Here is a 72,089-nt window from a genome sequence, read left to right as displayed (position 1 = left end):
TGTTTGCCCTTGATCTGAATCAAGGAATCACCATTCACAAGAATGGAGTGATGGCCTTAAAAGTGACCACGGAGGACAGAAACCTTTGAACCTCTTCTATATACTTTGTTGTGTTAGAAAATCTCCCTCAAATTTAATTCTTTTACTGTCCTCTTTCTTACTAAAATGTCTATTTCACAGAGTGGCATTTCTCTGTATTTTTCTGAGAGGGCGCTATCTAGTCATTTACAGTACCACTGCAGAGACTGCCAGGTGGCTTTATCTGTTAACACATGCTGGAAAGTGCTTGCTTGTTGAACACTTCCACTGAGGGAAGAGCAGCTACCATACAAGCTTGTCCTGTTATGGTGTTACTCTTGGGATGAAGCCCAGGAGTGGTGGGTTTCTGCTTTTTGTTCCTACCAGTGCTGGGAGGAGTCTCTGCTACTTTGGCTTGCTACATGTGGAAGACATCACTCCTAGACACAGCCCTGCTGCTGTGTTGGGTTTCTGCTTCATGTGTCCACTAACCCCCTGGGTAAGAACATGATCTTCTCCACTTACAGTGAGAGGAATAACTAATTACGCCTGCAAGACTAGTGAAAGGATTTCCAGAACAGATGGTATTTGAGCTGGCTTTTTATAGGATGAATTGTAATCTGCTATATGGAGAAGGGCAAAGGAAGGGTTTTCAGGTTATAGCAAAAACATCTGCAAAAGCTGGATTCAGAGCTAGATACTTTCACAGCCAAAGCCAAGGATGCAGTGGTGCCTCTGGAATGCTGAGTTTATATGACTTTCCAAAGAAGAATTTATGTTATAGTATGGTGGTGTCACAATAACTTTACATGATTGGATTTTTTAGGATGATAATTGTGGTATCCCAATCATTGGATTAAGCACTGAGATTTCTGCCACCTTCTCTGTATCTCCCCAGAATTAACAGAATCTACTCAGACTGATCAAAACACTAAAAATTTTGTTTTCAAAGTAGTTTTATCTCCCTTTGTAAAGAGGATTGAGTTCTCAAATGATTCAGCAATGAAGATAAACAGTAAACTATTTGAATATTCTGTTTCTGGCTCAGTGCCTACTCACATTCTGGGGCCTGATTCCCAGCCAGATGAGTCAGATTTCTTTCCAACTTTATTCTTCTCAGTCTGATTTTGAAAGATTCTTTCAATGATCAAGTTCTGTCTGAAAACCCCCCTAATTCTGCCTTGCATTATGTAATACTCCAGAGTCAGTATTTTATTTTATTTTGTTTTTACTGTCTCTGTAAAGGTCCAGATAGTCTATTTTAGGTTTTGTGGGCCATATGGTCTCTGTCACAACTACGCAACTCTACGATTGTAGTGCAAAAGCAGCCGTTGACAATAAGAAAAAGAATGGGCATGACCATGTTCCATTAAAACTTTATTTATAAAAACAGGCAGTAGGCTCAATGTGGCCAAGTGGCTGTGATTTTCATTTCCTATTCTAGCCCTTCCTCACCTTGAATCTCAAGGCCTGCTTGGACTCAACTTAACTGATTACATTTGATTTCTTGGACTTGATCCCTACATGTTGACTTCATCCTTGGACCATTACGTGGTTCCCATTATGTTGTGCTCAAAAAAACTTATTATTTCTGTATTGCAGCAGCATGGCAAACTTTGCTTCCCAAACTCTGTGCATTTAATCCTAATTATTACATGGCACTGAGAACAGTTAATGTTGCGAGAGCTCAGGAAACTGATTATGAAAGCCAGAAGAATTACAAAGGTGATGGGAATTAATAGATCATAATGCTATCAAATACTTGTAAGTGTTCACTGTGTGTCAGACGCTAATTAAGTGTTTACATATAAAAACATTTAATCCTCACAGTGATGCTTTGAATTATTATCCCCTCCATTTAAAAGGAGAGGGAACTGAAACAGAGTAATTAAATAACCTGCCTAAGACCAGACAGCTGGTAAGAGATGGAGCCAGCATACAGACTCAGGCAGTCCAGCTCCAGAATCAACATTCTTAACCGCTGCACTCTCCTGAGAGACGCTGCAGAACAAGAGAGAAAATTCTGAGAGGGAATGATCAGCACTCAGTGACCAATTAGATGCAGTGAGAGCAGCAGAAGAAACTGAGGATAAATTGCTAGTCATTTAATTGGGAGATTAGAGAATACAGGAGAATATTTGTTGACTACATTGATTTTTCAATTATTTTGTGAGCAGTTTTGTATGAATTTCAAAGTAGGTTTCTCAGAGACAGAATTACTTAGACCTTGTTAGAGAGTTCCCAGCCAGAAATACAGTCTTAAAATCATTTTAGTCTAACAGTGCTTCTCAAAACATATAAACATATGAATCGTCTTGAGATCTTATTGACATTCAAATTATCATTTTGTAGGTCAGGGGTATGGGCTGAGGTTCTGCATTTTTAACCAGCTCCTGGGCTGGGCTGGATTCACAGATGTGGGACCTGCGCTGTCACACAAGGACCTCACGCTTGATTTAATGCTCGTCTGTCCGCATTTTAATTTTCTCAGGAATTTATGAACAAGAGGGGGCCTGCACTTTTCTTTTGCATAGGGCCTCACAATTTATGTAGCCTGTCCTGCTCCCAGCAAATGCTGCTGCTGTTGGGCCACACTTTGAGTTGAAAATGTCTAGTGCCAGGATCTGCAATCTATGGTTCGCTGGGCAAATATGGCCAGCTGCCTGTTTTTGTAAATAAAGTTTTATTGAAACATAGCCACACACACTTGCTTATGTATTGTAAACGGCTTTTTTGTGCTACAACTGAGCTGAATAGCTGTGACTAACAGATGAAAGGGCTAGCAAAACCTAAACTGTTTACTCTCTGCTCCTTGACAGGGAAAGTTTGCTGACCTCTGGCCCAGGAAGTCATATTAGAGGCAGACTGTAAGGATCAGAAATAGCACATTAAGCAAGTTGTTTTTCTATTACTTAGGATAATTTGCCTCACATTTGTTGTTGTTTTTTCTAAACAAAGCGTTTTTAACATACATTAACTCAGTTTCTCTCGTAACACCCCATGAGGTAGATGTTATATTCTTAATTGCATCTATTGAAAACTGGGATTCAGGGAGCTTAACACACTTGTCCAGGATCATATAATAGCCTGTGAAAGAGACAGGCAGTTTCCACTATTTCACTCCCTATTCACAAACTCTGTTTCTCCCTGAGAGGCTTCTTCGAGCCTTTTTTTTTCCCTAAGTAGAAGCTATAACTACTTCTGGTTTTATGCCACAGTAACATCAATTTTATATAATAATTCAGTTGTTCTCAAACAGCATTCCACACAGCACTAGGGTCTCCTAGAGATAGTTCAGAGGCTGTTGAAAACGAATAAGGTACTGAGGGTAGACCGCAGGTCCAGGATAATTTACTGACTTCCCATAGAGGACCTCTGTGTTACATTTAGTTCGAAGAAATATTTCCACTCAAAATTATTTTTAAACGCTGCTTTAGTAATTATTATCTCATTTCGTTTTGTTGCTTAAACCACTCTAAATTTCCGGGAAACATCTGCTTTTCTTCCCTCCCTCCCCCTGCCTCAAACAATGTAACACAGCACTGTATTATAAATTGGTACACCATTATCTTTAACAAAGTTGATTATCTGTGAATTGTGTTGCTCAGCATGACTACATTAAAGCATTATGCAAATTGGGTCAATTATTTCTTCCTTTTTGTATACGAAGGGAGGATTGTTTAAGGAGAAGTAACGGCGAAGATTGATTAGACATTGTATCTTATTATACCACAACAATAATTAAGACAGTGGTTGAAATCCCCGCAGATAAATGACAGAAAGCCATGTTTAAGAAATGATGTTGAAACTCTCAAATTAAAAAATATGAACATTATATGGCTTTAGGGCTTTTAGCCAGGAATAACATGAGACTAAATATGACCGTGACAAGGACCATATCTGGTTTTAATTAAGACGGTAGAGTCACGTTTTACTTTTTCCGTAAGAAACACAGAGCCAAGAAAAAAAAAGAACTTTCCTTACTAGCCCTTCAAGACTGTGTTGATATTAGGGATGTAAATATGTCTTTTTACCTCATAATGTAGGTTTATCAGAGGTTATTTTAATAACTCCCTGAATTAATTTTTCAATAATACTAATGCCTGTTGAAACTGTCTTCCATTCTAGCACTGTCAGCTGATTTTGGTACTTCTGTTTCCTAGGACTAGATCCTTCTTTTATTTCTTCTCATGAGCTTCAATCCATAGAACATTTTCGGCATAGAATCATTATTCGCCTCTCAGATTGAAAAATTCCCTACCAGCTACCCAGTCTTCCCAACAACCTGAAATGAAGTTTCTTAAAAATAGGTAAATTTCAAAGACATTTGTTGGATGGAAAGTGGGCCAAGGTCAAATGATCTTGAACAAATGAGAATTAAAACTAAAACCATAATAAAAATTCCAGTTTCTGCTCCTTCTTAGTTTGCACGTGTGTGTGTATGAACAGGGTATCTGTCAACCTTTTTAACGTCTCTTTTCAGAATTTAGATTTTAAAAAGATAACATGAAATGCCTATATGATTTCTTAAATAGAACACATTCAGAATAATAATATTTAATAATCTTAAAGGAAAAGACTGATAAATTGGATTATATTAAAATCAAGTTTTGTTGGTTAAATGAGACTCCAAAAAGCAATCCACAGATTGGTTTCTGTGTCCAACAGTGTTGGCAATGATGTGTGGCAAGAGGAGCTGGTCAGAGTCTAAATTGGATAACCATTTTAGAAAATTCTTTGGAATTATCTATCAAAATTATAGATATGAACTGATAATATCATCACTACTTATAAATGCAACTTACTGTTAATGTACCCAAAGACATGCATAAGAATGTTCATGACAGCTTTATCTATAATCGCCAAAATTAGAAACAATAAAAATGCTCATCAACCATAGACAAGATAAGTAAATTATGGGGTATTTATGTAATAAAATTCTATAAGGCAATGGCAATAAATTATCGCTTCAAGGATCTATGGAACAATCCTGAGGAAAAAATCAGACCTAGGAGAGCACTTGGAAAGTTACCACATTTATGTAAAGAACAAAGACACATGAAAATCATACCACAGTGTTTAAAGTCGAGGTAATAATCACCTTAAGAAAGGACGTAGATGGTGATTGTGAGGAGAATTGAGTATGGCTTTTGAGATGCTGGTAATGTTCTCTTTCTGGATCTGGTGGTGTTTACTTGGGTTTTCACGGAGTTAATAAATAATAAATCATTGAGTTTTATATTTATGTCTTATGCATTTTTGTATGTGTGTGCTATATTTCTTTTTGGAAGCAAGGGAAGGTTACAGTGATAAGATGTAATCTATATAGTAAAAAAATTACTTTTCTTATTAATTTATTGCTGAATAGTGCAAACTTGCAATAGGTGAAATTTTATCAGTTCAACAGAGGTAATTATTTTTCTTCTCGCTCTTGAAAATATATAAACATCTAAGACATGTTTGATTGGACTAATAAAGCTATAAATAGCTTGAAAGCAATTATTAATATAATTAAAACAATGGCAGTATGGCTTTTATTATCCGTAGAACAGATATTCATACTGATGGGGTTACCATTTGAATCATTCTAACTTAAAAAGCAGTGAGATTTCACTTGAATTAGCATTTGATATTGTTACACCTTGAAAACGGTTAAGAGATAAATTCAACTTCGGTTCTGTTAGAGAATGAGAAAAGATCTTCCTTTTACAGAATCTTGAATGTATTATTGACAACTAAGTAGATACATTAAACTCTATAAAAGAGAAGCAAAGATGAGGATTACTTCTGCCCAGAGAAAATATTTCTAAATATAAAAAAAAAAATAGAAAAAAGGATAACTGTGACATAACTATACTGGTACCAAAATATTTTAGATTTCATATCAAATAGCAGCTTCTAGACTGTGTTTGCCTTGGCAACCAGACAACAGGGTATCAGACATATCCTTCAAGAGTAAAGGTGGGAGCCATCTAAAAAATAAGATTAACGAATTTCAAACAATGTATATAGCAGAATAATTAACAGGTTGGGGGTTCAGGAACTTCAAAGGAATTACTTAAAAACAAAACAAACAAACAAAAATGCAGGAAAGGTATGGTCAAACCAAGCTGCTATTCATAAATTGAGAAAATTGATATACTTAACAAGAGACAGGATCCAGAAAACAGGATAATTGAACTGCTACTTTGAAGAAATAGAGCTGTATGTTTAGAAGGACAGTCAAACACCAAAGGGTCCTACAGGAGCTAATGAAAGGGAATCTCAGCAATTAGTACAAGCAGCTCCACAGGAAGTAATGTCATGAGAGATGGAGAGTCAAGACGGGCAGGACAGAGTCGGAAATAGCGGGCACAGTTTAGAGATACAGCTGTCAAAACAGAACGACAACGGGGTAGAACTTACACTATAATTTGCAGAAAAGGAAATTCTGGATTATTGCCTGATCATCTCGTGTGAATATTATTTTTAAAGTCCCTTATTTTCCCGGAGAGAAAGATAAGTACAAATGGAATGAATTTTCACTTATAACCCCCAATACGGTCAAAATGAACAGTCAAACATAGAGATCTTAAGTTAGAGCTGAGTGGCAACAAAATGAAGTTTCTCAACAAGTGTGAGGTTATTTTTCTTATGACCCTTGAAGCACCTGAATAGGGTTGTTGTGTATTTGATACAGTGAAATCAAATTAGCAGGATTTGAATTTTAGGAATATCGGTTTACCACTTCTTCCTAGAATGTCAATGTTAAAATTCCAAAAACAAGCACAATATAGGAGAATCAAAGTGGGGGAATGGAAATGGCTCTCTGAGTGTGTCATGTGTACAAAGAACTGTGCTTATATTAGGCTGAATTAGAAAAACGCAGTGTTTCTCCTTCTGTGTAGGGAAAAACCCAGTTCTTCCTTCCTATGAGTCTCTTCCCTCTAAGTAGCCTTTACTGTTCACACAGAACGCTTTCTTTCTGATACTTCCGCCACCAAATGGGTGGAGGTTTTCCTCCACAACAGGCCATTCTCTGTGTCCCTCAATTTAACTCAGTTCTGACACTGTCTACCTGGAGATAGCATCTTACCCCACAGGGAGAGGGCTCGGCCCGCAGAACTGCCTGGCCCGCTTCAGATGCCATTCACGAGCCCAGGCTGTCACCTGTGCTTCATTACCGATCAGTGTTGCAGGAGAGGGAAGTGTCACGTCTTGGGAGTGACAGGAGTCCGTAGAATGGACCGCCAAATAAGGGTTCTTGGCTTCACGCCGGGAAGACGTCAAGAGTGAGACAAAGAAAAGGGAAGGCGAGTTTATTTAGAGAGGTACACACTCCATAGGCAGAATGCGGACTGTCTCAGGAAGTGAGAGTGTCCTCAGGGCCTGGGGTTGTAGGTTTTTTATGGGTTACGGAATTTCATAGGTCAGTGAATGGAAGGAAGATTCTTCCTATTTGGGGGAAAGGTGAGGATTTCCCAGGAGTTGGGCCACTGCCCACTTTTTGGCCTTTTATGCTCCACCTCAGAACTGTCACAGCATAAGGGGGAGCGACTTTCAGCGTTACAATGAAGGTATGATGAGCTAAAGGTCAATGACTGGACCATTCTTGGTTTCAGCTGGTTCTAGCTGGTCTTTATCACATCCCGACAGCTGTACTCTTCATTTCCCGAGTGTTTGTGTCCTGCGCCTTCCCCTCCTGTCTCAAGAGGTGCCAGTGATCCCCAACTTGGGCTCAGTTACTTTGCTAGAGCAGGTCACAAAGCTCAAGGAAACACTTACTTACCTTTGTCAGTTTATTAAAGGATATGATAAAGGATACAGGCAAACAGCCAGATGAAGAGATGCGTAGGGTGAGGTCTGGGAGGGTCCCGAGTGCAGAGGCTTCTGTCTCCGTCACCCTCCCAGTGTGGATGTGTTCATTAGCCTGGAAGCTCCCCAGACCCCTACTGCTGGGATTTTACTGAGGCTTCCTCAGCGTAGGCTTGATCAATTATTGACTCCATTTTCAGCTTCTCTCCGCCCTCTGGAGGATAAGGGGTGGGGCTCAAACTTCCAGGCTTCTAATCAGGCTTGGTCTTTCTGGTGACCAGCCCCCACCCAGAAGCCCTCTAGAAGCCCACCCAGAGTTGGCTCAATGGAACAAAAGATGCTCATAAAGCTCTTATCACTTAGGAACTTAACCCTCTGAGAGGGATGGGGTCAAAGACAAATGTTAGAATAAGACATGCCCCTCTTGTTCTTACCACCTAGGATACCGCAAGAGTTTTAGGAGCTCTGCACTAAGAACCAGATGCAGAGACCCGTATACACATTTCCTATTATTTCACATAGGTATAGGTTTATTCCCACAAGCGGCTAGATTTTAACTATAGGTTACATGCATACAGACCAAGGCCCACAAAGAGGAAGTAAATTGCTAGAGGTCAATTAACGTTAAGCACTGAGTAAAAAGTTGAAAACGTGCGTGTTTGAGAGCTACCTCGCATCTTCTACTGCTTCCTACCACCTCCCTAGAACCAAAGGAATAAGCAGATTTTCTAGGCTTTGCATGGTTGACCTTATTGTAAGTGTCAAGAAAGCAGTCACTTAGGAAGCACAAAATATTCTTTTGATGGCTGTAGCATTTTCTGAAATGCCTACTATTCTCATTCATATTTAGAGTTGAGGGCATCAGTTATAGTGCAAATATTTTCAAATGAAATAGCCATCACAGTAATCCCCTCGGGTGCTGAGTGCATTAGAAATCCAGGTAGCCTGAGGGAGCAGCCGAGAAAAAGACCCAGAGGGCTGTTCCATCTATTTCCATTGATTCCTGGAGACAGCCGTGTGGTTGCTGCAGCTATAGCATTTACAAAGTGTGAACCGTATCGAGGGCATGTACCTCTTCTTAGTGCCTCTGGAAAACAAAAAAATTGACAAAATATTTTTGAGAAACTCTATGATTTCACATACTGTCATAAGCCCAAGCCACTACCAATTACCAGTAAATTTCAATCTGTTATTATGTGTGTTAGTTTATTTAACAAACATTCATTAAGACCCTACGCTGTATCAAGCATTCTGACATGTTCTGGGGCCATGTAAATGAAGATAGTTTTGCCTCTGGAGTCTGAACTGGAAAAACTTAAATCTGTTGAGGAGACAGATTGTTCTTTACACTCCACTCCTGCCCTTGCTTCAGTTCCTTAAGCAGCCATCTCCCAAAAGCCACACTCCCAAATGAACAGCATGTGGCGTTCACCTCACTCCCCCTTCCTCTCACCCGAGTAATGCCTACTTATCCTTGAAATTGTACCTAAAATATCACTTTCTAAGAGAAGCCTTTCATTATTTTTCAGTCTAAATCAGAGAAAGGAATAAATATTTACTGATTACTTAGTGATTGTTTAAAATAACAAATGAAGGTGACTCCAGGAGACTTGAAATTGTTTTGATAGAGAAGACTTTAGAGTGGGGAATCTCATTACATCTGTTGGGATCAGCATATGTCCAGTGTGGATGTGAAAGCTCCTTGTTTTGCTGGAAGTTTATCTAAGCAACAGGGAATGACGTTAGACGGGAGGGTATAGCTCACTGGTAGAGTGCACAAGATCCTGGGTTCAGTCCCCATTACCTCCGTTTAAAAATAAACACAAAACAAACAAACTTAATTACCCCCCCCAAAAAAAGGGAACGATATTAATGATTTCTAACCATATGCATCACAGTCATCTTTGAGTCTTTTATTGAAATACAAATACTTAAACCATATGAGCAGAAATAGTTATTTTAAAACTCACCCCATGCCATCTCCTCATGAAGCCTTCCTTGACCCCTCCTTTCCCTGTCATTGAAAACACAGCTTATGAGCTAAGAGATCTTTTTGTCCAGTTCAATTCTATATCCCCAGTGTGTAGAACAATATACAAAATAGTCCCTCAGTTAATACTTGGTTGAAACAATGAAAACCCCTTTAATTTCCCAAATTCCCCATGGTACTTAAATCAGCTCATAATTGTCCAGGAATTATTTATAACTTTGTCTCCTCTGTTTAAGTGTGAGTTTCTTGAGATCACAAACAGTGTGTTTCAGTCACATTCATATCCTAATTAACCAAAATAACATACATGTGCATAATCAATGTTTGTTAAGTGCACAGCCCTATGTGCTTGTTAGGGAAGCATACATACAATGCCCAGCATGCAGAGGATGGACTTGAAGAACTGAAGATTGGAGTCTCTCAGAGCAATAAAAACATACATAGTACATGGGAAACATTATGTGTGCAGAAAACATATTAGTCATAAAAAGGGGAAAAGGGGAAAGAAATAGTTCACTATTATTTTGGTATTTGATTAAAGGTAGATTAAAGAAAGAGAATGCATTAATAAATATTTAAGATAATATACAATTTTGAACATAGACTGTGTACCACTAGCCAAAATAGGAAGTACAAAAAGGGAATTTCAGTTTGCAACAAAAAATATGGTACTAAATTAAATTTGAAGCAGAAATGAGATATGCATGCCATCACATATGTAGACAATTGGAAATATGAGGTCTAAATGCATTTCTCAAGAAAGAGGACTGAGTTGGATATTTGGTTTGGGGACATCATAGTTGTTGACATAGCAAAGAATAAAGAGAAAAAGGCTAAAATCACTGTATGATTTTTATCTCTTCTTTTGTTAATGTGGTACATCACATGGACTTGAGGGTGCTGAACCGTCCTTGCCTCCCTGGACTATAAATCTCATTTGATCATGGTGTATAATCCTTTCAATGTATTGCTGAATTCAGTTTGGTAAGATTTTTATTGAGGATCTTTGCATCTGTGTTCATCAAGGGTATTGTCCTATAATTTTCTGTCCTTGTGATACTTTGGTTTTGGTATTAGGGTAATGCTGGTCTGGTAAAGTGAGTTTGGAAGTGCTCTCTCCTCTTCTATTTATACAGCATTCTATACAATATTTACTATTGAGAGTAAGTTACTGTATATGCAAAGAAGCAAAACTGGAAAATATATTTCATGGGGTTTTCAGAAATGATAAAGGTCATTTCTAAACAGTATAATATGAATTTTACAAAACGGTGTCTTTAACTTAATATATGCAAATGGAAAGGGTCATTTCTAATTTTACTTCCACAGGCTAAGTCCTGATACACTTAGAAAATAAATCAATTATTGGTATAATATTTTCCTAATATTAACTAGATTTTTTACTAGTAAATATGTTATTATAGTTGTGGACAATTAAAACACCATTAAAACTACAAAAACAAACAAAAAACCCCCACATAATGGATATTAACTGTCTACTAGCTCACAGATTTTTTTTCCATTTCAAGAGAAAAATATTCTAAAAACTCTACATAGAGATTAACAAATACATGCTATAGAATATCTTCTAATATAACCAACTAATTGAAATTTCTGGGGCCAAAATCTCCTTTGCCTTTTATTTTTGTAAAATGACTCAATCCAGAAGAGGTCATAAGGTGGTATCTATTACAAGTTAACACCTGAACATGTTATGACCCCAAATTTCCACGCCTGGGTTTATACCCGGCAGGGACATGTTCCTATATTCGCCGAAAAGACACGTACTAGAATGTTCAGACCAGCACTATTCATAAGAGCCAAACCCTGATAACAACCCCCATATCCATCAGTAGAAGAATGGATTCAAATTTGTGGTGTAGTTATACAATGGAATACCACAAGTCAGCGAGAATAAACAAACTCCAGCAACACACGTGAATGAATCTAAAAAGCAGTTATTGAGTGAAAGAAGCCAAACAAAACAGAGTACATACTGAGTGATTCCATTAATATAAAGTGTACATAATGGTAAAAGTAATCTATAGTGATCAAGTCAGGATATTAAATACTATTAGGCAGAGTGGAGACTCGAAGAAGACATAAGAAGGGCTTCCAGGCCTTGATCTGGGTGCTGTTTACAGTGTGTTCACTTTGTGAAAATTGACCAAGCTGTACACTTTTGATGTGTTCATTTTTTATATAAGTAATACATTAATTTAAACATTTACATTAAAAAGATATATTTTGAAAACTATGAAAAAGATAATTACATTGGCAAGTTCCTCAGGAAGGATTCTAGTTCTACTTTAAATATTTTTTGCCACTAGTTACACTGTGATTAAATCTTCACCCAGTGTGTGGTAGGGGGAGTAAACTCTACAACTATTGACATACTATTTGTATGCCTAATTTCAGGGAATTTTCCAAGTTGGTCTATGTGTGTAACCACAGTCAGTGTCTGTTAATAGGGATACTTAGGGAGGAGATGAATTTAGGTGTTTTGATGAACAGATTGTGAATCCGGATGAGATCATAGGATATTTATTCACAGCTCCCCCAGAAGCTTATGAAAAAAAAGTTCTTTTGACCTTCTCAGGATAAGATAGACAATTTTATTTACTCTTCTCCATTTTCCTGAACAAAGCATTATTCTAATAGAACATCAAGTCTAAATTCGCTGAGTTAAATTTTGGATGAGTTTACTTCTGCTAGACGACTAGAATAACTTTTCACTTAGAAAAATAGGACCGTAAAATTATGTCTGTTGTAAATAATGCAATATCATGTTTTCAAAGATGTGACAGCAAACCATAAACTGAAAAACCAACAGGCTTGCCTGGTAGGAGCTGCCATATGGAAAGAATGAGTCAGTCAATCTGTCAACAAATACTTGTTGAGCATCTACTTTGAGCCAACCAACATTCTAGTCCCGAGAATATAGTGGCAAACAAAACACATGTGACACCTGCCCTCGTGGGGCTTGCAGTAGAAAGGCCATGGCCAGTTAATCAAAAACAATGGTTGAAGTGACGAGTCATTGAAGTGACACGGGCAAAATCTAAGCTTTTTTTTAATTTTATGCTTTATACATATAAAAGTAAAACACAGTTTAACAATTTGTGGATATAATATCAAGGTCTTTTCTCTTATCACATATCTCTGTATATCAGTTCTGCATTTTATTTTTTTCATTAACCACAACCATGGAATCAGATGATGCGATCCAGGTTCATTTTCTCTAAGCAGAGCAGGATAGAAAATAGCCTGGACACAAAACACCTTTAGCTTCTGACCATTTTCCCTCAGTCTTTTGGTTTTCACTACTGCATCTAATTCAAAAAGAAAAAATTTAGCGTCTCTCCCTTATGAATCCTTTTCAAAATAGTCTGATTTTCATAGAAACAACTCATTTCTTTTCACATTGATATCTCATTGGTTCATGAACAAATAAATAATTATTACAATGAAAAATATAACCAATATACACAGATCTAGAAAAAATATAATTGATTCTTCATAAATATTTCATTCAACTGGTAGAAGCAGATGTTCACAAATGTGTAAGAATGTCACCTGTGTGTGCCAGGCATTCAGCATCCTATAAGCACAGTTTAGTTACCAGAAAAGAATAGAGAATAGTGGCTGATCAACTAGGCAGTTTTAAGTAGGTGTGGGTTAGAAGAAAAACTAAAGCTGTGCTGTCCAATAACGGAGCCACCACCCATGCCTGGCCCTTGAGCGTTTGAAATGTGGCTTGTCTAAATTGAGATGTGCCATAAATGTAAAACATAAACTAGGTTTTTTGGTTTATTTTGTACATAAAAATATAAAATACCTCATTATTTTTATACTGAATACACGTTGAAATACTATTTTTCATGTACTGGTTTAAGTAAATATATTTTTGAAATTAATCTTGTTTCTTTTATTCTTTTTAAAGTAGCTACTAAAAATATTAAAGTAGATATCACTCACAATCTGATTATATTTCTATTGGGCACTGCTGCTCTAAAGTGTATATGTGTGTAAATAAATATATACATACACACACGTACATTAAAGTATGTGTATTTCATTTGTGAATAAAAAAACCTGAAGAACAAATGTGTTTAAAAAATATGTGCAGTGTCAGGGGAGAGTATAGCTCAAATGGTAGAGTACATGTTTAGCATGCACAAGGTCCTGGGTTCAATCCCCAGTACCTCCATTAAAATAAATAAGTAAATAAATAAAACCTAATTACCTCCCCCCAAAACAAAAACAAAATAAATAAAATTAAAGATATATATGTCTGCAAAGTCACGCACAGCAAAAAGTGGAGAGCCAAGCTAGAAGTGAGGCTGCTGGCTGTCCTTTTAAGCACTAAATATGCTGCCTTTTATTAACACATTCTTGATAGTATAAAAGTTTTTTTTAAATATGTTTCTCCAATAAAATGACAATTTTAAACAGACATATTAAAATGGATCAGTTGAAAAGACTTAAATAAAAGACAGAGTTTAGGAAATGAATAAGAAAACATGTAAGACACTTAGATTAGTGACATCAGGGAGCCGAACTCCCCCTAGTGCTGAAAGGGCAGAGTCGTTCCCAGAACCTAGAGACGTCGCCCGGAGGGCTGAGGCTAATTCACGGTGGCTTAGTTAAAGAGGTTCCAGGAGAATATATATTCAGACTTCATTCTCCTTCTGTCCTCTGATCTTCTGCTGGTTCTCCCATTGATGAGAGCCAACAGGAGGCCAGAGGATGAGGGCACCAGGAACCAAGCTGTGTGGATCAGCTTCACAGACACAGACAAGAGTGGAAAGCAGACGATCCACAGGTGGGTCGTGAGCTGATTTCTAACCATAGGCTCCTACGTTGGGCGGATGAGCTCTCAGTGCAATAAAAGACCATCAGAAATGTTATGGCATCTAAATTTTGTGCACACGCGAATGGAACTGTATCTTTTTGTTAAGGAGGAGGCAAGAAATACAATATGACAATAGTTTAAAGCACTAGCCTGAAAAATATTATATAAATTTTGGACTCAGATCCACAGTTCAAGAAATTTTTTTTTTTGCATGTGTTAAAGATTAATTTTCTAAAGCAGCAAAAATATTGCCCCATATAACAGGATTGTTGTAAGGGGCAACATTTCACTACTTCAAAGGTGTAAAGCTAGTAACTACTGTACGCTGTTAAGACAGATACCAGTTTTGGATAGCGGCCCTTAAGATTATAAAGGAAATAGTCTAATACTTGATCTAAACCCTGAAAATGATGAAGCTTTCCCCCAGGTTGCTGAAAATATACAAGGAGCTATGTTCTCATATCCACGCCCCCACCTCCCAACCCAAGCTAATGAATCAACATTCAGTTTCTCCGTGTTATAAACTAAAAGAAAATGTATTTCTCAATTTTCATTAAAAAATAAAATAAAATCCCCCTTAGAAAGAGATCTGTGAGTGAAATAGTCTTGACCTCCAACCTGAGGGACAAAGTCACCCTAGCAACACAAATACAGTTCATTGTTATTATAAAACACGGTGTAACTTTGGGCATGTGATTAACATATTTATCTCGTAACGACTTCATCTATAAAAATGAGTTGGCTAAAAGATCGTTATAATTTTTGAAAGTAGTCCCTAACAATAACAATAATATAAAAATAGCAATAACAAGGTAACTATATAAGTATTAGTTTGGTCAAACAAATTCATTTCCTGGGGCTTATGTTAGTATTACATAGCCACAGTTATAAATTTGCTCAGTAATGAAATTATTTTATGACTGTTTAAGAAGTACACTGAGACTACCTCCCAACCATTCTCCCTACTAAAACCAGATTTTTCTTCTAAATCTCAAGTAGGATCGTGTTAGTGGTTTCCAACTACAAGATCCCTCAATAGTTCTTTCATGTCCAAAATAAAATTCAAACTCTCTAACATGATATTTCTTGCTTATGTCTCCAGCTGTCTCTCTGATACCTTCTGCCAACATCCTCACTGTGAACGCTGCTGTCATATGAAACCCATTTGAGACATGTGTTCTCCCACAAACCCGCATGCATCCACTATTTCTCTCATTATCAATATCAAGGCTGGATTGGAATTATTTGTCCATTACATGCTTCTCGATCGTCAGTATAAAATGACTCTATTAAACCTACTGTAATGCATTATTATTGTCTGTTTACGTACCTTTCTCCCCACTAGACTTTATCACGTTTCAAGACAGAAATTGTGTCTTAAGCACCCTTCTATCTCCAAAACCTGACAAATAAATGAAAAATATTAGCATATGATAAACTAGGCATTGACAAGAAAAGTAAAATCATTGGTAATAAATATGAAAATGGGCCAGATTAAGTAACCAAACAAAAGGAGAATCTCCAAGATAAAAGCAAAAGGGAAATGTATATAGAAGCCAAGCTAAAGGACTATTTCTTAGGCGCAATGATGTCTCAGTTCAACACAACAAAGTTGTTTAAATTTAGGATGACAATTGAGAAGCCAATTACAATAAATTCTGAAGAAATGAATTTAGGAATGAAAGCTAGAGCCCCACTAAGTATAATTCATTGTTTCTGTCAAACTCTTCTCTTTTATTAGAGAAAATAAAAGAAAATTGATGTCCAAATAGTCAGTGGCTGTTTTGTTTATGAGCATGGACACCAAATCAGTTATTACATATCAATTTTAAATGGATGCTTTCTCCCTGCCCACATATTTAAGCTACCCCAAGGGCTGTTCATAAACTCCTAATTGTTCTCAGAGGGGATCGTATACCTTATCCAAGAATCAATAGAGCTAAATTGTAAATTGCATTTTAAGATTATTTTTAAAGATCTCTGTCAAAGAATTATTACACTACACAGAGTTAAATAGCCCTAGGAGGCTTTATTCAAGACTATTACAATGGGGGAGAGAGATTAAACTCAAGTTCCTCAAAACAGAAGGCCAGAGAGTTTCTAAACTAAGGTGAGCTGTTGGAAAAACTAATGGAGATCATTAGAGGAGAGGTGGATCAATGTTATTAGGCCATCTGTGTTTGCAAATTGGCACTTCTCAAAGTTAGGCTTCTGTCTCCCCACAAAGACTGGTAGAGAGGATGCTACGTTTCTTGCTGATTACGTTTCAAAGAGATGGCCCTCTGGTCCTTGAGAAAGACATTCTTGTGTATTAAAACTGGCAGGAGGTTGAAAGATTCACATCTCAAAAGGACAAAAGAAAAACTTGACAATTGCAAGTTTCCTAAAGTGATTGTTCTAAGCAAAGGGAACTCAGAGGTCTACAGTCAAAAAGAAATCTGTTTAAAATGTAGTGAAGCTTAGGGGACTTTTTCTGGCTGTCTTGGTCACCTCAAGATTTCGTTTTTTTCACGTGGGACTCTCTCCCAGGAGAAGTATGTGAGCTTCGACACCCTACGCCAGCTTCTTTGTCTTTGCTCCGTGATCTCCCACATAAAGAACAGGAGCCAGGAGGGAAAAAAACAGACATGCATCTTCCAGTAGCTCTACAGATAACCCCTTTCCTAAACAGGGTATGGTGTTGCCTGTGCAGAGGTAAAATTGATGTTTGCTAGAAACATTGTTTAGTACTTAGTCCTGAGAATAACACTAACTCTTAAAATGTCCTGGAAATATATTATATCCACTTTAAATCTGGGGACAACGAGTTTTAGAAAGTGCTCGGTTCCATCATAGATGCGGATGGTATCAATCATGCTATTACCAGTCTAATGCATTATGATTTTTGAGGAAACTTATTTTCTAGGCAGTAGAACAATCCCTTTATTTTGTCCATTCTGAAACTGGTTCGGTACAAATATTTTTCTATCTGTAAGAAGACCTAACTGGAATTTAAAAAATAAAAAGAATGTAGCTAATTCTCTCATATCCCACTAATAGGTAGATGATCATCACTTGTTCAATAAAAAAGGTGTATTTGAAATCACAACAAAAAAGATAAATACTCCAGAGTAAATTTTACAAAAATGAGCAAAAATTTAGTGACAAAAACTTTAAAACACTCTGAAATATATAGAAGTAGATTTAAATAATACAAAGGCACCCTTTGTGTTTGGTTAGGACATGTGAATATCAAAATCTTAGCACTCCCTAATGTGAAACAATTCCAATTAATATACCAAGGAGCTGTTTTTTTATGGAGATAGAATAGTTGACATGCAATAATAGCTAAGAAAACAGTGAAAAGAAGGGCTATAAGGAGAATTAGTTCTGTAAGAAATGAAAACATTATAAAGCTGTTCTAACCAACAGAGTGTGTGCTGGCACATGAAAAGAGAGAGCAACTAATGAAACAGATTAGAAAGTCCAGAACAGACAAAACTTCTCAAGAAATCTAGTATAGAAGAAAAGTGGAATCAAGTATCGAAGGGAAAAAACTTTGGGTTTGTTGGTTTGTTTTTAATAAATAATGCTGGTTTAGCTGTTTGACTATTTTGAAAACAGCAAAATTAGATCAGCCCTTGACAACATACACAACAATAAACTCCAAACAAATCAAACATCTAAATATATATATATTTAATATATATATACATAATCTATTTAAGTATTACAAGGAAATAAAGATAAATTCCTACCTATCAAGCTGCAAATATGGAAAGATGTTTTAACTATGACTAAAAATCCAGATGTAACAAAAGATGGACACACTTCACAAGACTAAAAAAATTCATGGCAAAAAATAAAAGATACCATTTTTACCACAATAAAAATAAAATGCCATAAGGAAAGTCAAAAGATAGATGGCAAAATGGGAGAAAATATTTGCCACATATCACAGTTTAGAGCTAATATTCATCATCTGCAGAGAAGTTTTAACAATCCAGGAGAAAATCTCAATAATATTATAGAAAAAAATTAATAAAATACATAAACAGTTTAGACACACACACATATTACTTGACATAAAGTTTAAACAAAAGGATGATACATAAAAGATACTCAACTTTATTCATAGTAAGAAAAATGTAGAATAAATCACAAAGAGTTATAATTTCTCACCAATCAAAATGGCAAAGATTCAAAAGCTCATACTACATATTTTGGCAAGACTTTGGGGAAGCAGCCACTGTAGTACATACATTGCTAATGAGAATTCAGAAAGTACAAAATGATTCAACCCCCAATGGAAGGAAATTCGGCAATATCTAACAAAATTACATATGCATTTGCCCTTCAACCTAGCAACCCTAATTTCTAGCTACTGTCCAAGGGGAGCCCCGGGTATGTGTGTGTGTGTGTGTGTGTGTGTGTGTGTACAGATACTCTGTACCAAAAAAAAGTTGTTCACTCACACTTTGTTGGGAGGAGTGAGTGAGGGGTAGAAGGGAGGTAGAGAGACAAGTGTGCCTTCCCTTTTGATAAGGCGAAAGTGTTTACTCTTCAGCTTCTTAAAATGTATGAACAAAATGTTTACTGCAACCATTGCTTTATTTGAAAACATAATTAGTGTTTTCTATTTGTAACACCAGATATTTTAAGGCAATAAGAGATTCTTCACGTGGAAAAAAAAAATCTGACCTGAAAATACACCTTCCACAACATTAAAATTCATGTGTGTGAAGGTTATTCATTGTAGCATTTTTTTCAGTAAGTGCAGAATATTGGAAGCTACCTAAATGTCCAACCATAAGAAATTGATTAAATAAACCACGGTATGTACACACAGTGTCATACTATGCCGCTGTTAAAAGAAAAAACGAAAGAGAAAAAGAAGAGGAAAATCTCTTTGCACTGATATGGAGTGATTTCTAGGAGCTGTTAAGTGTCAAAAGCAAAGTGCAAAGAAAGTAATTCAAGTGTTACCTTTTATGCAGAAAGATATATAGATATAGATACAGATATAGTTGTATTTACTTGTCTTTTCAAAACTCAGTGCAAAAAATGTATCAGTAATTAGTAAAATGAATTACTTCAGTGGATGGAGTGAGGGTGATGAGACAGGATATGGGAGGAAGGGATGTGTCTTTGAGTATAATTTTTGTATTGTTTTGACTTTTCAAAACATATTAACATTGTACCTACTCAAAAAATAGAATTCTGGCCACTTAAAGACTCAGTTATACACCTTTCAGCAACACCTACTAGCTAGGTGGCAACACCTTTGAATAACACATTTTTATACTTGAGAGGTCGATTCTGAGCCTTACTGTGTCCTCTGCAGATCTCTAAATCAGTGACCAAACTATTGTGCTGGTTTATCCATAGTCTAGGTTTAAGGTGTGAAAATCAAGGGGTGAAAATGGACGATGTGTCTTTTCTCATTATTTATCTATTATTGCAAGTTTGGCTTCCCACTGAGCAACTTGAGGTTCTACTAGCCTTAAAGTCTAGGTTCTCAAGAAAAAAGATGTTTTCTTAGCAGACTCAATTGCTCCTTTAGACTGGAATGTGAGATTGCTGCATGGCCACGAAAGAACAGGCAAAGAAGGGGGTTGCTCATTCTAACCAGAGGAATTGAGACTGAGTACTAAATGGAACTCGGGTTGATTTTACACAATGGAGATAAAGAGGTATATAATTGGAATGCAGGTGACCCCTGCAGTCATTTACTATTTCTGTATCCTGTGATTAAAGTTAGTGTAAAAATAGAACAAGTTAATACCACTGGGACACTCTAGATTTTTTAGGAATGAAAATTTGTCTAACCCCACCAGTCAAGAACTATGACCCAGAAAGTAGCTTGCTGAGCACAGAGAGAATATGGAATGGGATGTGAGAAAAGATAGATATAAATACCAACTACTACTTATTTTATTTTCTCTTCTCTCATTCCCCGATCATCTAACATTCTGTGCACTAAAAGCAGGTCACCTTATATCTCAGTATTAAAATCCCAGGATATCAAAGAAGAATGTGTCTCAGCTAAAAGAGAAATGAACATAACTCAAAAACGGAGAAACTGTATTTTGTGGAGAGGATTAAAAGTGTTTTCCTGTACAAGGGATAAATGCACTAGGGTAGGCAGTAGCTTTTTTTGTTTACTGTAGTTTTTTGGAAGTTAAGTATGGTTAAAAGAGGTAAATAATGGATGCCAAATCGACAAGGGATGGATCCAGGTGGTTTTTATTGTGCCAAGTTAGCTAAACTGGAACTGTATTTCTTAGAATTCCCCTTCATGTTTAGGTCTGAATTAACACGGGTCGTAAGAGACTTCCCACAGATTGGGAGGGCAGAAGTCAAGGAGCGGCCGTATTCAACTAAACACATTATTTGATCCTAGAGTAGATCCTGTGCTAGAAGAGGAGGGACGCTATTCAGAGCAATATTGAATCAATTGGCAAAACTGGACTATGAGTAGTAGATTAGCTAAAGGTGCTACTTCAATTTTAAGTCTACTGATTTTATAATTATACTCAGGTTATGTAAGAGAATATTCCTATTTTTAAGAAATAAATAGTAGAAAAAGGCATGAGGAATGCAGTGTCCTCTCTCACGAGTCACAAAAATATGTGCGTTTATGTGTGTGGATTCATATACAGAAGGAAAGGGAGGGAGACAACAGATAAGGCAGCAAATGGGGAAAATGTTAACAGTAGTTGAACTTGGTACCATTTGTTATTCTTACCCTTGTAAATTTTCATAGCTTTAAAGTTACTTCCAAATAAAAAGTTTTCCTTAAGTGTACTTGAAGTCATGCAATGGCAGCTGTCTAAAAAAGTGTCTAAACAAAATTGAAATGTCCTTAATTTAGTGACATAAATCTTATCCCACTAGTTGTATACACATGAAGCATACTTACCTGCCTAAGAAAAGGAGAACTGTCAGGTTTATGCAGAATGAAAGCTGGATAAATGGTTTCTGTACGTAATCATCAGGGCTTTAATTGAGACAGTTTTCTTTTTTTTTTAATATTTCATTTATTATTGTATTATTTTAATTTTTTTTATTTTAGGGGAGAAGGTAACTAGGTTTATTTATTTTTAGGGGAGGCACTGGGGAGTGAACCCACGACCTCTTGCATGCTAAGCATGTGCTCTACCAGTGAGCTGTACCCTCCCCCAAAGATCGTTTTCTTTTTCTTTCTCCCTCCCTCCCTCTCTTTCCTCCCTCCCTCCCTTTCCTCCCTCCCTCCCTCTCTTTCCTTCCTTCCTTCCTCCCTCCCTCCCTCTCTCTCTCTTTCTCTTTCTTTTCTTCCTTTCTTCCTTCCTTCCTTCCTTTTTCTTTCTTTCTTTCTTTCTTTCTTTCTTTCTTTCTTTCTTTCTTTCTTTCTTTCTTTCTTTCTTTCTTTCTTTCTTTCTTTCTTTCTTTCTTTCTTTCTTCCTTTCTTCTTTCCTTCCTGCCTTCCTGCCTTCCTGCCTTCCTGCCTGCCTTCCTTCCTTCCTTCCTTCTTTCTCCCTGAGAGATTTTAGTTTAAAATGTACAGGAGGAAATGAGTAGTTTGTACAGAAATGTTGGCTTATTATTTATTTTTCACTTTTTCTTTTCACTAGTTGTCAGACAAGTGTCAGGAATAAATTCCAGTTCAAATTCCTTGCAGAGAAGGTCTTCAAAGGGTTAGTGTTGAGCGAGGGTCTATGATGATCTCAGAATTCCTTTCACTGTGTGCCCGAGGCTAGTACATCAAATCCTTTTTGGGAGTCATTTCCCGTTGTTAGTTGACTTTGAAACAAACCGAGTTGTCTTCTTGTCTCCAGATAAACGGGTACTTAAGCAAGGCAATGACTTAGTGCTTAAAATGGCTTGCCAGCTCTTGATTCATATTGACGAAAACTAATTAAGAGTAAGGCATTGCCAACATAAGCTGCATGTTTGATGAAAAACAGCTCGACTTTTCACTTTGCTATGTTAGTAGCTATCTGAATGTGGGTTAAACAGTGAGCAATTTTCCTGAATGTCCACAAAGCTAAAAAAGAATCCTTGCACGTTTTTAGTGATAGCCAAATTTTGGCTAACGTTAGTATATTTTACTTAAGCTGTGGAATCTGTAAGGTCAGACCTATGCGTGCTTCCTGTTCTTGTTCTTCTCTTTGGCTGGACCTGGAGTCCTGGAGACAGGGGATGCTTGACCCTTTGCTTCCCAGTGACTCAGCGAACATGCAGGCACTACGACAAGTTTATCATTAACCAGTGGTGCATCCTTCCTCCGCAGCAGATCGGGGATCTCTCTCTGGATCATCTAGAAGAATCGTCCTGTCTGGATAATAAGAAAAGTGGGGTTCTGTTGAGGTGTGACATTGTAATGGTATTTTGTCCAAGAAACTTGTGAAAATACAGTTTTTATCTATATCCTATCACTCTTTTCTGCAGTGGAATTTCAAGAAACTGAGCTACGGCATATGAAAGACTACTTTATTTTAAAGATAGATAAGTTAGTGTGATGTTTACAATCAAAGAAACATGAGATATGTTTTCTGATTCCAAGAGCCAAATCCTGGTCTGTGACTTTACACATTTAATGGGACGAATATTTGAAGGGCCACAGTTCACAAGTCCAGAAAAATGCTGCTCTGTGTTTAAATGACAGAGGTATTTACACCATCTATAAAATGTAATCAAGATGTTACCCCAAAAGATAAAGACCCCAGTTTTTGTCATACCCGAAAGACAAATTTATAATCGGGAGACGGTGCGTTGTCTGGCAAAAAATTTTTAAAGATTTATTTAAATAGGGAAAGTGCACCTCCAAGAATGGGAGGGAGGCTGACCCAAAGGAGGGAGTGCAGTGGTTTTGTCTCCCCTTTGACTTGTACCCTCGCTTAGAGGTGGTCTCTTTGTCGATTGACGGTTCTTGTCCCTGGAATGCTTAGTTGTGCTTGGCCCCTTTGTGCGTGTCCTTACCCATAGTGTATACAGAAAAGCCCATGGTGGGGGAGACTAACCGCAGTGTTAATTATAATACAGTGAGCACCGGGTTGTGTCCCGATAAGCCCTTTCTGCTACTGCGCAGTCGTGGCTGTGGGGTTTTAACCAGTTTCTTGCTGACACTCATTTAGAAGAAGTTAAGTCCCTTTATGCTGGAGGCGTAACGCCGTCTTCCAGACCATCCTCCTTCTCCTCCACTCATCTGTCTGGTGCCCCCACTTATCTAACTACCTAACACAGAGTGGCCTCGAGTCTGGCCAATCTAGGTAAGGTTTCCTTGTCGTTGGGCATGGAATCAAATGTGATTGGAGAGGACTTCCTTCTTCTGGTGACTAAGCACGTGGCACAGGAAAATACTTATCTGTGTCCACGCATGACTGTAGAGACACATGAGACTTCAGACTGGCACAGACCTGTGTTCCTGAGGCGTTGTGGTCTGTTGGAACTCTGATAGCTTTGGGGAGAGGTCTGGATTCAAATTCTGGCTTCATTATTTACTCCCTGGGTAAATCTCAGCAGTTGTTCTAAACCTAATTCCCATGACTAAAAAAAAGTGAAGAATAATAATATCGATGTCAAAGGCTCAAATTCCACGTGGAGACATGCATGCCAGGCACTTGTCACACACTGCAGGTTCAAAGGTAAATAAGATGTAAGTCCTTTCATTGAGATGTTGCTTGTGGCGTAAACATTGATGCGACATATAGGTAATTGATACATAGTGTCACCAGTATCCTCATACTGATATTCATGGGGCAATGGGAGCATAGAAGAGAGACACATAGCCTAGTTTAGAGGCTCAACAAACACTAATTAAAGAAGAAGATGGTTATCCTTGGCTTTGCTGGATTTGTAGGAACTCTCCAGGAGAAGAAAGTAAACTATGCATTCAGGGTATTAAGCAGGAAAACAACGTAATGCATTCAGACAACAATAGGAATTTTATATTTACTGGAACAAAAAAATGAACGGCAAAAATTGGAAGATAAAACTTACGGGGTAAGAAAGGGTCAAATCATGAAAGATTATTATGTTGGTTTAAGATGCTTACAGAAAACGGTAGCTTTTCAAAATATACACATACACGTACAAACCAAACAAATACAAGAAAACTTTGAAAGCCTGAAAATACCTCATTATTTCAATGCTTGCGTATTCTGAAAAGCTTTTTGGAGAGATAACAGTTTAATCACTCTGATTAGAAAGCAATTAGGTTCATGGTTGATTGGCCTAATAGAGAACTGGGATTAGGATTTTATGCATTGGACTAGCCCCAACTGTACTCATTTTGGGCTCTCCCTGTGGAGTCGTACTGCTGGTGGCCAGCTACTGATGTATGCTGGATCCTAAGTAATTTGCAGTAAACATTAGAGGCGTGGAAAGAGGCAGAATATTCACAGTTTAATACATTGAAACAAATGCAAATAAACATGTGGTTTCTGACCTACATGGTTCTTTTTTATCTTAAGAGACAGTGCCAAGTTATTTCTTTTGTCACAATACTGCGTGAAGTATGTCAAGGCAGACGGGGTCATGGTTAGTACCAGCTGAAGGATATGCTAAACTGTAGCTGCCATAGTATTTCAGACACCTTGTTACCAGCAGCTGAACCACTCTGGAAAAGCCAGAGCAAAGAAGAGTGACACACTCCATTCACGGGTAGTTCCAGCATCGGGGAGAAAATGCTGGCAAGGATGAAATCTCATAGTCAAGATGAATGGCTGGAAATGGGTCAGTGCGCGACAGCTTTACTGCAGAAGCAGATATACATTTTAACTTGGAAAAAGAGCACAGAGCAGTAATCAGCTAAAGGCATCCAGATGGAGGAAAGACAAGAGTGGTATAAACACTGAAGTTGGGTGGGCTTGATGGGATCAGGTCAGAGAAAGATCGGGATCAGAAAGATGGAGGTGCCTTTTCCTGAAAGCAAAGTGGATAACGTCAGCCAGGGTGGGCTCCTGTACCTGCCTCTGTGCACTTGTGCGCCCCATGCTGGATGCTCTGCTTTGTCTCCAGGGAAAATCCTTGTGGCCTCTGAGAGTATATATGACATTTAAATCTTTGTGAACCCAGTGTAACTACTCTGTTCTCGTGACCCCCAGATGATGAAAGGGATTGTGTTTTGGGATATACAAGGATTAAATCTGTCCCTTCACCAAATCAGCAAATGTGTGCTGAGGATTTTGCAATACATACCACCTGCCACGGTAGAAGCGAAAGGAGTTAATACAGGCTTAGATCAATGCCTCTCGTCTAAGTTGCTTAGAATGTAGTGCAAAAGAAAAATAGAAATAGTGCAGGAAAAAAAAGTAAATATAAACTATAAATTGCAAACAGTATATTATTACAACTTATAATATTGTTTGTTGAAGGAATAATCTAAAACCATATTCCTTGTCTGACTACCTAATCAAATTAATTCTCTTTTTTTATGAAATTTAGTACAAAAACATTTACATGTAAAACTAAGTTAAATATCAAAGGCTTTGTGCTTGGTTTATTTATAAGGAATAGGTTAAAATTTTACACTGGGCACTAATATTTAAATTTGAAAGAGGAGTTTAGAAAGACAGCAATATTTATAGTTGGAAAGTACTAACACAATTAGGTGCTGAAAAACTTTTTTTCTAGCAGTTCAGATTTTGATTGCATAGAAGTGTTTTATTTCCACAGTATCCAAACAAATAAACAGACACAGAGTGCTTTTATAACCTGAAGGCAAAGTCATTCGAGCTGGTATATAGGTCATCAGTTGTTTTCCGGTTCTGTTTCTTTCCAAACACAGCTTTTCACTCCTCATTGACCATTAAAGCCCACTACCATTCTTCAAATGTTATTTCTCAAATGGTTCTCCATCAGTGAAATCTTAAAAATCTCACGATGCAGAGTTGCGAGTGGGCTTCAGTGGAGTAAAGACAACTCTGATGGCAAGTGCAAGGGGCTCAACAGAAGGTAGGGCGGCGGAGGGGTGAGGCGGTGTCGCACGGTCCCCCAGCACAGATGGGAAAGGCAGCGCCACTCAGGGCGATTCCACGGCCTCTAAGCTCTTTCTGCCATTAACATTTCCCTCCTTAATCTGTTTTGATTCCTTCTTCCCCCACTTTCTTGACCTGAATTTTTTTTTTTTTTTTTTTTTTTTTTAGATTTCTAGCGATTAAAAAAATACAGGCAGAATAATCTCTTCATGTGACAGCTTGGTATAGCAGTAAGAACATAAATAATTTCTGCTATCAAACCCCTTTTTGAATGTTGGCTCAACTCCTCAAACTTAACCTATCTGTACCTCATTTTCTCAAAGTAAGAAGAGAGAGAGAGAGAGAGAGAGAGGGAATAGTACCTTTACTTCCAGCTTAAAGGGTTGTTTAGAGAATCCAATGACACCAATACTACATATCGATATGCTTCACAAACCTAGTGATAGTACATAAAAATTAAGCCACTTCAAAATATATATTTTGTCTGCTAGGAACATAGAGGGACTTCTAGCGTTTTGCTGCACAATTAGTTGTTCACCTTTGCTAACTGTCATCATCTTAAAAGAGGGAGGTGATTCAAGAAAGGTAAGTGAGATCTATGACTACAACCAGGAGACGAGTTTTCACACCCCACCCCCAGGGCTACCAGGAGCCAACAGGCTGCCTGGTGGGAAAGGTAAGAGCCCAGTGCCTTTGCTTCCAGGTTAGTAAACTTGGAGTTGAAATCTACATTCCAGAGCTCTTTGTGGAAAACTACAGGTGTCTGGACTTCACCTGAAATCATAGCCTTGCATTTTGAATCACTCCCCTTTCTGTCCTGCGGTACACCCCACTATCCCTTACTGCTTTCTCATGTCCTTAAGAAATCACTGCACCTCAATCTTTGGCTTAGGCTCTGCTTCTGAAAGAAGCCAATGTAAGATACCCAACAAATTAATCTTTCACTCACTCAACAAACATTTATTCGACATCTCCAAACTGCTTAGCATAAGGCAGAGGGACACAAAACTCCCTCTTTATGCATCTTATATTTTATTGGGAAAAATGAGAAAATACATAAATGAATAGGTCTATAATACAATTTGTGTTAAAATCATGGTAAAAATGCTATAATAAAAAATGAACCAGAGTAATTTAGGGAGGGGATAGAGAAGGACAGAATGTACTATTTTAGATAAACAGGTCAGATAAAGCTGCTCTAAGAAGTGACCATTGATGAACAAAAACCATCCTCCCCCAAAATATTATTTGTTCTTATCTTTCAATATTGAGAATCAAGGTAGTTAAGCCTGTAAGAAGAACTTAACATGTATCGGGCACTCTGACAGGCCCTGGGAAGACATTTTCTCATAGAAGAATAAGAGAAATAGAAGAGGGCACAGGCTGAGGTTGTCTTTAGGCCTTGGGAAGGGGTGAGCGGGAGGCAGTGTATCCATTTTTTACCTCAGCATCCTAGCAACACAAGATAGAGGCAAAGGAAAGGCTGAGAGGCTGGGGTTCTTCTGAAGGTCACACCAAGGCAATTCAGACCTCTTAGAATCCAAGAAAAGGATTTGTTCCCTTGCTTCTTGTTCTTCTTTTAAGGAAAAAGTGTATTCTTATCCCTTTGTATTCTCCAAAGTCATGCTTTTCTGTACACAGTGGGTATTCCTTAAATGCCGGTGATTAGAGGTGTGTGTATGTGTGTGTGTGTGCACGCGCACATGCCCCAAACTTTATTTCCTACATTGAGCAGTTAGTCCTTTTCCTGAAAGCAATGATTAGATATTTCCAAATCATTGCTTAAACTGATTGCTGTGAATGTGACCATAGACATATACAATAAAAATACAAGTACCTGCATAGAAAATATTGCATATTATTACTCCAAGCCCACTTTTGCGTATATGGATTTGTCCTTTCTTATAACTCTTATTCTACCAGTTTAATCTTTTTCTCCAAAGCATTTGACTCTGCCTAAGATTACAATAAGAGCATGCTGAAACAGAGCTAGTCTATAATGTATCCTACTCTCGTATCTTTTCAACCCATGGAGACAAATCAAAACTGAAATACAACCCATGATTCATTCTGCAAAATTCAAGTTTCCCATAATCTTAATAAAATCTCCTCAAACTAAGCATCCGAAAAGGGCTATTCAGTAATCGAGTACAGCTGGCTTTGTTTCCTGGGAGGACGGGCTAAATGGAATATTTTAAGCAAATCATAGATGCAAATGTGAAACTTTGCTTCAGAATTTCTGTGCCTGATTTCAAGAACATCAGCTCACTGGGTTTCACCAGGGTCTCGTCGGAGAGGAATGAACCATTTGGACCTGAAGTTGATCTGGATGGCAGCAGCTCCCCTCAAGTTATTTCCATCCTTGGAAATTGCATTCCTCTTGTTCTCTTTTGTGAAGCAAGAAAAAATAAATAGGCTTAGCAACGCAATTCCTTCTTATATTGATCAGACTTCTGGCATTAAAAATGTCTGCCCTTTAACCTTTTCCTTTTCAGAAATCTTTCAATGACTCCGATGTGCATGACATCAATACGTACCCCAGGAGACACTATAAGCAATACTTTTGTTTTATTACTGACAGTGTAAAAAAAATGGATGTGTTTAAAACCCTCTACAAACCACTATTTAAAAACACAAGACATGATTGATCACCTGACAGAGCAGTAAAAATGAAAACTGGCAGATAAAGATGGAATACAAATATTTAATCATAAATGGAAAAACAATGAAAATCTGAGGATAACTATATTCTGTTTGCAGAAAATAACCTTTCACGTGAGAATGAGTTACTTATGGTGTCAGGCATAGGAACATAAATCCAGTTGCGTTATAAATACAGATTTTTCCCTGTGACACTCCTGCTTGCGACCAAAACCATTTTGTTTAGCTATTCTAATTTAGAAGAGTCTGGTATCTTAGAATTTTTACATGACATCGGTCAAGAAACATTATCACTCTTACCAAGTAAAAAAGCCATTTTCTTCTGCAACTTAAATATGACAGTATTGAAAAGCATATTGAAATCTCCTGACAAAAGGTTTAGATCCATAATAGTGGAGACCTTATGTCAGAATTTTTTGAGCTACAGATTTTACTTCAGCTCTAGTGTGACCCAGAATGTTGAAGAAAAGGAAATTTATTTAAAAATATTTTGCAGATGGGATTGCATTATTTCCTTATGCAGTTTAAGTATTTAAAATGACCTACGCATGAATACCACACGTTAGACCGTATCTTAAATCATTTCATCGAAAATTAATGGCTTGCATCATCCTTTGTTTTCAGTTACATGTTAAGATACTAATATTTAAATTCATTATACACTGACAAATAGGTAAGTATAGGAATTAAATTTTCTGTCACCATGTGAATTATAACTAAAAAATAGATCAAACTATGAGACAAGTTACACTATAAGTTTTCCAGGACTTAACACAAGCACTAAAATGATTAAAGAAAACACATATTAAATGTATGACACCGCAGCATCTTGTGTCAACTGCTGGCTTTCACTGAGTTCTCCCCGCCCGTGGTACCCAGGAGAGAGCTTTGCCTACTATAACATCCATTCGCCATCCCAACTGCATATTGTGGAAGGCCAAGCCTTTGAAAGCATGTGATTCGGCATCTGTCTAAAATACTTAATAAATCAAAATATCCACTGAGGTATAGGGTAGCCCAGGAATATATTATATTATTATAATGAATATGGCTTTTATATTTGTTTCTATAATGCTGGATTGCAGGTTTGTCCTCCAAGCTTGACCTAAGTTTTAAAGCCTACAGCATTATTTAGTCCATACCTCCAGTTCACTGACAGTGAAGAGTCAGGGAGGATGCAGCATGACTTCTTCTAAGACACTCAGTGTGAGAGGTCCACGATTTTTTTTTCTAAGTATTAATATTTGAGGCACAAATGACTTTATTTCAAGGATAAAGGAAGCTACTCCTGTAGCTCCTGTCTTACTTCCCTGTGTTCCCATGGCCTGTCCAAGAACTGACCAGGCAAACACTTCAATGAAAGTTCAACGGGCAGAAGAGAAACAATGCAAAGTCTCCCGTTTTCACCATGTTAAACAGGGAGCGGAACTGAGGCAAGTAAATTATTTCTGCCGTCATCAGTATCTTGTTATGCTACTAAAAAGACGTCAGAGGTCAGTGTGAAACATTTTCCCAGACATCATCTGTTTGTGACTGTGCCTGGCACTTTTATTCTTTTAGTTTTGAATTGTATTGTCTTATTTTGGCCAAATTATCCACCAGTGCACTGCATTCGCTGCATGAGGTCAAGGTAATAAATCACTTGAAAGGACCACAGCAATTTCACCTGCTGTGAGAGAGAGATATATATCTGTTAGAAGCATATCAAGGCCAATTCAGCCATGTTGGGGCCTTAAGACAGAAATGTACAGACCTTTCTTTTTGTTTATTTTAGTTTTTCATATTCTATTCATATTAGTCTGCCAGTATTCCACCGTTTTTTGGAACATCTAAACTGTAGCTCAGAGCCTTGAAATTCAGAGTATTCAATAAGGCTCATGGAAATTCACACAAGGATAAAGTCCACTGAGAGAGAACGTTTGGCAGATTATATAGTACCCATAGTAATCTTCCCTAGGTTTCTTATCTGTCACTTCAGGGTAATATCAACATGTAAATAATACTTTCCTAGAGGAGACCATTTGCTCTATTCAACCACAGCTTCTTAGATTCCTAATACTCCATGATTCCTGCTTGGACTATTAGCCTTCTGGGAAAAAATAAGAGAATACCAGCTGTGTTGAATCAACCCATTCCCACCTAAGAAATGGCTCAGCAGGAAATGCTACATCTGTCTTGTTCATTACTGTTCTCCCGAAATGAGTACAGAGTGCCGGGTATATGACTGGTAGCTGAATTAACAAAAAGACACCACTTGATTAGGGGAGAAAATGGTGTACATCTTTGATAGATACAATATTCAATAATAAGAAGCTTTGAATAAGTTTACAATATTCAATAATAAGAAGCTTTGAATAAGTTTATTTATCTGTTTCCTGGGTGGCTATGCAGCTCTTTAAAGATTTACACCCTAGAGAAAGAACTTTGCTCTCAGATAAAAAGAGAGTCTAATTGCAAATCGTTTAATAATATCTATTAAAGTTATGAACATTAAATGAAAAAATGCACGCGAGTGGCTAAGACATGATGTCCAGTACAATTAGAATGTTCAGGAAATGTTCGTTTTCATTTCTATGAATGCTGGTTGTAGGTGAGTTTGCTCATAATGCCACTGAGGGTAAAGGTCAAAATATTCTGTTCAGTTTGCAATAGCAGCTCAATGGTTAGAGGGAGTTGAAAAGAAAATATAAATGGAAGAGAAATCATTTGTCCTTACTAATTCTAGATAATAGCAAAAAGTGGATGTTAGATGTTGCTGGCTTGATCTTAGAAAATTGGCCAGCTAAAGCAAAATTGTCATTGAAATTTGTGCTCACATCCAGAATCATCACGTGGCAGCCTGGCACCCAAAACCCTCAGTTATGACCCTCAGCTGAATCTGCTTCTCCTGTATCTCACCCAACTTTGTAGATTTCAATTCTTCCATCTCAATTCTGGGTATTAGAGTTTTGACAAGAGTTCTTTTAACCAGCTAGATTATCTGATGTTACCTAAGAGAAAGTACTGATGAATAGAAAGTGGTTGCTGTCTTACTCTTAAGAGAGAGCTTATTTGCATTGTACTACTGTTCTGTTGTTGGCTTAAAGCACTCAAAAGAGTGGCTCAGGTATCCAGGATTCTCCACCCCAAACCTAGCTTCTCTGACTCATCTTTTTTTTCCCACAAAGAAAGTCTTATCTGACGAGCGAAGTTGTGTTCTATGTGCCTCTTCTCTTTCTGGGCTTCTTAGTCACAAATCTACTCACTCCATCATAAGGTCATCTTGTAGGCACACTATATACTGCAGGAGTCAGTCCTGAAGTTTCAGATGCATAAGGACAATCGGAGATGAGGGATGGGGACAGAGTAGCAGCAGGTTCCAGTTTAAGACTAAAGCTACATTTTCGAATCCACTTTTTACCAGTTTTTTTTTAAAAATGGATTTTTGCTGCTCAGACTCCTGCATGTATTTCTCAGTTACTTCTGGACATGAACTGGGAAAGGGTAAGATTATCACCCAAATGACTGGTATAAATTTCTTAAACAACCTATTTCTTTGCGTTTTTCTTAAAAGACAATTTTATGGTTCTCTGGGCACATCGTAACCTAGGAAAGAAGACGAAAAACAAAACAAAAACCTGAATGTTGAAAGATGACTGTATTACGATGGAAGAGCTGATGACTACTGAGACACAGGAAAGGTATATCCGATAGGAAAGACACAGCAGAAGTTAGGCATCCACCATCCTTCGAGCAGTATCTGCTGAGTTTCTGATTCCCAGGTTGAAGAGCAGACATAGATGGTAGACTTTTTATCAGTAACCAATGACTACAGCTTTGAAAGCTGCTACTTTTTACTCTTTCTATTCACTATTGCTTTCGCTGGTTCTGAAAGGAGCTTGAGCTAAAGATAGCTATGCGGGAGCTGAATATTTATAACATTGAGGGCTTTTTGCCCTTACCCTCCAACAGTCCTAATTTTTTTTTCCAGTGCTGCTGCTGCTTAATGAAGATCAAGTCACTGAGAATAATTCTTCACAATTATCCCTTCAATTAATTGAAATGTAACGTCAAATTCTACTTTTTAAAAAGAAGTCAAACTCATATTTAAATTGAATAGCATTCTTAAGAGTGGCGAAACCACTTTCTTTCTGTAGTAGAAAGCGTTTTATTTAATTCACAATGAATAGTTTTTTGGTTTTTTTGCCTGACAGCTACACATGCTGGGCCTAACAACATTACAATAGGTGTTCAGAGAGAAAAAGAAAAATGTTTTTTATAATATTACAGGTTGTTGTTATTACTATTATTATCTTAGTATTTCCTAACATTACAGAATGGTGAACAACACATATCAACCTTAAAGGCATCTTGATTTACTGAATGTCTCTATATGCCCACTAGTGCTTTTTTCCCCTTTCTTATTCTCAGTTCATGGGAAAATGATGCCATTGAATTTTATTTGGTGGCTAAGGAGGTTAAAATATTTGATAAAGCTCTCCTGTGGCTCACAAGAGGAAACTAGCCTGCCATTCCTTTATTTGAAAAGTTTTTTTTTAATTAGACTATATTTAGAAGTGTGTCATTTATCAATGACAGTAACAGAAAAGTTACTTCTATTTTGCTGTGACAAATGCTATATGAATACTCTTGTAACATACAGCATTTCAAACAAGAGGGTATATCAGCTGGACAAAGCCCCCTAATGGGAATCACTGGGTTGAAAATTATATGCGTTTCTAATTTTAATGTGCTTCTAAATACCATCCATGGTGACAGAATGTCACTACACCCCCACTCACACTTCTGCAACTTAGCACCTTAGGACACTTGAATTTTTGTCAAATAAGAGGCTAAAAGTATGGTAGGTACATTAGTGAAGGTTTAGTTTATGTTTTTTCTAATTATGAGTGAAACTGAATATTTTGTTAATGTTTAAGAGCCATTTTATCTTTTATTCTGTTCTAGTCTTCCTCCTTCCCTCCTTCTGCTCCCTTTGTTTTACCAAGCTCTGTATTTAAGTGCAGGTCTTTTTCTTATCTATTTGTGTGAGCTCTTATGTATTAGGAATATTAGCGATTTGCCCATCGTATGAGTAGTAGATATTTTCCTGGATTATTATGTTGACTTTGCTATATAGAATTATTTTTATTTTTATGGAACTTAATTTAACTGTGTAAAAAACATTGTGTCTGCTGGAATTTGAATTAGTGGGAGGAAAATCTTCTCCAATCTAAAGTGAAAAAAATAATTCCATGTTTTCTTCAGATACATTTATGCTTTTATTTTATATATTTGAATGTCATACTAATTGCAATGTATTCTGGTATGTGATATGATGTATGGATTCTATTTAATATTCTTATCAGTCCATTATCAACTTTTTCCTATAACATTTAGTGAGACCATTATCTACTTGTTTCCATATCATTTATTGCCTAATTTACCCCCCACCTTGTTTATACATTGGGTCTATTCCTGGATTTTCTATTATGTCCCATTGGATTATCTTTTTCTTCATGAGCCAGTAACACACTGTTTTAATTACTGTCAGATTTTAGCATCTTGAAGGGCAGATTTTCTACTGTGATTTTTAAGTTTTCTTGCTGTTCATTTTTGTTTATTTTTCTATAAAAGTGTAGGTGGACTCAGCTTGTCTAGTGCCCTCTCCTCCTCAAAAAAAAAAAAAAATACCTAACTGTATTTGCATTTGATTCAAAATATTCATATAAATTAATTTAGAAAAAAATGACTTTAAGCAATAGAGTCAGGGTTCAGAACCTGGCCAACCATTTCATTCTGGTCTCTCACCCACACATGTGACCCACTCTTCATGTATTATATCACATGTAAAAACTATATTCAGAAAATTGCTTTGATCATGGTCATTCCCCTGTTCAATGGCCATCAGAGGACACATTTAGCTTAACAGGACTTCGTCACTAGCTAAATGGGCAATTAAATGCTGCACAAACTATTAAAAATTTTTCTGTCTTCTTTGCTCCTATTTTCTACCCTGGCAGCATACCTTCCTCAATCACTGACTCACACCCCTTTTTAGGACCAAATCACATCTGCTCCACGACACCTTCACTGACCACCTCAATCAAGAGTGTTCACTCTTTGCTTTGGACAAAGCTTATACTTCCTCTCTGGGTCAATCATTTGCCTCCAGCCTTTGAATTTAAGGCTAATTACCATTTTATGTGTAGTGTCTCCTATTTAGATCATAAATTGGTTAAAGAAGGGAAATACTTCTCAATTTTTTTTTTTTTTATTCCTTACAGACAAGAATGTGTGTGTGTGTACTTTTTTCCCCATTACTTTCTCAGGATTCTTCATTTCGTCCAAGTTTGGCCTCGGCAGTTCAACACAATCAGTCACCCTCCCTTACTCTAAATAAGGATTTAAATACCTGACTCCATTCCAATAAGCAGACAGCTCTTTCCTTATAGCGGCAAGGCGTTATTCAGAATCCTGCCACTTTGTCTTCTGTCCAGTTTTTAATCACTGACAGAACTTTTCCTCTTCTCCCTCTGTTGAGAAGAATTTACAGATTCTTGAAAATCTACCTTCAACAAGAAATGGATTTGTCCGGGGGTGGCAGCTAACGCTGTGGTCTCTGGTAAAGCTGGACTTCAGACCGGCCAGATGGCAAGAGAGCTTCTTGTGTGTTCTCCAAATGCAGACACAGATTCTCACTGTCAGGTGACACTCAGGATAAAAATATCTCTCTTAAGAGGCATTGAAAATCTAAACTGAGTACATCTGGCAACCCTCCTTTATTTACTCTTTGTTAAGCATCATAAAGTATCTTTTCAAGGCAGAGAAGGAATGATTTACATTTGCAAAGCCCAGGCTGATTTATTCCTAACGAATTTTGCTCACCCAGATGATTTGTGTTCCACCTTCCCAGATCCTTTAAACTAGTTTTCCAGGTGTAAAGGTGAGAGTTGCCAGTGTATAATTTTTGGATTACCCTTAACTCCCGCCTGCAAGATATTCAACACTTGGCTACACTCCAGTCTCTAGCTATAGTCTCTGCTTGAAAGAATAAATTACATATTTTTGCAATTATATAGAAATAAAAACACATTTTACTAGTGATGCTGCCAAATCTGCCAACAATCTTAAAACAGCTTTATTCTCATGCACTCGAATCTAAAAATAAGCTCTATTTCAAATTAGATCGTTTTTGCAGGGTTTTACCAGCTTATAATGAATCTTAAAAAACAAGTGCCCTAAATTTAAAACACATAGAATTAGATAGTATAATTAATGATCATTAAAAAAAGACAAAGCAGAGTAATTGTTTTAGACACTAGCCCCAGTTGAAGCCCTAGAAGTGATTACATGCAGGTTTTCTTCAGGGACCTCTCCGTCTTTAAAATTTAGCTTACCAACACACAGAAATAAAGCTCACTAAATCTATGATTCTCAACTTAAACAATTATAAAGTACATGATTCCTAAGATTTTATTAGTGCTTACAACAGCCATAGAAGGTCAATATTACGCATGTAGACCAAGTGTTCTAAGAAGCGGTTTGCCGAGCATTGCTACATTTGGCGGTCAGAGAAGCAGTATTTGGAGATTCTGTTTGCAGTCCCTCTACATAAAGCTCTCCTGCAGTGGTTCTTCCGTCACTCAGCATCAATGCATTAGTACACTTGAGCCATAAAACAGCAGAATATTATCTTAGGAACATTTGGGCAGAGTGTGGACTGGCATGTTTGAAATGGCATGCAGAAGGAGAATTTGGCATTAAGATCTGAATCTTTCCCTAATTTTATCCAGGAAAATAATGTCATCTTTCTGTGTAGGCATCAAATGGAAGAAAATTATTACAAGAAGGAAAATTAAAGCCAGCAAGAAATTAAAATCACAGAAGAGTTAATCAATGGTAGATAATCAATAATAGTTAATCAATAGTGGAGTAAACAGAGATGGTCCCACAAGAGAAGTAAATGACACTGAGTCCTTTTAACTTCCATCGATCAACGTGTAAACGTATACCTAAATATAATGCATCTGAGCAAGTGCATTAGCCTCTCCCAACCTAAAAACTCAAAGCCATGACCTCGCATTGTAAATGGTTAATTAAACAGCTAGAGAGGGGTAGTACTTGGAATTAACCATCACTCTCTCCATGGGCTCATATAGACTTGTTTAGTTATCAATATCCTAGCACTTTGTATATTGCAATTACTTTTAATTTATTTTATCAAAGTCTTACATAAAAGTCTGAAAAACCAGATACTGCCAAAAAGGGTGCAATAAAATTAACATTAATGTTGCCTCAATATCCTTCATACTCAATTTCCCTTCCCAGAAGCAACCGTTTAAAACCATTTCTAGGTTTAATTGGCCTGACAAATACCCTCAGAATTGCGAACAGTTAAAAAAAAAAAAAAAAAGGTTTAAACGTTTGCTCTTATTTATCAAATAGTTATCCCATAATTTTCAGTTTCTTACTCCATTAATCTCATCCAAAAATCCAAATAACTATGTCCTGTCAATCCTAATTATCACGTCTTGGCACCCCCTTTGTAAGATGAGGATACAGGTGCCCCTCTTCCCTCCAACTCATCTTTATTAACTCATATCTTTGCTTTTATATTCTTCTCTTTAAGCAAAATTAAGTCTTTCATAATTTGTCTATAGATTAATTTAAAAAGTGCAATGCAGGGGTAAGTTAGAGTTCAGAGTAGGACCGAATTTTCTCCTCTGTGGTTCCCCTATGACGGTCACTGGGATATATAAAAAGAAAAACAAATATTCAGATGTTAATATTTCTGATGTATCTTTCTTATATCTATTTCCTTCTGATCTAAACTAGACTTTAGGCTAGTTTATAATGTAAAGGTATTGGAACTTCCCTACCCTTTTGTCCTGTATTTATTACGTCCTGAATCTCACATCTTCCTATTTCTTGGCCTACTATTTTAATTTTAATTTGCAGAAATAGTTCCTTAACCAATTTCCTATGAAAGATATGTCTTACCAAATATACTCTCCGAATTCCTTCAGATTTTAGAATATTTTATTTATCCTTGCATTTGGGTGAAAGTTTGCCTGAGTATATAAATCTACGCTGAAAATCATTTCCCCTAAGGATTTTGAAAGCATTTCTTCATTTTCATTTAGGATGCTAAGTTAATGATGGTCTGTCATTTATAGGTGATTCTAGGATCTTCGATCATTGTGTTTCTTATTTTTCACAATAATATGTGTAGCTATTTTAAGGTACAGTGCTTGGAAAACCCTTTTAAGTAGAATTAGACTTGTTTCTCCCATTAGCTTTGAAGGTCTTTTTGGTGCTTTACCTTTGATCATTTTACCACTATTCTCTTCATCCTCTTTACCAAAAACTCCTATTAGTCAAATGTTAGGCATCATGAACCGATCTTGTCTTTTTTCTTATATATCCCTCTGTGTGTGTTGTACTCTATCAAATGCGCAATTACTTCATATTCGCCTTCCAACCTTCTATTGAACATTTTAGTCTAATGGTGACTTAATTACCAAGAATTTTTTCTCCCTTCTTTTTCTTTTTTTCTTTTTTTTATAGCATTCTGTTTGTTTATACATGCAGAGCTTTCTGAAATTCACCTGAGGATGCTCAGGAGATTTTTAAAACTTATTTTAGTTTTCTAAATTAATTGTATTTCATCACTGTTAGTATTTATTTAGTATGTCTTCATTGTTCTTTTTCCTGTTGCCGTGTTTTCATCAACTCCTGGTGAGTTATGGTAGCCAATTCACACTTAATAATAAGGACCTGAGAATACTGAATAGGGAAACTTTGAATTCAGTAGGAAATGCTTTAAAGTGAGAATTCATGGGAGTGACTCCTGTACTGGGGGACTGACATGTGATCGGATAAGAAAAATTTCACTCTGGGTCCCTATGAGTTTAACTAATTGCCCTTATTTTCCTCAGACAGCTTTTTTAAAAATTAGTATTTGTGCCTGGGGTAAAGCCTCAGTATAAGGAGCTGTAGGAAGAGGTTTGGGTGGTTTACTTCTGCCTACATGTCCTCCATTAATCATCTTGTTCTTAGATCTATCTCTTCCTCCCACCCATCAAAGCGTCTGCCATCACTTAGTCTGCAGCCCCTTTGGAGTTTCTGTCAGAAAAGTCTGTTTTTCATCAGTTACCAACTCCCTCGGCAAGTGTTCTAGATTATGTCTTTCTGTTCTTTGATTAATCACTGAACCATCCATCTCTTTTTGTCTACCAGAAATGTGCTGAAATCTGTCTTTTACTGATGTCTCGTCATGCTCTTAGCTGTGAATTTATTTCTTCTTTACCTTAATTTAATTGCATGCTGAGACCTGGAAAGAGAAAAGGTGAGCACACATGCTCTCTGTCTACCATCTTGCCCTGGCAGACCTGACTTTTAGACTAAACAGTGAGTCCCTGAAGCGTAGTTAGTGATTGAGGCTTTTTGTCTGTCTATTTCTGTTGCTTAATATGATGCCTGGAATGTATTACATATTCAAAAGGTATGTGATGAAAGAAAACGTTTTATCTTAGGCAAAGTGTGGCATCTAAATGCTGCTGCATTTCTCCCATACAATTCTTCCAGGAAGCAAGGCTATGTGCTATGTAAAGCAAAATGTCCCGTGGAAGAGGCACCACCATTTCAGATACTTCTTATGAAAATTTCTCAGTTAACACACTGTTATAATGAGGAAATGGTAAATTTCCTTAATGAGAAAAATGTTAAAATCATGAGCCTGTTAAATTAAGACTTTTTATAAATGAAGTATATTTGCAATGGAAACCTCTTTCAAGGGAAATACTTAATTTACATGAAATCCTTGCACAGAACAGCAGTGATAAATAAATTTGGATTTAATGGCATTACTCATCAAATACTCATGTCTGTGCATCATATAAAACATTTATGTACAATTATGTTTGTCACCAATGCAGGCCGTTGATAGCTCAGTAGCTCATTCTACATTATTGCTTCAGAACAAGGATCTTTAAATATCACCCACATGGTAGCTCTTGAAAGGTTTTAAATGGAGAACATTATTATAACTTCTAGAGTATTTGTGGCGAACATACAATTTAGTTTAACATCATAGTGAAGTGCTGTCTTTTTTTCTTTTTACGAAGTACACCAGAAACAGTTTGTTTTCTTTTTAAAACTTAGTGAACATTTTTCAGAATGCCATTTCATATCTTACTTACATAAAAGAGGAAAGATAAATTCCTACCTAACAATCAACTGACATTCTGATGCTTTACAATTATCACCCATTACACAAATTTTTCAGATGAGGAAACAGAGTCCTATGGATAGCTTAATGTGCACCCAATACTGCAAAGTTTTTCCAGTGTTTGAACTAGAAATCAAGGTGCCTGAATACTCCAAATACTAGTTCAGTCTACTGTTCTTTACATCACACACTTTGTAGGACACATGCCCATCTGTGGGGGAAAAGACAAGGGGCAGGAAACAATTTGAAAGATACTGGCTTAGGTAGACGTATGCTTTAAAAGACTGGGCTCCAGATCCTAGAAGAAGCAGGACGTAATTTTCCACAAACAGCTTCCACAAGGAATTCCAGGGAACAAAGCACTTCAAAACAACTTGGGCCTTGGAAAAGGAAACTAGAGAAGTTTGGTGATTTCACATGTAGAGTTACTGAGAGGACTGAATGCAGATCACTGCCAGTTAGGGCGTATGCCATCTTGCTCAAGGACACGTTCATGTTGTTATCCACCTAGCACTCCTACTGACCCATGTCTAGATGAAAAACACTCTAAGAACAATACCTCCTTAGGTCAGAAGATGAAAGACTTGGGAGCACAGATGGTGCTGTCATCACACTGTCTTCCTGAGAGTTAGGACCTGAGAGAGAAAGACCTAAGATGTGAACGATGGACTGTACAGATGGTATCAATAAGGAGGATCTTGATTTCTTGGGTGATGGAATTACATGTCAAAAATACGAGCTCATAGCCAGAGGTGGAGTCCATCTCATGAAGATAAGAAAAAAATTATTTTTACTAGAGCCTGGAGGACCTGTTTAAGAGGGCTTTGGGCTTAAATATAGATAAGTGAGGGGGAAAATGTAATAAATATCAAGCAATGACTAGCAAGTGAGCAAAGCAGAAAGCAAGGGAAGATGTATGGTTTAGATGATGTCATGTAACATCACAGAACATCTGGTTGGGGTTACCTGGTTGCCCCGCTGGCCACTTGCCCAGGAATGTACCTTGACCAACACATACTCATTCTGCTCTGAGGCTTTTGTGGCCTTGTAAAAACACTTGAAACAGTAGTCTGAAGAATGTAATATGATTAATAGAAGATCAACTGCTATTGGTTTCCATGTAGAATACTTTTAGGCAGAAGACTGTTACTTGATACAAGAGGGTTCTACTCAGACATTATAAAGCATTTTCTGAGACTCATTAAGCAGTAGAATGCACTGTCCTAAAACTGCCTACAGTTTTGTTTGCTTAGAAAACTAATAATTAGCTCTGTAATGTTTAAAATTCACATATGTAATTATTCCTTTACATTCTTAGAACTCTAACAATTTTGTCTTCTTTAGAAGTATTACATTGGAAAAAGAAATACATTTCATTTGGAGAGAACATACACACAGACACGCACGTACAGGAATGTACATAAAAACTACCTTAAAGAGGCCGGAAGCAGGGGATTACTGTGCCTACCATAGAGTAGAAGTCAACTGGTACAACAGATCCAAAATCTTTACATGGATCATGATATTGTATCTTCTCTATCTCATGAAGAGTAATTAAATCAAGAAAATCAGCATGCATTGTTGTGTTGTTGAGTGTAAGAGCTGAGAAAAATTGTAAAGACATGAGGAAGGAGGTACTGGCAATAAAAGAAAATTGAAGTGATATAATTTTCAAGAAGATTGAGGAAAATAAATGGAGGGCTGTTCATATTACTCCAAATTTGACAGATAGTGATGTCCACTTTGTAAAGGTTGGTGAAATGATTCCAATTCTTGATGAGATTAGACTGCAAATGCCACATGTGATCATTAATTTTATGTGTCAACTTAACTAGGCCATGTTACCCAAATATGTGGTCAAAAAGCAGTCTAGATGTTATTGTGAGGGTAACTTTTAGATTAGATGAACACTTAAATCAGTAGTCTTTGAGTAAAGCAGATTGCTCCTCATAATGTGGGTGAGCCTCGTCCAATCAGTTGAAGACCCTTAGAGGAAAAGACGGAGGTCTCCCAGGAAAGAGGGAATCCTGCAGCCAGGCTGCCTTCAGACTTGAACTGCAGCATCACTTTGGGTCTCCAACTGACCAGGTTGCCCTGCAGATTTTGGACTTGGTCGGTTCCCATACTCCTGAATGTGTGAGCCAATTCCTTCAAGCTTCTCTCTCTGTGTCTCTTTCTCTCTTGTCTGTCTTTTCCCCTCTCCGTATATATCAAACATGTGTACATATTTACACACACACACACACACATACCCTATTGGTTCTGTTTCTTTGACTAACATACCCCATCCTTAATTATTTTTGAATTCCAGAGGTTTTGTCACTATACTTACATCATTCTTGATATTGAAAAAAAAAAATGTTTCATCAACCATTTCAGACACTAAGCTACCAGGTTTTCTTGTATAAGTGACAATACAATTCATATGTTTCTGATTCATTTATTGCTACCCAAAAGTTTACCTCTAATTTGGTTTAAAAAATATATGTACATTTTTCCTTGGAAATATGTTTTTTAAAAGGTAATGTTTTCTAACAGATCCATATGCAGAGCTTAAAATTTGGTTCTTAATTCAGCTCTTCCAAGATATCCTTTGATTCCAAAGCTGACAAATCTCCTTAATATTGAAAAACTAACTGCCACCAATGGTGTTCTTGCATGATAAAATATATATACTGAGTCTGAGTTAGGAGAAAAAAATCTATTGTTAAAAAGCTCTGTGTGTGTGTACACACACACACACACACACACACACACACACACACATATATGTCATATGATATATATATAAAACACTTTTACTGTATGCATTTGATACTAATATGTAACTTTAAAAGTATATATTTCAAAGTATAAACATGTCATGGGTAAATTAAATCGGAGACCAAGCCATACTCTTTTCCACAAATGAACTTATTTTTCAGAAGGAAAGCTTTCTATTCTTCCCTAGCCATTCGAGTAGTATGCTGAATGCAGGCCAAAGTGTCAATAAAAAAAGTGCCTTTTTGCAGAATGCCCCGTGTGAAGTGTCAAGCAGTGAAAGGTTGCCAGCTGACATTGGGGAAAAAGAGTAATTTTCTAAGAAAAATGTTGTTGCAATTTAAGTTTATTCTATATTTCATGAGATTATTTCAATAGAGTGGTATCTGAAGAATAGCAAGCAAATATCCAGGGAATTATTGATGGTTTAAAACCTTTTTTGCTCTCTTCTAGACTAAAAACATCTGGGGAAAGAAAAATAACATGCCAATGCTTTTACTGTCTTCCCAATAGCAGACTGGAAATTTCTGAGTAAGTCTTATTCTTAAGTGCCTTGCTTTATTTATTATCATTGTGTGTCACCATAGCATCGTATAAAACATGACGTGCTGTGAATGGGGGAGAAAATAGTACCGGTCCTAAATATTTGGGAAGGAGAAGCTTCGGTTAACCAGCCTGGTCTTTTTTCTTATATTAATATCCCTTGGAAGCCTGATAGATGTGGATCGGCTTCTTCAGCCCCACACCCCACCAAAGTCCACTCTTAGGATGTTATTAATGTAGTTAGCATTCCAACTCACTTATTTCAAAGGGCGGGTATAACATATGTCATTAAAAAAAAAAAGATCAAGTGGTGACTGTCTCTCCTCCAACCTATTATAATTATTTTGGATCCTGAAGATGGTCAAAAAGTTTACACATCTGTTATTCCTAATGAGAACAGTGCCACTGCTTGTAATCAACTCCATAATGCTAAAGGAAAGACAATGAAATTCCTCCATGGCCATGTTTGTCAGGAAGACATTCCCCTTCCAATTCCTGCGTGGTTGCATCACCAGGAAACCCCTGGTGATGTGCAGAGCCCTAGCTGCAAGGGAGCCAGGATACGTAGTCTTTAGCTTTTGTGCTTATCCAGAGTATTGGCTACCAGCACCCTGAAGAGAAACGACTCAAGATGGAATGGCCATCAGATGCTGGAGGGAGATTAGGGAGTTGCTAGAAGGGATACTGAGGGAGTGATAGCCATGCTTTCTCTGAATGTTTTTACGAATTTGAAAAAACTGTCTCTCGTAGATCACATAGATTAACTGTATTATTCTCAGACCAACAATCACATATTTTACACTGCATTATAATAGCTGCCCTTTTGCTCTTTAAAATAATTGTCTTAAGAGTGTGATACAGGAAACAAACAGAAAACCATCCATGTTAATATTTTATCTGCTTGTGTTGGAGAGTTCTTTCTGTCAATTACAAGAACTACTAAATCCTGGAACTTACCAATGAGTCTTTATGCTTTTTTTTTTTATTAAATGACTTTTTTTTAAAATTAGTTTTCACATAAGAAATGACAGTATTTCCATGCTAGGCAACATGAAGTCATTTATAGTCAATTTAGCTCATGCCATTTATAATCAAACAGACAACTGCACTTCACATCCAAAGTTATTTATTACAGGAACTGAACAACATAATCTACAATCTGATGTGAGGGATCTGTCATAAATTTTAAACTTTATAACATATGAGTACACATGTGAGGGCAAACCAGTTTGATTTATAAAAGTTTTTAAAATAAAATAAATTGTGAGACATTTGTATATGAAAAATCTCATGGTCGCATGATCAGCCGAGTTATTCATATTTTCCTGCAGCGTGTAACCACTTTGCCCTCCAACATTATTGTTCCCTTCACGTATCAATCATTCTTCGCGCCATTTACCTACTCAGAGACCAGGATAAGTGTGCCCTTTCACCTCAAGCCCAACCAGTTGTTGTCGCTGATGAATATCATTGTTTAGACTGAAAATGTCACTTGTGGAGCTGGTCAAATGTAGTGATTTGCATTTGCTTGCATAGAAAGAAGAACTCCACTTACAAAACTGAGGAGTGAAACACAGTAGCATGTTTTTTCCCCAGAACTCTAATTGTCTTGAGCGTTAGGCCCCTCACATATTTTTCCATCTCATTTTTTGTACACTGTCATGCATGTTTCAGTATTTGTGATCAGTCTGAAAATTACAGGCACAAGTATATAAAACTTCCCCTTACCCCTCTCTAAAATGACAGCAAACAAAAAACAAAACACAAAAAGAGAGAGAGAGAGAAAGAAGGCATTTTTGTGCTTCTTAATCTCATAATTTTCAAAAAGTTCTTGTTTTAAAGATTTATCTGGCACTGGATTTAAATGACTACTGTAGCTTCTAAACAGGATCTATTCCCGAACTGATTCCATAAATAATTTTGTCTGCTAGGGATTTTCTCCTGGTATTTAGAGAAGTAGAGACTAAACATATTTTTTATTAACTGATTATTTTTGTCTTTAGAAAAACCTCACAGAATGTTGTGTTTCACAGTATATTGAAACGTAAAACAGTTTGTTTTTACCAAAAAGTGTAGCTGGGTTGGTTAACACCTCATCAGTGAATTTCACAGACAGATGTTATGTTTCCTTTCTGCACACTAAAACCTAGGGTTTTTAGGACTAAAGATCTTGGTCCTGTCACATTAAACTATGACAGGCCCTGAGCCATCCAGCTGATAGCAAGACTCAAACAGCTTTATTTACTTCGGAATATACTGGAGGGGCTGGGGAGTGGGGGAGACCATGAACATTTTAATTTGAGCCAGCTGTGAAGCTCCCAGAGAATCCCTCTGCAGTCAGTGCCGGGCTAAGATTAAACCAGGCAAAGTGCCTGAAGAGATACTGAATGGGTTTGATATAAATTACATTGTCCTGCTGGTTTGAAAGTATACATTACTGGAGTCATTAACCATAACCATCCTCGATTACAAGACTGAACGCCTGCATACAGCAGCCCCGGAAAGGCAGCTATTGTTTGCGTGCAATGTCCGTAATCTGTAAGGATGTTGCCTCCCTCGCTGGACTTGAATCCACCTCCTCTCTGCTGTCCTGCCGTCCCAGTTTCTCAGGTTCATTCCTCAAATAGTGAAATTTGTTAAAATATGTTCCATCTTCTGGCAATTCAGTATTGTTGAAGATATTATTTTTTCTTATTCCAGGCTACAAAGTGTGTATTAGTTACGACAAGTTTCAGCTTAGCTCTAGTTTATACTATTAGTTTGGTTCATTTAAAAAAAAAATTGTCTAATGATTATGCAATCAGACCATAGAACTTTGTATCACGACCTGGTAGTAAAAGAGGGAAACAAATGGGAAACATGCTTTATAACTATCATATCGCAGTCATTCATTATCAGAATCTCTATGCTACCAGTTAAGGCTGAACTAAACAAGAGTTTGGGGATATATGTATTTCTTAACTTTTCTCTTGAAACAATTTCAGACTACTGTAGTAAAAAAGCACAGAAAAGTACAAAAATAGTACAAAGAAGTCTCATGTACCTTTCAGGCACATTCCACGAATGTTAACATGTTTTCACACACACTTCATCATTCTCTGTCTCTTTTTCTATTCCTAAGATTCTATCTAAGTGTGTGTTGATATTTTTCACATTTCCACAAGCTTAACATCTTACACATAAATACCCCTTTACCTCTAAATACATCCGTATATTTATAAACCCAGTGTATTTATTAAAAGGACATTCCTTTACATAGCCAGAATACAGTTAATGAAAAGGAGTGAAATAACGTTGATAACACAGTATTGTCTACTCTCCGGACCTTATTCAGACTCTGCCAGTTGTGCCACTAAGGTCCTGGATCCAATTTCAGGAGACATTCTACCTTTAGTTATCAGATCTGTCAGACTTAACATTGCATGGTATTACTGAAGCATTCAGGCCAGTTATCTTTTAGAATGTTTCAGAGTTTGAGTTTGGCTAATTATTTCATATTATTAGACGCAGGTTACATAGTTTCTGCAAGAACCCAGCAGATACACTATGTCCTTCTCTGTACATCATATCAGGAGGCACCGTGTACTGATTTGTCTCATTACCGATGATGTGCGTGCCCAACTACGGTTAAGGTTGTGTGTGCTCATGCTCATGGCTAAGACTGCGCCTAAGTACGGAGATCACGCGCTGGGATTTGGTGTTTTTTCCCTTTTCTTAGAAAGTAATTTGTAGTTTTGGATTTTTTTCTGTCTTTTGACCGCATTATTTTTGTGTAATTTTCTTTGGTCTTCTTGTTTTTCTGCATTGTTTATGGAGTAACTGTGGGGCAACAGATTTAAGTGGCTGCCATTTTCCATGGTTATGTCAAAGTATGAGTGGGTCTAATTTAATAGCAAATATTTAAAATGATTAGTATAATTACATGTCTGTGTTTAAACGGTTTATGTTTTGCACTTGGAATTTTTTCCAGTCAAAAAATACTAGACACTATGAGTAATGCTTGAGATATTTGTGGTTTGAGGGAAATAGTCATATCCTTTATTTTTTGATTAAAGTATCATTGACTTATATTATATTAGTTTCAGCTGTACAAGATAGTGATTCAATATTTTATACATAATGCACCGTGCGAGGTTATTACAATAGTATTGACTATATTTTTTTGTGCTGTGTAGTGCATTCATGTGACTTATTTATTATATAATGGTCGTCTGTACCTCTTATACCCTTCCCCAATTTTGCTCCTCCCCTCATCCCTCTCCTCTTCACCCCAGTAACCACTAGCTTGTTCTTTGTATCTTTGAGTCTCTTTCTGTTTTGTTATGTTTGTTCTTTGTTTTATTTTTTAGATCCCACATGTAAACGAAAACAGTGTCTTCCTCTGTCTGACTTATTCACTAAGCATAGTATCCTTCAGGTCCATCCATGTTGTTGAAGTGGCAAGATTTCATTCCTTTTTATGACTGATATTCTGTTGTATAGCACAGATTGTGTGTCCATTCATCTATCAGTGGACACATGTTGCTTCCATATTTGACTGTTGTAAATAATGCTGCAGTGAGCATTAGGGTGCATAATGCATTTTTGAATTAGTGTTTTTGTTTTCTTCTGATAAATACACAGAAGTGGAATAGCTGGGCCATACGTTAGTTTTATTTTTAATTTTTTGAGGAACCTCCATATTGTTCTCCATAGTGATTGTACCAATTTCCATTCCTACGAACAGTGTATGTGGGTTCCCTTTTTCTCCACATCCTCGCCAACACTTGTTATTTCTTGTCTTTTTGATGATAGCCATTCTGACAGATGTGAGGATATCATGGGAACTGTGAAAAATAAATGTCTGTTTTTATAAATCACCCTGTCTGTGGTACTTAGTCCAAACTGACTAAGACATCTGGCTAAGTAATTTATCTATCCTGTTATTTAGAATAAATTCTCTAAGCTACTAATGATGCAAGAAATCCCATATAAAATGGAAGAATCTTCTTTTAGGAAAACTAAAACAGAATAATTGAGCATACTTCTGAAATGTCAAGCAATAATCTTCAGCAGTAGTTATCATATTCTGGGATAGATAGAATTTTTTCACTACCATCTGCATAAATATTACTTGGAATTCCCTTTTCCAACTGATCTGAATAATAATGGCTGCAGTTAGCTACTTACTTTACAGGTTTACCACATGCCAAGCCGTTCCTGACTAATTTAAATATGCAGACATATTATTATTCTTACAATGCCCTATAATTTTGGTTCTAGTGTCATACCAGTTTTAAAGGTGAGGAAACTGAGGCAAAGAGTTTAAATAACTTGTCTGAGGTTATCCAGCTAGTGAGTGGATGAAAAAAAAATCACCATATAAGCAAAGCAGGCATTTATAGCAGAGAATGACCTAGTTACTAAGCCATATTTAGATTTTAGCTTCGGTGTTCATGCCCTTTGACCAGCACGTTGAAAACTGTCGTATATAACTTGGGAATTTGTTACATGCACATCTGACATATATACAGAAAGCTTAATATTTTAAACAGCCGTTAAAATTCCTAACAAAAACAATGTTTGAAAACAACAAATTAACAATTCCCTGTTGAACATTTTTGGATTTTACATTTTAGCTTGCACTGTTTGATCGATAAAACTCACACTTTAGAGATGAAAATGCCACAAGTATAATATGCATTGAAAATAACCTTCCCTACCTGATTGTATGAATAGTAACGCAGATGGCCTTTATTTTCAATTTGTAAGTTAACTTCAAAAGTTACCCCACCTTTGACTTCTGAATACTCTTAATCAGGTCATTCTCGCCCCTGGATTGAATGTCTACACATCGTACAGGCCACTTGTACTTCAGTGAAATGCAAGTGGCAATCCTTTAAAGACAGTTGAACTTAACAAAATTTGGTATTTTCAAATTGGGTGATACCCTACAGTCTTGCCAGAGTGACACAAATAGAATGACAAAAATAATAAAAACAAGTTTAATTAGATGTTTAAAAAAAATTACTCAAATGTCAGGCAGTGATTCTGTTCCAAGCAGGAGGCCTAGGAATCTGGGATGGGGAATTCCTGGGAAAGGTCTCGCAGCGTCGGAGTAGCGTCAAACTGCTAAAGACGCAAAGGGAAGTTGTAAGCAAATCTTACCACCCTCAGACCTTAGGGGAAAAGCTAATAATACCTGATGGAGGAAAGTGTTTGGAAAAAAGCTATTTTTATAATTAAAAGAAATGCATGGTCAAATTAAAGGAGAACACACAATTAGAATGAATCATAGGCATTCTGTGCACATCGGTAAGCTATCTTGTAGCACTATTTCCCCTCTTCTCAACATCTGTTTTTTTACTGTATGGAATAAAAATTGTAAATGTTTTTGAAGCTTACATCATTAGAAAAATGTAGCCCACAGGGCTCTTGCCCCAGATCATTTTAGGTGTTTATTAGAAATGGAACTTTTTACATTCTACCCCAGACCTGCTGAACAAGACTCAAAGAAGCCGAGTCTAGACAGGTGTTGATTTAAAACATCGGGGGTGAATTCTGCGCATCTGAAGGTTTGAGCCACTGGAATAGAGACTATGTATGACCCAGAGAACATAAAAATATTATTATTCTTATTCATGGTTTAGGCTCAGTTAAAAGGTTGAGCAAAATCCTGGTGGTTGAAATTGTATGCTAAGAGAGGCAGGGATGGCAGCATCACCATTACTTTTCAGGATGCACCACCTTGGCTTACTGCTTCCTTCCCAGGTGAGATCAGCACATTCAAAGCCCAAAAACTAGTGCAGAGAAAGGGAGAGGACTAAAGAGAAGAAGAGACACATGGGGAAAGAGGATGAACAATACATGTATCTATTTGTTTAAAATTTAAACTGCAGGAATTGCAACAGTAAATTATGACGTGATAAAATTATCACAATAATACAGAAAAATGTAGTTTTTTTTTAGACTACTAGTCTAGAAAAAGATAAATGAATGAATATATGAATTATATAAGACATATTCACATATATGGTAATAAAACCAAATGTTTCTGAGTTCAGTTTTCTCATCCCTGCTGACATCAGTATTAACACCCAGACGCCAATATTCACTCCCACTCCATCTTCCTTTTTCAAAGTAAATGCCAGAAATGAATGAGACTCACCACATCTCCTTGCTGAAAGTAAGCACTGGCCAGAACTAAAATGCTGAATTGCATCAAATACCTCTAGAATCCTGGAAGCCCATTACATTCAGATCTTCTGGGGCTTCACCAAAACAATGTCTGGCCTCTTCTTTCCTCTTACTGTCGTCAGTGCCCATCCTCACACCATCGTCATTCCTCCTATCGCGGTGTGCCTTTTGATTTTCTTCAGCGCTATTACTCAAGTTCAACCATAAGCTTTGCATCCTGATGCAAAGCCTTTGATGCAAACACAAGAAATACTAAACCACAGATTATCCATTGGGAAAAAAAAAAAACTATTCATTCTAAGCCAAATAAATCAACATTCAATGACACCTCATTAGTACCCTATAAATAAGTAAATACCGTAGTGGGGTTTTTTTCATGATTTTTTTGATGGTGAACATTTTCTTAACAATAATAACAAAAGCTTGTATCTATATAGTGTGTGACAGTTTTACAAATACTTTCAGCAATGCTTACTTATTTGATCCAAAATAGAACCATGTGAGGGAATGCGTTATCACCATTTCTCAAATAAGGAAAATGAATAGGTTATTTCTCTTAGTTCACACAGGTATTAGGCATAATTATTCTTTATTCAAAATCAGATTCCAAACCCAGAAAATTTTCTTGGGATTTATATTTTTTAAGAGGTGACCCTTAGGACAAAAATAAAGGCAGTAGTCAAGATAACCAGAGCTGAGTGAAGCAAGATTTTGTCAAATGCATTCTGCTTACTCTTTCTGATGTCATATTGTAGCAATCAGACTAATTGTCCTTTGACCTTGAAAAGCAGCGGTAACGACTTTTTTTCTGGGTATGTTAGTCCTCCAAGATGAGAATCAGCGGATGAGATACGTATCTTTACCTTCTAGGTGTCTTTGAAACAGAAAATCACTGAATAGACTTTTATCCCTACGTGATGCATTGTCCTTGATGTTTATTGGAAATGTAGTCGAGCCAGTAACAAGTGCTACACTAAGAGGTCAACGTTTTGAAGCTCAGGTGAAGCGTTTCTAGCTGTATCCACACCTTCGTCCAAAGAACAACGTCAGATACTGTAGACATAAAAGCTTACCAACATATTGAGTTTAAAGGCTAATCAAGAAAAAAATGAGATTGTTCTAATTTAAAGATATTTTATTCAGCTAAATGTACACACTTGAAAATCAATGATTTAAAATTACAGTATAATTCAAGTACAATGGGAAGTTGAGGTTTACAAAATGTTTCATCCATACAGATCACTTTGTACACTGCTAACTCACTTCTAAAAGAGAAGATAGAATCAAACCACATGAAAACTATAGAAAACTATATCAAGGAATCTTTTTTTGGAATGGCATGTATTCAGCAGCGTGACTGAAATACTTACAAACTCAGCAAACCGCTAACTTTCCACTTTTTTTTTTATTTGTTTGATTTAGTAAGAGTGTATCCTTTTATTGATGGAAAATTGCACCTTCAGAAATATTTTATACTACAGTCTATTTCAGAATCCCTGGAGGTTTAAACAACTTAAAGTCACTCTTTGAACAATAGCAGTTGACCTCTGTGTAGGTCCTACTTTAGTGCTCCTTACATCGGAAAGACATGAGAGCACTGGAAAGATTTAGAAAGTCAATTAATTTTTATAGAAAAATATTAAAACAATAATTTGTCCAGTAGTTTATGCCAATAGCCAAAAACAGGATGTGATTTATGCCAAATTTCAACTGAACTGGAATTAAACATAGGATTCTCTGCTTACATGAAGGGTAAACTGAATCACCCACAGCCATAATACAGAGATTTATGGGTTTAGATGCACATTATGGGAAAAAAAAAATCCTTGGGCAAATCACATGAACATTTTCATGGACTGAAAATAATATTGTATCTCTGAGAATTCATCTCTCAGAAATTCCCACTCGCAAATCCGAGTAATCCATTTCTTATCACGTGTGACATTTATGATAGGATTTTTGGATGCAGAGCAAGGGGAGTTGAACTGGTATTTGGCAAGTGACATTTCAAAGTGGGAAATTAAACTACAAAGAGGCTAATGTTGCACCACAGAACCAAAGAGTTTGGCAGCAGCAGAGGCTCCAAAGTCATTTTCAGTCTGTTCTCCAAAGGATCATTTCACAGTTTATGCAGAAAACCCAACATTTCAGTGGTAATTAACAGAAGTTAATCCAGATGACTGTCTGTGGAATAGTCTTCATAAACTTACAGGATGCGAATTAGCTGTCTATGATGAAGGAAAAAAGACTATTGTAAAGGTAGATTCATCACACTTGACAAGAGAAATAGAATTGTCTCTTTCACACTGATCAGCCACAAAGTCATTCCACATCAGCAGTGTCCAGTCAAATAATGTAGAATGTTTATAATCAACATTTTGTTGCACAATTTAAAAAAATTGTGTAGCCAAATTACATCTCATCTCTGTAATATCCATCATTGTCAACATCAAGTCCTCTATAATTGAGGCCATGCAGCAGTGCTGTGTTTTCTAAATTTATGAAGGGACTACAAATTTTAAGCCCATTGGAACCTCATAATATGAAACAATAATAAGAACAAACATTCAGAGTTACGTTTAGACCTGTATAAGCAATGGAAGTATTTTATCAAACTTGTTGTAAAAAAGATCTGCTCCGTGAGAAATTTCTGCTCATCATGTTTGTGATGTATCTATAAGCCCCTACTTCCTTCTTAGATCCACATTAATAACATGTTAGTAAGTTTACTTTAACTTAAAAATCTTTCTTCAGAGTTAAAATTATATGATTCTGCTACCAAATAATTATCCAATCTTGGGCAATCACCTGAATATCTTTGTGTCTTGGCTTTCTCGTCTATAAAACAAGTGCATTGGCTTTGATAATTTCCAAGGGTACATCTCCATTCCTTGTACTAAAGCTTTTCATTATCTCAACTCTTACAAACTTTCTCAAGGGGCATTGTATAAAATCATACTTTGAAGTTTATTCAGTTTCAGAATTTGAAAAGTTGCCAATTTTATAATCTACACTATTTTGATGCTACAAATCTCAAATACTGTGATATTTATAGTATCAAGTGTAGTCTAGTATCATAAATATTTATTAAAACCAAATGTAATGCTTGAAGATCTAGACAAGGGGTTGTGCGTTCTGGGAGCAGGTAAAAGACAGCCAGACTCATGTTTACTCTCCATAACTCTGATCGCCTTCCGAGAGCTCTTTTCTTCTTTCTGTTGTTACCACCCACCTAGGTGTCCACATCAGAAAATTCACTCAGCCTATATTTCCTGTACTCATCACTTCTCACTTATAATTAGTTAGCAAATCCTGTCAATTAGACCTCCATAAAGTGACACAAATCTATTCAATATTCTCTTACTATCACATTTGTAAGTTTGCCGTCCTTTCACTGAACTGTCCCAGTAGAACCTAACAGTTCTCCTCATTCCTCCTTCCAGTTTATCCTTTACGTAGTCACCAATTGTGGCTCTCCAAAACAGCCCCATGTTGATGGTTTCCTAGGTTCCAAATTTCACATAATCATTACCTACCAACCTATTACTAGTCACTCCTTTTCTCAAACTTTGTACCAAAGCTGGTGATACAAATTAGCAAGTCTATTAATTCTGTACTAAAGATGCGTTTTGTTTGATTATTGCAAGGTATATATATGTGGACATATTCATGTATGTTTGTGTGTGTGTGTGTGTGTGTGTAGCAACACATACATTTATATTTATCTAAGATGTCCATGAATCTTCTAGTTCACTGTAGGCCCTACCACTCCCTACTGTCTTATTCCTGGCTGCTTTACATTTAGTAGGTGAAAAAGACAATTGAATATTTGAACGTAGCTACTTAGAGGTCTCCAGACTCATAGATCAGTGTTATTACGCAGGCTATTCCCACCACTGTAATGCACTCACCCAGTCTGTCCATCCCTAAAGCTCCCATTTGCTTACCTAAACTTGGCGAGACGTTGAATTTCTAGGAGCCCTACCGTGAAATCTTCTCTTTCTCAGATCTTTGTTGATCCCTTAATATTTGGAGTTGTCTCTCTAACATGTAGTAGGCACTTAATTTCTATTTTCAAATTGTGTTATCATTTTTTCTTATTTTAAGAAATCTGTCAATATCAATAAAATATAAGCAAATATTCTGTTAATTCTATCAATAAAGTTGTACCTGGCACATGGTAGATGCTCAATGAAAGGAAAGAATCAAAGTATTTCTCTAGACCAGAGTTTCACAAATAGATTTTTACCTTGAAACACATGAAAATGTACAAGTTATTTATAAAAATATTAGTGGGAAATATACTGTACATTTAGATTAACCAAAATAAAGCAAGAGAATCACTAAGGGAAATAGAGACATTCAAAGTTTGATACCTGGTTAGCTTGCAATAAGTATTCATTGCATCCAATGATATATTTTAAGATATATTTAATGTAAAATTAACATTATTAGACCTAATATTGACTAGTAATTATTGAATGACATTTTACTCCTCTGTTTACAATCCTCCAGTGACTCTCGGAATAAAATCCAAAGTCCTTACCGTGTCCATAAACCTCCCACACTCTAAAGGCCTTTGGCTGTATCTTTTATTCCTCTACCCTCCTGCCAGCCACACTGGCCTCCTTGACCTTCCTACAATTTTCCAAAGACACTAACACCTCATGGGTTTTGAGTTTGCTCTTTGCTTTTCTAATAACACTCTGCTCCTGGGTATGCCACACCTCTCTCGCGCTGCATTACATCTCTGCTCAAATACCCTTTTATCTGAGAGGCCTTCCCTGAAAATCCTGTATGAATGGCAGACCCTCAGACCATTGTGCTGCATCCTTGCAGGCTGCCCAGTTCTCCTTCCCAGCACTTAACCATAATCTGACCTACCATGTACATGCTTGTTCCTTTGTGTGCAATCTCAGTCCCTCAATAGAACACACTTTCCACAAGGACAAGTGCTTTGTTTTGTTCCTACCAAGCACATTGTTGGCCCTGAAAATATATATTAATTGACTGTATTAAGATTTTACATAAACATAGTACTTCCTAGAATTCATTTTGGGATCTGCAGCTCTAAGTAGTTTTCTAAAAGAAATAAGACAATTTCAACTTTATCTTATTTAGTCATATTTCTACTAAACAAAACTCCCCCCATCCTGACTAGTTACACTTAATACATACGTAACAAAACTTGAAGCAAGAAAGAAATGTAAATGCAAAAAAAAAACTTTACATAAATTTTGAAAATATTTGGAGCTCTGCTAAATCTCTTAACCATACCCATTTTGATTTGTATGAAAATGTTATCTAACTATTCTCCAAAAGATGAGGATCTTAATCATTTAGTGTATAATTTAGCAATTTTTAAAAATGTACAAATGTTTTATTTCAAACTTAATGTTTCCAGTAAGTCCTACCACAGACAGATTCTCTTTCTGGTAGATATTCTGAAATCTCTTTTAGTCATACATGCTTTTATAAAGCCTCTGAACATTTAACTGTTTTTGACTATTCACAGTCTTTCCATCATAAATTACTATCTCAAAGGGTTTAATTGGAATAGATTTTAACTACCCAATGTCATAGAATGGAATAATAATTTAGAGGCTCATTTTTACCCTCGAATACATTTCCAGTCATTGTGTCCTCTATTTGATACTGTATTAAGCTACAGAAAAGGTGAATCAGACATGCGATTAAGATTGCCAAGGCTTAAAATCAGTAGAGTGGATAAAAAAGGTATTACTCAAATGTGTCAAAATGGAACCCAACCATGCCTGATCTTAATAAGTCCATTACAAGCTGTATTGATTAAGAAAGCTTGCCAATCATGACAAGACATGTCACAGAGATGGATCCTGTGCTAGAATAGTTTAGGATATGAATAACTGAAATAAGCCATCAGCGTATGTTTAAATGGAAATCAGCTATTGTTTACTGAGTAAAAGCAGTGCATTAATAAGGGCCACTAGAAAGATAAAGATGAATGGATATAGTTCTTGCTCTAAAGGACCCAGTTGGAGTAGAGGATATGTACACTTGCTTAAATGATCTGTGTTGGTCCTAAGTCTCTATATTTGTAAATAAAGAGGTTAGTCTAGTTAATTTACAAACTCCCCTTTTTCCCTCTTCTCATTTTTTAAGAAATTTCATTCTTTAACTTACATGCTTGAACAACTACAAAATAAAGATATAAAGTATTGAGAAGTTCCTTAAAATCTATTAGTGTAAGGAACATCATTCATTAGTTTCCTATATATGTTTCCATGTAATTCTTCTATGTAAAGCAAGCAAATATGAATATACATTCCTCATACATTTTAAAACAAAGGTATTATATACACTGTAAATAACCTTGAATTTTCAGTTAAAAGTGAGTTCTAGAAATATAATGCTTTGCCATTCTTTTCTACAGCTACATAGTATTTCAATATGTTTATTTAATCAATGCCTTATAGTGGACATCTGGTGGGTTCTTTTTTGTTTTTTTTTTTTCTTGTTTGTTTGTTTTTAAAATAATTTCCAAAACAAACAACATGGCAGCACATATTTGAGTGTCTATAAAAGGCCTCATATATCCAGGAATATCTGTAGACTAAGTTCCTAGAAGTAGGACCACCAAGCCAAAAGGCAAATGCAAGTGTTTCATTCCCCTCTAGAGAGTTGATATTATCATTTCATTCCCACCAGTAATTCGTGAAGCTTAATTCCATTTTCTAGACTAAAATTCTCTGCATTTCTCAAAAACCACAAAAACAAAATCAAACCGTAGTTACCATGGATAAAATAGTATATATTTATACATTAGCTAAGAAAAGTGTATTGTTTCCTTTTTATATAAACACAGTGACGTAATTTCTACATTTAGTCATAGAAACCAGCTTTGGTTCCCATCACCAAAGCAGAAGAAAATTTGCTCTTCAGTGGAAGAAGAAAACTCACTGTTCATCCTAAAATGCTTTCTCCTATCTTTTGACGTATTTTAGATACCTTCCCAGCACCTTCCTCGTCCAACTAGCCTTGCTGACTTACTCACTTAGCAATTTTGTGTAGCCAATAGAAAAATTTTTTAGATTTTTGTAAAAATCCTTTTTCCTATCTTTGATGTTTTTCCGATTTTCACATTTGACCAATAAAGGATTCTCCTCCTAAAATCCATGAAGACTCCACCAAATAATGTTTTTCTGTCCAAGTAGTTAAGTGATCATGAACTGTACAAAACGCTTTTGAGAGTGATTCTGTTGCAAACCTCTGTCAGGAGCATTCTCTCCTTGCCGAGGGGTCTGACTATTCTCAAGCCTTCGTCTGACCGTATTCGTGCATACAGGAAAACCAGACCTCGCAGCTGCAGAAAGAGGGAATCTTGGCAAGATCCGAACAGCCAACCAGTGACAGGGGAGTAAACTGCCCCAGTCAGGTCTATAGGAGTCAGATTCTCATTACAGTGTTTTCCTTTGTGATTTAATTGGGCCAATCTCTTTTTTTTTTCTCATTTAAGAAGAGAAACTTGGAAATATTTTCATTTTCGTTAATCAACTGAGAGCTAGATTTCACAGTCCCAGAGAGAAAAGGAAAAGGGCATAAGACTGATCTGGGAGTCTGTGTTTCTCTGAAATTTATCTTTCCTAGACTTATATTGATAGCACAAAACTAGTACTTCTCTTCTCTTTTTGAGGAAACGGAATTATATTTTTCAAACTCAGCCTGGGGAACCTACACCATCAGCTCCCCTGGCACTCAGGCCACCAGACATCGACTGAATTATGCCACAGGATTCCCTGGACCCCCGAATTAGACTTACCAGCCCCACCAGGCAGTGCAGGGTCAGGTGGCAGCCTGGACCTGTAGAACTTACAGCCTGAGGGTACAGAAAGGATGCTCCAGAGTCAAGAGTGACACTGGATGCTGATGTGTGACATTAGTGTATGCCTTTCCTTTCAGAAACAAACGCCAGATGCAATAGATTGGTGCTTTTGACAATCAAGTAATGATTTCTGTCATTTTCTGGGGATCTACCAAGGCATATACATTTTATATACATTATCACATTCACTGTCAACATAATTCTGCAACATATGTACAAAAATTCCTGATTTACAGGACAATAAATTGATGGTCAGAAAGATTAAAATATTAACCTAAATTCCATGATTAGAAACGGTAGAAGTTGGATTTTTATAAAGATCTGTAATGCTCCAAAGTCTACAAGCAGAGCTGCACTGCAGATGGTCTGTGTAGAAATTCACTCACCCTATAAAATCAAATACAAATTCAATGAAAGATTTTCTTTTTATATGAATATGATTTCTAGGGTCATTCAATCTTCAGATGTCTGGCTCAGGTTATTCACATTCCTCACAGTGGCAGTTCAGGGCTCAAGGATGTCATCTGACATATGTATTTCCACATCATCTTCTCACTTCATCTTCTGATTGACACTTATGTTTTAGTCTAGGCCAGAGAGACCAGCATTAGAATTTAAGAAGTCCTAGTTCTTCAAATACACTAGTAAGTGTCATTTAACTTGGTCGTGTTATAATATTCCCAGAACAGTATAAGCCAAATTTGACTTCATTCAAGAAATAATTATTTTGCTCTTTGTTTTAGTATATTTCAACTTTCTGATAGTTTTGCTTCTTCATTGATGATTCTCTGAAATACATTTTCCTAAGTAATTTGGTGGACCTACACCTTTAAAATCCTTCTAACATAATAATCTATGTATGAAGTGAATACATTTAAATGACTATCATGATGTTTTTTCTTACCTCCAAAAATATCCAGCCATTCTATAATAAGTAGATATTCTAAAAATTTATGTATATTCTAACCTTTCTCTCTCTCTATATATATGTGTTCATGTGTGTGTGTATATAATTCCCTATACTTACATATATATTTCAAAAGTTATCTGAGCATTTTTTATAGGTCATCTATCTCATTGAAGATAGTTACAAGTTCCATTTTTAAATAAAAGGCATGATTTATATTTCTTTTCATGACTATCAAGTTGAAAATACAATGAAGAACTAAGCATGAGAAAAGAAAGTGTGTTTGGACTAGGGATCTGGGAACAATACTACTGAGGCCTAATTGTTCTTTGAAGAGTGTTAATTCCTTTTTTAAAGATCCTTCCTGATTCGGTTGCCCAGGGCAGCAGTGATAGATTAAAAAAAAAATGTGTTGATGTGTAACTCTAAAACACAAGAGCTATCCCTTGGGGTTTAAGTGTGAACCACCATTACTATAATCTTTGGGACACTGTCAATCAGGTTGCCATGACAACAGTAGACAAGGAGCTGGCCTGCACTGAGGAATTCATATGGCAGCAGAGATGGAAGGGCAAAACTAACTGATCTCCCTGTCTTGTTCTCGCTCCACAGGTTGGAAGTTGGAGACACCCCTGTGGACTAAGTGAGACAACAGGGGTTGTCTTAGCTTGTGCTGCCATGGCAAAATACCATAGACCAGGTGGCTTAAGCAACTGAAATTATTTCCTCACAGTTCCAGCGGCTAGAAGTCCAAGATCAAGGTGCCAGCCAATTTGGTTCCTTGTGAGGGCTCTCCTCCTGGCTTGTAGATGGCCACCTTCTCACTGTGTCATCACATGGAACCTCAAATCTGCTGGACCCTAATTACATCCTTAAAAGTCCCATCTCCAAATATAGACACATTGAGTGTTAGGGCTTCAACACATTAATTTGTAGGGGGATGGAGGTTGCACATACAAACATTTTTATATAAGAGGATGGGGGTAATTAATGGATCAAGAGGAGACTTGAAGATGAAAGTATAGAATTATCTAACCACTTGGAGAAGTGATGACAACAGCAACTAATTGGAGAAATCAGAGTTACACCACCATATTTACACGGTGGTATAGATCATATTACCAACACATCTATAAAAGGAAAACAAAGATTTAAATGCTATTTACTTTATAAGTTAGTAAAATTAGACCAATATTGATACAGATAAGCCCGTGCTGTTTGACTGTTCATATAGATACAGAATCCTCTGAGCAGTAATCAGATATTTTGATTTGTGCTGAGCTTTTTCATAAATGCACTTTAAAAATGCATGTAAGCATTTTTTAAATGCTTAATTTACATTGAGCTAGAAATAGTTTCTAACTAGGGATAGTGTCATATGTGAATAAAATATTTTAAAACTCACCTTCATAAAAACATTATAAAACCCCAAGATTTATAAACCCTGCTTATTACTTATCACAGACAGTATTTAATACAGATAATTCTCCCCAGTGTTTACTTTTCAGTGTAGCATGAAATAAAATCAACTCATGTAATAAAGGACATCATCTGTAGAAGACATGCCAGTGTTATTAGCTAATACGTCTGCATGTAGAGCCTTGGCATTTTTGTTTTCCTCCACGTAGTCTTTCCACTCCCAATAACCACAGCAGTTTCATCAGCAGTTGTTTCCTTTGAAGAGCAAGTCTCTTTCCCTGGAATGTGTGAACATGTAGGACCACTTCTCAGAAAGATGGCAGCTCCCTGAAATTCAAAAATGAATATCAATGAAAATTAGGTCCATGAAGAGAAAGTGGAAGAAAACAAATCACACTTATTATAAAATCTTTAGATTTTTATAAAGTACATGAGATTTATATGTGTAAATCCATATAAATATTTAAAGTATTACGTATACACAAAGATACTCCATAATATTTAAATTTTAAAAACTTTCCATCAGGCTTCATATGTCCTAATATTTTCTTCATGGTCATTAAAGAATACTACAGACTTTATTTTAAAAAGTAAAAGGAGAATGGTAGAAAACATATTAAATTAAATGTCATTTAACATGCCACTAAGACAGCCAACCATATCAGTTGTCAAAAAACCATCACCTGTACTTAAAGAAACCAGAGAATTTCCAATCTGTGCAATATCCTGTTGTCAGCATATCTCATGAAATTAATAAAATGGTATTAAGAGAAGCAAACCTTTCTTTCTTTTAAATAATTACTAAAAATGTCAAATTATACTTTAAACCTTGCTCATGCTAATTTTAATAAACAGAGAACTTATTATAGGATTTGCCTTTCATACACTTCAATTTAGTTAAGCCTTCATATGTGTACCCTTCCCTGGAACTGTATTTATACATTTTTCTGCTCATGCCCTAAATAGCACTTGATAAATCTAAAGAGCTGCTATGTATTCTGAGACATGTATGCAAGCACATTTAGAATGCAGGGTAAGACTTCTGTAGTACCTGATTCAGAATAAATTTGAAACTATTTTCCAGGTGGTTTTGCAATTTTTATAAGCCGATCATAATGCAAAAGCTTAATTTTTCTCAGTTAGCTTTGGTATTTTTTAAGTAAAGGAAAACAAAAAAAAAGGAGAGAAAGAAAAGAAAGAAAGAAAGACAGAAAGGAAGGAAGGAAGGAAGGAAGATTTACATTTATCTATTAAAATATTTGATAGATCATGATTCAAATATGTCAAAATGGCTGACGAGAAGTGAGCTTAAGCTTGCATAAGTTGACAATGTATTTTCCTTAGAAAAAGTAAATTAAAATTTTTGAATACGTACATAATTGTGGTGGACAACTTCTAAAATGGCTCCCCATGATCCCTGCCCCAGGGTGTCTATACCCTTAGATAATCTCCCCTTGAGAGTGAGCTGGTGACTTGCTTTCAATGAATTAAACTCTGCAAAGAGTTGTGATGCCACTTCCACTACTGGTTATAAAAGACTGACTTTTTGTCAGCGCTCTCTCTCACTTACTCCAATAAAGTCAGCTGTAGTGTTTTGAACTACATGGAGAGACATAGTGGCAAGGAAGTGAAGCAGCTTCCAGCAATAGCCGTCCAGGCCATAAGGCTCTCAGTCCGACAGCCTCGGAGACATTGACCCGTATCAGTAACCACTGAGACAGCTTGGAAGTGAATCATTCTGCCTGAGTGACTGTGGCAAGCCAAAATCTTAATTGCAGCCTTCCAAATGAACTGTGCCCAGATTCCTGAGCCACAGAACCTGGGAAATAATACATAGGCAATGTCTTAAGCAGCTAAATTGTGGATAACTTGTTGTGCAGGAATAAATAACTAATATAATAATTCATATAAATAATTTTTACTTTAAGGATGTAATAATATTCTATTACGTAAAATGATTACATGCTGTTATGTTTCCATGTTCCCTATGCTTATTCTTTCTTTCCATGTCTGTAAAATGAGAAAGAACATCTCTACTATTGTTTCCAGATCTAAATTTTATCTCATTTACATAATCCTATTACTAAATTTACATCTAGTCTTGATGTCAAAATAGGAGATAAGAATTGTAATGATTGCGTTTTATTATGCAAGGAATAGTACCTAGTTCCATGCTGCTCACTGTGAAAATGCTCAGAAAGCAGGAGGAAATAGACATTTTCCACAGGATGAAATGCCAAGAGGCAAGCCTGGGCTTCCAGTTTAGCTGTTTCTTGGTCGATTTGGGATTGTCAGATGGGGTAGAAGGGAACAGTTTGAGGCTAAAGTCTTGATAGAACCAATAGGAAACTCTCTGTCTTTCCACATCTTTCACAGATGTTTATTTTGAATTCACTTATTTAAAAATTTTTTTAAGATCAATTCTTAAACTTTCTGTTGGAAAATGTTTAGAATGTCAAAATAAAAATAAAAGTATGAAATGCACATTCACAGCTTTACATTTTCAGGTTTAATAAGCACATGATTTTAACAGAGATACCAGTTGAAAAGCAGAAAAAGGATGGGGTGATAAGGACGGAATAGTTGGTCTATTTGACTTTTATATTTTAAGATTCAAAAGTTTAGAAGGACTGGTTCCATGATTTTTATGACTTCTCGGATACACACTGACCAGGACCCCTCTGTAGAATAGTTATATGAAAAATTAATTTTGCACTATTATTGTAGTGGTAGATTAAAGATGGCTACAAGTTATTTGCTGTTGTTTCCATTGAGAATTACAGGGAAAATTCACCTCCCTTTGAATCAGGGCTGGCTTGCGAACTCGCTTGGCGAAAGAACATGGCAGAAATGATCTTTGGGGACTTTCAAAGGCAAGAAGCCTTTCAGCTTCCACTCTGACATCTTATTATGCATACTCTGGGTGAAACCAGCAGCCATGTAAGAAGTCTAGCCACCCTAAACTTATACCACCATCCTGGAGAGGCCACACACAGGTCCCCAAAGTGAGCTGAGTCCCGCCGTCTGGTTATCTTCACCAGTAACCAGACACGTGAGTTAAGCCAACGTGGACCCTGCCATAATACGAAAGGGAAGACTCTCCCAGCTGAATTCTCCCTTAATTCTTAGTGAACTGTAGTAAAATAGTTATTTTATGCCACTTAATTTGGGGCTAGTTTGAAATACAGTGGTCATTACCTGGAAACATCATCATACTCACCTAGTTCTAACCTAAGTGTTTAATGTGCAAACAAGGCGTAGTAGTCTCAGAGTGAAAAACTATTTCACAACATTATCTACCAGTGATCATTTAAGCCCAAAATTACGTGAGATAAGGGGGTCATTGGACACCCAGAAGAAAATCACAAAGAAAAATAATAAATAAAGCAAGGATTTTCATATTGGAAGCATATTGTATCACTTGATAGAAATTCTATATTTCTGCTTGTCACCATGGAACAAAATATAAAAATAAATAGATATACCTGTATATGTATGTTTATACTTACATGCATACTTATATGTGTATTTACATATATATACTTACAAACAAATATACATATATACATAGAAATTCTGAGTTTAAAAAGACCTGCATTTATTATTCTATGTAGATAACTAGATTGAATGGAATCTACCAATTTATTGCAATAAAGTTTCTGGTATCCAGAATAGATACAAGTGAGTAAAGAACATCTCTGAAAGAGCTGTATCTTAAAAAGCCTCATAACTCTTTCTGTATCGTATACTTTAATACAGAAATAATTACTTACTGCCCCAACCCAAAGGGAAGGAAATCTGCATCTTTATTCAGGTTAATATTGAAAATAAAAAAAAAATGGTAGCTTGACTAACAAATTCCTGTTGAATTTCTTTCCCCAAAACCCCAAGTTTACAAAGGCTTAGTGTTATACTCTGAGCAGGACCCTAAAATAGAGATCCTCAACTGATAAAACCCCATTGCTGATTTTCCATAGTGATGCATAAACATGGGTTTTTAAAAAAGGAAAGGAAAACCAAGGCACACAGAAGATTTGATGAAAAGCATTTATCCAGCAGCTGCCTCAACTATAGTTCTTTTTAAAGGCAATCACACTTATTTTTTCATTTGTCAAATTTTCTTGTGTTTCTCCCCAAATCCTCAACATCCAGCTTATACTGGTACTTCAGGATTCATATTCATTAGATACTGACAAAATTTAGACAGTTTCTGTTGACAGTTTTATTGACATTTAGACATGAGGGATTAATGATTTCATTCCCTTATGCCACTCCAGTAACCCTCCTCTCTCCTTAATTCTTCTTAATTCCTTGGTTGTGCTGCTCAGAGTCAAACTGCACTCTTAATTTTGTACCCTTTACACAAATAATATTACGTTTTAATACAAAATATGAAATCGAATCTCGATGAACTCACTTTTGATAATTCAACATAGTATTAAATAATTTTTGTTCTGATGTGTCCATTTACATGTTAAAGAGCTTTCACATATACTTAAAATTATTCTAAATATGTTATGACATAAAATTTCCAAAATGTACTGATCAAATACATCTGTTTCATCCAAACTGTTCCCTTTCAGCCCCAGGTGTAAGTTCTTCAGTGAGATGTTTGACACATACTCTTTTCAGAAGAGTCATATAGAAAAAAACAATAAAAGGGATTTTACACTGAAAAAAATTCCTTGATATGGTTTGTTAAGCATATTGTGTCTAGTCAAATCTCAGAGGCTGACACATCCTGGTGTGATACCTCTTCTCCAGCTCTGTGAATCAGCATGATGTCTCAGTACAGGAAATCTATAGTGACATAATGTTCACTAAATGCCGTCAGAAAGATCATTGTTGAGTTAAGAAAAAAAGAGAACATTTTGGTTAGGAAGAAAAATATTTGAAACATGCTTAAATATTTATCCATTGATTTTCATGGTAATGAATAATAGATAAAAGGCTTAAAATATCTTTGGACAACTAAGTGGTAGATAGTAGTCAGAGGGGTTTTTTTGTTTGTTTTTAATTTTTCCCCCCATTCCAGTTTCCTTACTTGCTGTCCTGGAGAAGCTTCAGGGAACTCCATCTCTAAAGAGGTATTCTCTTTCAGTTTAAGGGCAGATATTTAACTTTCAGTAACTAAAGATTATGCTCTACCCATATTCCATTCAGTGGTTTTCCCCTTGTTGCAGAAGATCGAAGCAAATATGTTTCTATTTATTCATCATAAAATGAAAATAAAACTCCTGCTAAATTGTCATTCTGAATTGTTTTAATGTCCCCCTGAAGATATTGCCTCTTTGGAGAAGTTACATGTGCTTGATTATAAAACTATTCATTGTTTCTCTTCCGTTGTAGCTTGCAGAGCATGACCTTTCCTTAATTGCTGTTGTTACATTACAGTTTTATATACGTTTTATAAACGAAACAATTTCTAAATTTAGTGGTTACTTAATTTCTTGCAATAGCACAGATTAAACATCCTGAAAATATTTTCAAAAAAAAAAAAAACACTAAAGTAAGATGAAAAACATTGATGAAGTTTACTTTAAATATGTAACTGAAGTGTCATTAGAATAGTTCTATTTTGGGAGGAACTACCAAGATCCCAAAGGATGACAAAGATAAAGAGAAAACCTGCCTGCTCCTTAAGATATGGTCCTAAGTCTATAAAACACACAAGATGACAGAGATCTTAAACATGGCCAGAGAAGAAGGAAAGATTACCAGGACTAATTACAGGCTTCTGAACAGTCATTTAAGAGAGTGAAATAATACCTTTCAAACTATGAGAAAACAATAGCGACAGCCTATAATTATAGCAAATGACAATCTAATACATTTATGCATAGCTAAGGTATTATTACAGAAAAAAGTGGAATAGAGGCTTTTGATGAGAAAAATTCAAATCTCAAGTAAATCTCAACAATATAGAAAGGAAATTGAATTTAGAAGGATTAAAAAGAGGTATAAGGAAGAAGAATCATCAAGAAAATTAGTAAAATTAGCTAAACATAAGTATTGGTTTAAAAATAACAGCAATAATAATTAATTTGGAATGTGAAAGAAATCTAAAATGCTGGGCAACAATACAATGTAGAAAGTAAGGGAATAAAATATTTTTCAATGCTTTATCATTCTTGTATAATTTTGTTGGAGGTTATAGGTATTGATTTACTCTATACTTTGTTAAGTATGTATATAAAATGTTAGATGTGTGAAAAACAATTATAGACTAAATGCATATTAGAAATCAAAAAATTTAAAATTAAACACTTAAGCAATCTTCAGAAATGAAAAAAAAAAAAACAGGGTAAGCTGAAATAAAGAAGAAAAATGAAAATAAGATGAGAATAGAAGTTAATTAAATAGAAAAAATTTAAATAGAAAGAACTAACAAACCAAAAGTAGATTCTATGTAAAATCTACTAATACAGATATACCTCTATCTAGATTGCTACAGAAAAGAAAACAAAATATTCATATCTAACATCATTGTGTCCAGAAAAAGGAGACAATGCAAGGGATATAGAAGACTCTAAAAATGATATGAAAACAAAAAGAATATGTTTGTTCAAATGAATATAAAATTCAAATGACTTGGAAAATTTTCAAGAAAGGGTAATTTAATAATACTAACTCAAAGAAAAATTTTAATATAACAATACTATTAAAATGTTCCACCAGCAGTTTAAAATCTATCCCCAACAAATACACACTTACAAAACAACCCTCAAAAAGTGATTTAAAATTTAATTGTTAAACTTTTAAGAAACTGCTAACTACTTTTAAAAACTCTTTTGGGAAGTAGAAAAAAGTTGTTACCCAACCCATTTCTTAGCTAGTATACCCTGGAATAGTGTTACTCAACGTAGCCAGCCAGCTGCTTGTTACTAATCAGCAATGAGTTAAGGAGTTTGCACTAAAATGTAAATCAGTGTGTTGCTTCCTTCACTGAGAAACTCTTGCATCAAAAAATATTGAGTGAATTAAAACATCATCTGTAGTGGTGTAGTAGATTTATATATATTCTGACTGAAGGTTCTTATTTCATTGTAATCCAGTAGTAAGCAGTTCAAAACCAGCATCACAAAACTGGCACCAGTTTGCACATCACACTTTGAGCATCATTGTTTTGGAAACCACAACAAGATGAGGATAAAATGGAAAAATTCAAACCACATTTTTGAATGTAGAGGTAAACTGCCCAAACGAAGATATTCCCAAACTAAATTTTTTATTAAGGAATTAAAACAAAAAAGGCCAAAATCAGATTTATCCCAGGAATTTTATAAAATTTGACACCAATGCATAATAAATGAATAGGAAAAATAAATAAGAAAATCATAAACTTTTCTTAACTTAGTGTAAGACAGCTTAAAAAAAAAGACACAGATCAATTACATGATAGTATTTACCACTTTGTAGTAAAAATCATAATCCACCCTTTAAAATATGAAAGTAAGAAAAATAACAGTTATCATGGTTTATATCTAATATGTATACTGGAACTAGTAATCAACTAAGAAAAGGAAATAAATACAAAAATTTGGAATTAAAGAATGACTGTGGTACAATCACAGAGAACATCTTATAAACTCTAGAGACAAATGATGGGATAATAAGGTTAAGATTGTATACTAAGATTTCTGGATGTCATTTCTATAAATCATTTCTATTAGAAATGCAATTTTTAAAGATAATTTTAATTGTAGCCCAATAGAAAAGATACATATAACTGTAACAAATGTGAGTAAATAACTCTATAGAAATTATATAAAATTTGTGTTGAAAGACTTCAGTGAAGAATTAATTAAAGAGATATAAATGAAAAGCTTATAAATAGTAAGGCTCAAAATATTAAAGGGTATTGCTTCTCCTCTAATTAATTTTAAATTAGGTTTTAAGGAACACAGTGTTGTAAGTAAGGTGGTTAAAAGCATGTCTAGGGAAAACAGGAGTCCAAGAATAGGAAAGATGTTTCTCATAGACATAAACAACAAATGAAGTTTTAATTATTATAAAGATGTAAGCTATCTTATAGATACTGTATATATAAATATATATGAGTAATTTAGAAATAAGCAGACAGTGTCGTTTTGGCCCCATCCAAAGAGATGAATAGGACAGGCTCGGATGGACTATGAATAGGGCAGGATCGGATAAGATAAGATATGGAGAGGTAAGGATGGGATAAATGGGATAAGATGGGCAAGGATAGAATAGAATAGTAAAGCACTTAGTAACGTGTCCATCAATGTATGGAAATTCATTATTTTAAATAAGCAGCATTGCTACGAGGGGTGAAACATGGCATATTTAATTAAAGGTACTGAAAGAATGGTCACTTTTATAGAAAAAAATCAAGTCTGACACAAAGGCTTCAATCTGAAAATCAAAGCTTTAAAATTTTGCTATAAACAATGTATTTATGACACCTGCATCAGGGTGGACTTTTAAAAAGATACATAAAGTACAAATGATAAAATATACTTTGTAAAAGTATTTGTATAAACACACACACACACACACACACACACACACACACACACACACACACACACACACACAGGCAATCCAGGGCTTGGGAGAGACACTGGCAAGGCATAACACACACACAAACCTAGTATGCTGAATACAGAATAAACTATGGTGAATCTGGTAAGGAAAGTTAAAAAAAAAAAAAGAAAGAAAGAAGGAAGGAAGAAAAAAGGAAAGGAGGGAAATAAAAATCCAGCCCAACAAAATGGACAAAATATAGCAACAGGAAAGTCAAAGGAGAGGAAATATGATTAGTGTTTAAAAATGTCTAACCTCAGTAATAATAAGAGGAACATAAGTTGAAACTACAATAAGAAACAATTTCACACTCAGAGATTGGCAATGTTTAGTCTGAAAATAACCTGTTTTGACAAGACTGTGGAGCAAATATATTTTTTATAAACCACTGGTGGGAATTTACATGAGTACAACCAATTTGAAGGGTAATTGGACAATATATAGAAAAATTGAAGATGTGCATTCTCTAAGACTTAGCAGATTTTCTCTAAAGAGGCAATCATACAAGTACGTGAGGAGATCTATACACAGAAATGCTTGTAATAAAGAAAAGTTGACAATAATCTAAATTTCCGTCAAATGAAAAGCAGATAGATACAGTATATATTCAGTAGCTGTGAGATGGATTTACGTGAAGTATATGTTCTAAGGTGAATTATTCTCAAAAATATATAGAACAAAAATAAGCAGTTCAATAAAATAAGTATGTAAAATATAGGGATGAAACATATATGCTATAAAGTGTAATACTTGCCAAAATATAAGAATATCAAATTAAGCCCAGTGATTACATCATACTTATTTCATAAGTAAGTGACAGAAAGACAGTGTACGAGAGATTATTCTTTCAAATTTTTTAGATCTAAAGTTTTTCTCAAAAATAAATATGTTATATGGTCATTAAATTCAGCCAAACTACATACACAGAAGGCCATTCAAGGGAAATAGAAAAGATAGTAATCTTCTAACCAGGAGAATGTTGATATTAAATGAGCCATGAGTATGAAAAGTATTTTTGAGAGCTCCATTTGTCTAGTAACAAGAGTCTTAGTGTGAAGTCCAGCAACTGGAATTGTAGTAGGGGAAGCTGACCTTCAGCAAAGTCTGGAACCTGCCTATGACTGATGCTATTGAGATCTTCAAGTGGACAAATGAAACAAGGCTGAGATAAGGAAAGGGAAAACTCAAATTTGACTTCATTTCCTTTAGCATTTTAAAAATCTGTTATCCAAGCTCAAGCCTTTACATAATACACTATACCCTTTTTTGCTCTCTTTTTCTTAATTATTTCTTCACAAAAAATTCCAAAGGGAAAATTATTAGTATCTATATCTGTATCTAGATGTATGCATGTATTTATGTACGAAATACATGTGTATACGTGCGTTATGTATGTATATGTATATACATGTAGGTATATGTATTCACTTTCTAAAAAACTGTGAGGGTGCAGCGTGACACCAAAATCATGACAGCAATTTAAATTTAGGGAGAAGTCAGAAAAATCAACCATGCTAGGGATAGAAAAATAGAATGGAATAGAATTGAATGGAATGAAACTGGTATACCCATCACGTCTCAAGAAATATCTCTCATTTTGCTTGTATCTTAGGCAGAGGTATTTTCTGATAGACAGACAAGCCTATCATGGTAAACCCAGATGCAGCTTCAACAATCCCTAGAACTCAGTGTAGTTCAGGATGGAAGTAAAGCCCAATCATCTACTTGGGTCAATTAACTCCCCAGGAATAATATGATAGCAGTTGACGGTACCAGTTCTTAAAGTGGGCACATAAAATATTATCACAATCCCCGTAACAAACCAATGACGATGATTGCATCATTCTCATTTAACAAATAAAAAGCCTGAGGTTCAGAAAGGGTACAAAATTTTTATACAAAGAAAAATATATCAAGTAAATTTGTTTTTTTCAAACAATGAACTGTCAGAGCCAGAGTTCAAAACGAGCTGTATCTGATTTCATATACTATATGCTATGTTGCCAAGGTAAATGGGGTTATTGCAATCATGGCAGAACCACCTAGGAGGGGAGCTGTATTACAGATGCAGTGAAAGGGGCTCAAAGCCCAGTCTGTATCCACTCAGAAGGAACTGACAAATTTTCTTACTATTTGAAATACTATTATGATTTAGATATGGAACCTCTAAGAGGTCCATAACCCATACTGGTTGGGAGCTCAAATAAAAATTTTAATTTCTATTAGATCAGTAATAGTTAAGTTTTTAGATTAGTTTGCCATCATCTCTTAGAGAATTTTGACATAAAGAAGAAAATAAATAAATAAGCTAAATAAATAAATTTGACTTTCCTTATCTAACTATAAATTCGATATATTAATTTTATTGGTTTTGTTTAATATAATACAAACTTTCACTGAGACA

The sequence above is a fragment of the Camelus bactrianus genome, chromosome 24, assembly GCF_048773025.1.
Source record: "Camelus bactrianus isolate YW-2024 breed Bactrian camel chromosome 24, ASM4877302v1, whole genome shotgun sequence".
Taxonomy (NCBI): Eukaryota; Metazoa; Chordata; class Mammalia; order Artiodactyla; family Camelidae; genus Camelus; species Camelus bactrianus.
Note: the sequence above shows the minus strand (reverse complement) of the source record.